Raw genomic sequence first — 72,089 nt, forward strand, 5'->3', positions numbered from 1 at the left:
AATTGCGAGTCCACTCTCATTAGAGGGAACACAATGCCATTTACAAGCAGTGGTCACCAATAGTCAATTCAGTCATATTCAAATAACCCCTAGTGATAACGGTCAAATGGATTTTTAATTCTTTCTTTTTTTCTTTACTGATTCAAATTCACAGATAATAAGGAAATCAGAACTCGGTGGGGGTCCAATAACATTTTTTGACCTAAAGAGGCCTTCATACCTGGACTTTGCTATTGGGTCACCTTCTCAAGCCAAGACTCAATAGAATAACCCTCTCTGCTATCACCTATAGGCAACACAGAGGGTCTGCACATACATATAAGTCATTTTAAGAGTTCAATGTAAATATGCATTTTTATTTTGAGGAAGATTACAATCATATATAACCAATCGTATCAAATAATCGATAAAAGATATTTAATTTCATGCACCAAGACAAATCAATAATCATAAATTAATTATTTAAAAATTCACTTAGAAATGTACGATAAAATATTAAGAAATCCCTTACGAAAACCTTTAAGTTTTTCAGAGTCCTAATGGGAAAGATGGAAAGATTGCTTGGAGATTCATAAACAGTACGGAGAAATCTAAACTCCCAGTCTCCCTTTACTCTCTCATAATTTTCCTTAAATTCTCTCTAGAAAATGAGGAAAAAGAAACATGTGAAGAGAAAAGCAGGAAGAGGCCTTTAAATAGGTTTTCTAGGCGATCGGTGGTCGTCAATCATCCAAGTGGCCAATTGGCCACTCACATGCGGCATGCATGCATGCCATGTTGCAACCATGCACGTATGACTAGGCAAATGTTGCAGATGGATGGGACAGCTCGTCTGTCAATCGGTCATTAAGTGACCAGGCTTGCATGCGAAGCCGCGCGCTACCGGCTGACGGGACTAGTTATCCAGCACACATGATTAGGCAAGTGCGCGCAAGTGGCCTAATGCGATAACATGCGCAGGCATGCAGGCTTGCACGCATGCTATCACATTGACGTGGGTTCAAGCACGGTAGCGCTTAAAAATTTATTTTTCTTAGTTTCTCTGTTTTTCATTTTATTTTATTTTTCTTAAAAATTTCCAAATAAATTTTTTCCAAAATAAATAAAAATAAATAATTTAAAAATTAAAATTAAAATAATGTTAAGCGTAGTAAAATTTTAAATATAAATTAAAAATAAAATTAATATTAAATGTTGTAAGTTACTAAAACATAATTTTTAAACTACAGCATTTTGAAATAAAGGTTTCGAGGTGTTACATCCTCACTCCTTAAAAAAATTTGGTCGTCCAAATTTGAAAATTTTTTTAATCAACTCAGGATACTTGTCGCGTATTTCATCTTTCAATTCCCACGTAGCTTCATTCGGAGTGTGGTGCTACCATAATACCTTGACTATTTGAATCTTCTTGTTCCTTAGAACCTACTCATCTCGATTAATGATCTCGATAGGGTATTCTGCATAAGCAATGTCCGAACGGTCAAGGATTTACTGATGCAAGAAGATGTGAGCAAGATTGTGGTGATATTTTTTGAGCATGGAGACATGAAAAATAACATGTAGGTTGAATAATTTAGGGGACAAGGCAATAAAGTATGCCACAGGGCCAACATGCTCCAAAATCTTAAAAGGTGCAACAAAATAAGGACTCAACTTTTATCTCTTCCCATATCACATTTTTCCTTTATATGGAAAGACCTTAAGGAAAATGTGGTCACCCGTAGTAAGTTTCGAAGCTCTCCTTCAATTGTCAGCATAACTCTTCTGGTAAGTTTGAGCAGTAATGAGGTTCTTACGAATGACGACAACTTTGTCAACAATCTCCTATATGTAATCCGTTCGTGGGAGACACTTGTTCTTAATTTCATTCCAACATGTATGGGAGCCTATCATAGAGAGCATCATATGGAGCCATATTAATGCTGAAGTGATAACTATTGCTATAAGTAAACTATGAAAAGGGGAGATGCTTATCCCAATTGCCACAAAAATCTAGCACACAGGCACTCATTATATCCTCCAACATTTGAATAGTTCGTTCAGATTGTCCATTAGTTTGTGGATGATAAGTAATGCTGAAGAAAAGGTTAGAACCAAGCACCTCTTAAAAACTTTCTAAAAAATGAGAAATGAAACTATGACTTCTAATTGAAACCATAGAAGTTGGGACACCATGGCATCTACCAATCTCTGCGACATACAACCTGGCCAATTTACTGGTTGAATCAGTAGTCTTGATTGCGAGGAAATGGGCCGATTTGGTCCATCTATCCACAATTACCCAAATAGCATTATGATATGAACAAGTCCTCGGCATACTAGTGATAAAGTCTATAGTCACATGCTCCTATTTTCATTCTAGGATAAGGAGACCTGTAGAAGGCCACTGGGTCTCTGATGTTCTACCCTGATCCTTTGACAAGTGAGATATTAGGAGACAAATTCAACAATATACTTTTTCATACCAGGCCACCAGAAATGACACCTCAAATCTTGATACATCTTTGTACTTCCAACATTGATAGACATTTTGGATGCATGGGCTTCCTTTAGAACATCCAACTTGAGTTCAGGGTCGCTAGGTACCCATATTTGATCTCGAAACCTGTAAAGTCCATCGCCGGTTATTTTGAAGTTATGAGGTTTCTCGGATACAAACTTATTTATGTGATTCAAAATTTCAGGATTCATAGACTAGGCTTCCCAAATTCTGATAAAAAGTGTGGGCTGGATTCAAATTTGGGAAAGGTATGTACCTTTGCCATAGTGATTCAATCAAAGACCTTGAATTATCTTGAGCATCCTCCAGCTAGAAACCATCAACTAAGCTAATATGGTTAAGTCCTTTTGTTGAAGGGCATCAGCGACTACGTTACTATTACCTGGGTGGTACAGGATCTTATAATCATAATCCTTCAAGAGGTCCACTCAATGCCTCTATCTCATGTTCAACTCTCTTTGAGAAAATAAATACTTTAAAATTTTGTGATTAGCGTAGATTTCAAAAGTCTGACCATGTAGGAAGTGATGTCATATATTCAGGGCAAAAATAACGGCAGCAAAGTAGACTCCTTTTACAAATAATGACACCATATCTTCAACGAAAAAACTATGGCTGCCAACCCCAAGTCATGAGTGGGGTAGTTGTAGTCATGAGACTTCAATTATTTGGATCCATAAGCAACTACTTGACTGTGCCACATCAAAACCCTACCCAATCCCATGTGAGATACATCTTAGTAAACTTGAAATCTTCCAGTATTGTCGAGGAGGATCAACACTGAAGCAAAGGTGAGACGATACTTCAACTCAGTGAAACTTTCATCACATTCATAATCCCATATAAAAGATATACCCTTCCTAGTGAGATGGGTCAACAAAGCTGCAATCTTGGAGAATCCATCAATGAATTGCCAGTAATAACCTGCCAAACTAAGAAAATTGCATAACTTAGCGACATTTATTGGCAGGTTCCAGTTTATCACTATTTCAACTTTGGATGGATCTATAAAAACCCCTTTACCTAAAATTACATAGCCAAGCAAAGAGACTCGATCCAACCAAAAAGAGTACTTGCTAAACTTAGCATACAGTTGGTTTGGCGAAGAGTTTCCAATACCCAAGATAAATGGACTGCGTGCTTTTTCATGCTATTAAAATACATTATAATGTCATCAATAAACACGATGATGTATTGATCCAGTACATGCTGGAAAACCCTGTTCATAAGATCCATAAAAGCAGCAGGGCCATTAGTTAGTCCAAAAGGCATAACCTTGAACTCGTACTGACTGTATCAACATCAAAAAGCAATTTTTAAAATATCTGCTTCTTTAACTCGCAACTAGTAGTTACTCGATCTGAGATTGATCTTCGGGAAGACCGTAGCATTTTGCAATTGATCGAAGAGGTCAACAATAGGAGGTATATGATATTTATTTTTAACCGTTATACAGGTGAGTTCTTTGTAACCTATGCACAATTAGAAGGAGTCATCCTTCTTCTTCACAAATAACACTAGGGCACCCTAAGGGGAATGATTAAGGCAGATGAATTTTTTACCAAGAAGTTCAGAGAGCTGGTTTTTATATTCTGCGAGCTTAGTATGACTTATGCGATAGAAAAGTGTTGAGATAGATTGTGTTCCAGGAAGAAAATTGATAAAAAAAATTGTATCTCTTGTGAGGGAGGCAAACCAGGTAGATTCTTCAAAAAGACTTTTGAAAAGTTACAAATAGTAGGAATGGTATATAGAGCGGGATCAACGTCCATTTTCTTGTTTATTCAGGGGTTAGATACTAGCAAAACTAATTTATAAATTTTTATTTCATTTTTGGTGATTGCAAGGTTATAATTTTACTTTCACAGTTTATGATTGTCCTATATTTTTCTAACCAATTCATTCCTAAGATAACATCAATTCATAAAAAATCAAAAAGTATTTTACTTTCATAGTTTATGATAAGATCTACTAATAGTTCTACTTTTGAAGCTTTTATTTTATAATTTTTATACACATAATGAGTTTCTAATAAATTCCTAGAAGGAGTTTCTAATGTTAATACTTCATCTAAAAATTCAGGTCTAATATTTAATTTACAAACAAATGAACAAAAAATAAAAGAGTGGGTAACACTTGTATCAATCAAAGCTCTAGCAAAAATATCATGGGTAGAAAGCATACCCTGGATAAGGACAGAAGTAGTGAGAGCACCGAATTCATCAAGGTAGTACACATGACCCTCAGCATACCCTAGCCATGTCCTTCAGCCGCTGGGGGCAGTCTTTCACAAAGTGTTGAGTGCTTTTACACTTATAGCAGGCATTGTTCAAACGCCGACAGGGTTGATCACCATACAAATGACCATAATGCTAGCATGGTTGGGAAGGTGGGGCAGGTCGTCCAATAGGGGGGCCAGAGCAGGGCGAGGGGCAACTCGGGGTCATTTATCAGGATGGCTACTAATTGGGTCAGGCAGTCTTCTTTTTGGTTGTTGGGGTTGGTATTATTGTTATTGGGTATGGACTCAGGCGATGCATTGGTGCCAGGCTAAGATAAGATCTTTGGCCAAGTGGGTATGTTCTAGCACCTCGGCATATGAGCTGGGTCTCAACATCACAACTCGATCATAGATATCGGCACGAAAGTCCTTCAGAAACTTCTTAACCTTGCAACTCTTAAGGGTGACCATAAATGGGACAAACCTAGACAGTTGGACAAATCGCGCTATATATTGGATAACCTTCAAGTTTCTCTGTGGAGGTTCTAAAATTCCTCCTCCTTCTCTCAGACATAAACTGGGAAGAAGTTTTTAAATGACATATCCATGGAAACCTCCCTAAGTGGTAGAGGTAGGTAAGACTTCCTTTTTAAGCCGCCACCAATACTTGTCTTAATTGGTTACCATAAAGGTTGCTAGGACAACCATTTATTCCTCGGTTAGGTCTAAGACAGAGAAAAGTTTCTCCATTTGCAAGATCCAGACTTTAGCTACTAAGGGGTTGGGGCTTCCTTCAAAGTGGGGTGGGTTAAGTTTCCTAAACTCTACTATGTTGTAGGAGATATACCTCTCAGCTGGTTGGTAGTCAAGGGCAGGAGGGTGTTTGCAAGGATTTGCTTGGTTTTGGCCTACAGCTGCAGTTAAACCCTGGATGGCTCGGAAGAGTTCGGTAAACACGACCCTGATCAGATGATCCTAGGCCTCAAGTCTTTTGGTACACTCTATAAAATGTCTTCCTCGCATCATTCCTACAAATGAAAAGGAAGACATGAATTGGTGGTTTAATTTTTAAAAGATGACATATTTCCTAAGTACCTTAGAAGGGTTTCCTAGCTACAGTCTCACTTGTAAGGGATTATTCCATGTAACTGATCTGATACCATTTGTGACATCCCAAATACAAATTAAGATATGAGGGTGTCAGATACAAAAACAGATTACGAGTGCATAATAGATAAATGTATACAGCGAAACAAATAATTACAATCCTTTACAAAATAATAATAGAGTTTCGTACATCACTAAGGCAGAAATAAAATTAATTACAAGCCTCTATAAAAGATGGACTCATTAGAATGAGAGGTAATTATGCACTCATAAAGTTCGTAGATCAACGAGATCCTCAAAGGCTTCAAGTGGTAGGTCAACGATTAGTTTCTCACTATCTTCCTCATCTGGGGGGGCATAGAAAGGATGAGTTCCATATACTCAGTAAGAAAAATAGTATTTAAATAAAAACACAAGATTAAAAGTATCATCATTACTTACCATAAAGAGTCATATCAGGGTTCTTTATTAATTATGAAAACGATTTAATTTAATAAAAAAAATATCAAGTCAAAGTCATATCATATCAATCAAATCAATCATGCTGAAATAGAGAAAATCAGACAAATAATGATATGTACTACTTTTTATTGTACTCTTCGCGTAAAGTCGTTCTGACTTCTATCTATTGAGAGCAATACAGATTCCTGACTACCCATGTAGAATGATCAATTCATTTAATATTATATCAGTAATTTGCGGCTTGCCAAACTAATCGCACATTTACAGCTTGCCAACCCATGGCACGATCTATGATCATGATCGTACCAGCCATAATGGTCTTACATGTTAACTATGGCCACGACCGTACTTCACCAAAGGTGACCCCTACATTCATATTGTGTCACCACTCTGGTACACCGTCATCAACAGGGATTCCTCTCACATATTTTCACACCAAATGGAGGGAGAAATAAAAATCCCTTGAGATAAAAAGTCTAATGAAACATTTTATGAATAATGCATGATGATACCGATACATATTTCCCATGCTTTAAACACCACTTCATGCTTAATTACTTTAGCATTGTATCATACATCAACATTTATCCCAAGTCTTTAATCATTTAAATTAAACATGCAAATAATCAATTTTCACATGTTCATAAAGCATGCGTTAACACATAAATTATTTTATTTAAGCATATAATTAAATCATGCAATAATTTAATTCAGACTTTGTTAATTTTAGTTTAGAAATACTCCTTATGATGTTTAAAAGTAAATACTAATTTTTTTACTAAAATCTTGGATTTTTATGTCTTTTATTCTTCTTTTCCTCTCCTTCTCTCTTCAGATCACTTCATCTCTCTCTAAAATCCTTTGGTGGATGGAAGAATGAAATGGAAGTGATGAGAAAAAGGGAAGTGAGGGTCCCTATTTATAGAAAATGGGGACCCTTAGATTTGCACCAACTAGTAAAATCTGGTAAAGAAAGACAAAGTCAATGTGAAATGATGAGATGTGACAACTAACGAATGGATGATGCAACGTGATGACGGTGCAAAAACTAGAGGCACGCCACCCAAATGATAGCGACACGTTGCCCAAGTGAAGATGGCATGTTGCCCAAGTTGTACCCCATCTATGCGCGATAGGAAGCGTACGTAGACTGCACCTCGTGCCCCGCACAAATGGGATGTGTGCACAGTTCGCACATTTTATATTGGTCGCACGTGCGCACATGCGTGTGGTGCGCGAAGCCCACATGGGCGGGATCCTTCATACGGGCATTTTCACGGGATTTTTTTCTATTTTTCCTCCGTTTTTCTGTGAAATCTTTTTAAATAAATTTTTAAATATAAATTTCCTACCAAAAAAATAAATAAATAATTTCAATTAATTATTTAACCGAGTAAAATATGAAATTAAAATATGAGATATGAAAGTCATCTGAAATTCAAATTACGAAATATTAAGGAGTTTAAACGGTATTAGGGCCCAAATAAATAGGGTTTTACATTACAAATTAAGCACGAAGGTTTTTTGGGGTCTTACACCATGCCTACAATAGAACGCCGTTTTGAGAATGTCTTCGGCCTTAACCCTCAATTGGTGATAGTCCGACCTGAGATCAATCTTGAAAAAGACTGATGCACCTTGTAATTGGTCAAAAAGGTCATCAATACGAGGAAAGGGATACTTGATTTTTACCTGGTTGAGTTCCATATAGTCAATGCACAAACTGAGGGTCCTATCCATCTTCTTAACAAACAAAACTAGAGCACTCCAAGGAGAATGACTTGATCTGATAAACTTCTTTTCTCTCAATACTGTGATATAACATTTTATGACATGGGAAGGTATGGGAGGATCGAATCAACTTCTATAACCCACTCAGTGTATGCAATAAGAAAACTTCAACCATCTAGATAAACTCTTGTCTCTAATTGAATCTACAATCCTAAAAGAAATGTAAAAACAAAGACTATGAAAAGTAAAAGAAGGAAAGAAAAAACGCCACAGATTTACCAATAAGTTGATCCCCACTCTTTGGCTCAACAAAACTTTTGAAAACTCCTGCTTCCCGAATAACTTGAAGAAGCTAAATTAGAAAAAATTCTAAAAGAAGAAAAGCCTAAGCTTTCAAGAATTCTCTCAAATTAATTTTAATTGGTATGTTTACAACTTATGGGCAAAGATCTATTTATTGTCTTTCCCGAGTAATCTATATGAGTAAAAACTCTTGGAAATAAATTAATAAAATAATATCTTAGATAAAATTCTATCTAATTTTAAGATAATTATATAATAAAATATTTATTCTATCCCAAAAAATTAATTAAATAATCATAGGGATAGAATTTACAATAAAATAATAATTAAAATAACTTGATACTTATCCTATCTCATTTTTATGTAAAATACATGAGAGAAATTACATTAAAATAATAATAAGATAAATAATAGGATAAAAAATATAATAAAATAATATCTTAAGATAACCCTAAGATTAAAATACTATATAATTAATCCTTGAATAAGTTTAATTTAAATAATAATACTGCCTGGGTTTCTTCTTAGTTGGACCCGTGGCTACTGTTGGGCCAGCTTGTTGGGCTGAGCGTTCGGCCCAATTTCTTCTCCCTCAGGTGTGGGTCCGCTGGATCGGGCTTGAGGATGATGGCTGGCCCTCGGATCTTCCTGATGGGCCTCGGTCGGCCCATCTGTAGGGACGTGCGACATGAGCCACATATTCTTCTCAGGCGCACAGCCTGCTAGCCCGCAGGTTGGACCTAGAGAGCTGGGTGGCTGATCGAGTGACTCGGGTGACCCCCTCATGGGTACCTTCCCTCGATGCGCGGCCTCGAACACACTATTTCCTCGGGCAAGGGCTTTCTTACAATTCATCAAGTCCATTAATTTTACTTGGGTCTTAAGTTTTTTAGCTTGAACAAACTTAGTTAAGGATGAAATTACTTTCATGTTCTGGTCGTTCCTCATTGATGCAAGATTGTATTTTTGGAACTAATTCTGGGCCACCTAGGATCACATCATCCCCCCCCTCCCCCCCTTCAAAAAGATTTGTCCTTAATTATGAACCTTTATCAGAAGGGAAAAGATTAATTATTACGATAGAAAATTGGCCATACTTCTCTAACATGTTTACTCTGTTGTTGGTGCATGTCATGACTTGATTCAAAATTTCTTTGGGATTTGGATCAAATCTTTGTAGCTTACTTACCATGGTAATTATCTGTAAGAGTAAACAGTACGATTATGCAAAGAGTGGTTAAGGTCAAAATGAATTTTTCGGTAGGTAAGTACAATTGAACTTCCCTTTTCATAAGATATATTCCTTATCAATCTGTCCATGTCATCAAGACACTCCCTTGTTTTCTCTATCTGTTTTTCTCTTAATGGACCATTTTAGCTGTCTGCTTGGCAACCTTTATGCTCAATGGGCCATTGACTTTTTTTGCGATCTTATTTCTCTCTTCTACCCTTCTTTAGTATTCATCAAAGGACCGTTTAATTTTGACATGATCTTCAGGTGCCTCTTTTGGTGATAAAGGCGTAAGGACATGATTTAGACTGTCCTTTCGCAGTGAATATCAATTACTGTGATCGTAATATTATACATGTCTATCAAAAGTTGCCTAGGTCTCACAAGTATCAGGTGACTGGCGATAGGTACAATATCACAACATACCTCATTGTGATATTCTCTAATGGAGAACGACACTGTAATACCCCACTCACCACTGTGCTTAATTTGTGCTTAATTTGTATTTGAAAAATCCTAATTATTCGAACATCAAGGCTACACTGAACTCATTTATTTTATTACGCAGTTTATTACCGTAATTCATAAATTATGATGATTTTTATTTATTTTAATCTTATTTAATTTTATCTAATTTTATTTTGATTTAATTATTTAATTCATTTTTCAAAAAAATAAACAATTTTAAGGAAAAACGAAAACTAGGGGGGAAAATCTAGCGAGAAAAATCCCAAAGGAATGGAGCTGCTTGTGTTTTGTGCGTGTGCGTGAGTGAGCAACAGGCGCAGGATGTGCGCACAGTGCGCAAATGCCATCGGGCACAACGCAGAGGAAAAGCCTACTCACACGTCTTGTCACGCACTGGCAGGACCCGTTTACGCGTGTAACATCACGCGTAGCACATTGTGCGCGCACCGTCCACGCAGTAGGCATGCACGGATAGGCCTGTGCGCCTGGGGCCTGTGCGCGATAGGCCTGCGTGCGGTGCCCTAGCACGCCTAGGCCTTGCCCATGGCAGGGTAGCCTGGCGCCTGCAGGCTAGGCCTACAGCACGCGCATCGAGCGGGTGAGGCCATTATCACCTCGGATAGTTTACTGTCATCCACCTCGGGCAGTGTGCCGTTGCTTATGGTGTCGTTGCCGGTGGAGGTCTTTTCCCTCTGTTTTTTGTGTCAAGTATTTTTTACTCTCTCTCAACCGAATTTTGTCACTTGGTGCAAATCTAACGGCTCCCATTTTCTATAAATAGGGGCTCTTTCTTCCATTTTTTCCTCACTTCCATTCTTCCACCTTTCAAGAGTTAGAGAGAGAGAGAGAAAGAAAGAGAGTGATCTAGAGAGAGAAAGAGAGAAGAAGAAGAAGAACGGTGTAGAAAAAATTATCAAAATTTCGGTAAGAAATTTGGTATTTCTTTATACGTCTTAAAGGGTATTTTTAGACAAAAAAAGATTAAATTGATAATTATGTGATTTTGCTTGTTTTGCATGTTTTATATTAGTAGGCTTAATAAGTTGAATTGTTCTTAATTTCAAGTATGCTATGTGAGTTAAAAACATTTGATGATTTGTATGTAATTAAAATAATATTAAACCGGTAAGGTTATCTGGAAAATAATAAGTAAAAAAAATAAGAGAAAAGAAAAGTGGAATAAAGCATGAATGGTCTGAAGTATGTACTTGTATTGACATGCATAATGCATCAAGTATCTCATTAGGCTTTTTATCTCTAAGTCTGTTCCCCTATCCCTATCTAGGGTATCTATTTTCTCCATCCCTCATCTGGTTTGGACAGACGTAAAATGACGTTCCCTGTGGATAACGGCGTACTCTTTGACGAGAGTGGTGACGTGAATATCTGTTAGGGGTAGTCTTTGACTAAGTACTGCCATGACCATATAATATCTGATAGGACCACTATGGTTGGTATGACCATGGTCATAGATTGTGCCATAGTTTGGCAAGTCAGAAATGTGCCTGAGTAAATTACTGTTATTTGTATCTGATATGGTCATTCTATATGGGTAGTTAGAAATCTGTATTTGCCTTCAGAGATGGAAGTCGTAACAACTTCGTGAAGTATGACACAAAAATCTGAGCATTTCATGATTTATTTGATTTTCTCTATTGTCAGGTATATTGTGTATTTTATTTTGATTCTTGGCTATAACGTGATGTTTTTTTTAATAAATAAATTATTTTTATAAGGCAAGATAGGTCTATAACGTAACAAAATGGTAAGTGTTTATATTAGAATTATTCACCTTTTAAAATTTTATGATGTTATCTAAATACTATTTTACTTACTGAATATATACAACTCACTCTTTCCATGTCCCCCCCCCCCCTTAGATGAGGAAAATAATGAAGAACCATAAGCTAACCTACTCATTGAAGTTTATGAGGATTATGTGGACTCACAAACCTGGAGTGTATGATCATCCCCGCACTTTGATGAGTGCAATAGTATAATGAAAGAAGTGGCTCTCTTTTGCATTTTTGCATTTTGTAGCCACTTCTGGCATCAGTTTTATATATGTAATTGGAACTCTTATGGTTGTAAGAAATTTGTATTAATTTACTCTGCTGCATATAATTTTATCATGCACTCGTAATCTGTTTTTATATCTCGCACCCACATTCTTTAATTAGCATCTGACTTGTCACAAATGGTTTCAGAGCAGTTGCGCGAACCAATTCCCTTACAATTGAGGCCGTAGGTAGAAAGACCCTTAAAATACTAAGAAAGAATAAGTTCTCTTTTCCAAATTTGACCACCAACTCATGTATTCATTTCTTTTGTAGGAATGTTATGAGGAAGACCATCCGTAGAGCATATCGAGATACCCAAATCCCAGGATCCTCCAACTAGGGCTGAATTTATTGAACTCTTCTTAGCCATCCAAGGATTGACTGCAACTATAGGATAAAATCAAGCAAACCCTTGTCCACCCCTTGCCCAAAATACCGAATAGTTGAGAGATCTATTTTTCATAACATAACGGAGTTTAGGAAGCTTAACCTGCCACATTTTGAAGGTGGCCTTGACCCTTTAATAGCCGAAGTCTAGATCCTATAGATAGAGAAGCTCTTCTTTATCCTATACCTGACTGAGGAATAAAAAGTTTCCTTACTAACCTTTATGTTAAATGGTGAAGTAGAACACAAGTGGCGACTAAAAAAGGGAGTCCTACCTACCCCTACCACTTGGGACGTTTTCATAGATGCATTCTTTGGAAACTTTTTCTCTGCCTATGTTTGAGAAAAGGAGGAGGAATTTCAGGATCTCTACCAAGAAAATTAGACGGTTGCACAGTATATGGCCCGGTTTGTCCAACTGTCTAAGTTCGCCCCTCCAATGGTCACCCCCCAAAAGTCGTAAATCTAGGAAGTTTCTAAAAGGCCTTTGTACCAACATCTATGATTAGGTTGCAATGTTGAGACCCAACTCATATACGGAGGTGCTAGAACATGCCCAGTTGGCCGAAGACCTCATCTCAGCCAGGCACCAATACATTGCTCGAGTCCGTACCTAACAATAACAATTCCAACAGCCTAGAAGAAGATTGTTCGACCCAATAAGTAGCCACCCTGATAAACGAACTAGAGTTGCCCTTCCCCCTTCCCCCTGCCTTGCCTTCACCAACTGGATAGCCTTCCTAACCTACCTAACCCTGTCAGCATTTTTATCGCTCGCATGGTGAACTAACCTATCGGCGTATCAATCATGCATGCTATCGCTGCAGAAGCACCCAACATCTTGTAAAGCACTGCCCCCAACGATCGAAGGACGTGGTCAAACCTATAGCACAGGGTCGTGTGTACCACTTAGATGAACCCGATGCTCTCCCCACTCCCGTTCTTATCTAGGGTTTGCTTTCTATTCATGATACTTCTACCAAGACTTTGATCGATACATGTGCTACTCATTCTTTTATCCCCTGTGCATTTGCTTGTAAACTTGATATTAAGCTAGAACCTTTAACGAAAATATTAACGATAGAGACTCCCTCTAGAGGATTATTAGAAGCTCACTATGTATATAAGGATTGTAAAATAAAAACTTCAGGGATAGAAGTATTTGTGAACCTCATATTATTAGATTTTTCAGGATTTAATGTGATATTAGGAATGGACTGGTTAGAGAAATATAGAGCAATAATTTACTATGAAAGTAAAGTTGTAACATTGCGATCTCTGAAAAAGAAGTAAAATCTATTGTTATTATTTTTCATAACAATTGAATAAATAAGAATATGGGTTCTAATCCTGCTGTGTGTTCCATACCAATTGTTTGCAACTTTTCAGAAGTCTTTCCCATCGAACTTCCTGCTCTACCTCTCCCGCGAAAGGTGGAATTTCTAATCGAACAGCTATCTGGAACTCAACCAATCTCGAAACCAGCCTATCGCATGAGTCGTACTGAGCTCGTAGAGCCAGAAAATTAGCTTTCTGAACTGATTGCCTAAATTTTTATCATGCACTCGTAATCTATTTTTGTATCTGGTGGCTCACATGTCTTAATTAGCATATGCGATGTCACAGACAATATGACTTGCTTAGAAATTTGGGCTTCAGCACACTCATTCAACCACTGTAACTGGTAGGGAGTCAGATGCTTCATGCATGTCAACCCTACTGTGACATCCCATATGCTAATTAAGACATGTAGGTGTCAGATACAGAAACAGATTACGAGTGCATGATAAAAATTATATACAGCAGAGCAAATTAATATAAATTCCTTACAAATATATGAGTTCCAATTACATATATATATAACTGAGGCCAGAAGTAGCTGCAAAATACAATGTTAAAATACAAAAGAAGATCACTTCTTTCATTATACTATTGGACTTATCATAGTGCGGGGAAAATCATGCACTAAAAGTTTATAAATCCACAGGTTCTTTATAAATTTCAATGGATAGATCAAGTGACAATTTGTCATTATTTTCCTCATCTTGGGGGATAATAGAAAGAGAGAGTTCCATATACTCAGTAACGAAAACAGTATTTAGATAACATTATAAAACTTTAAAAGATAAATAATTCTAATATAAATACTTACCATTTGGTCACGTTATAGACCTATCTTGTGTTATAAAAATAATTTATTTATTAAAGAAAAACATCATATTATAGTCAAAAATAAAAATAAAACACACACCATACCTACCAATAGAGAAAATCAAATAAATCATGAAATGTTCATATTTTTATATCATGCTTCGCGAAGTCATTACAACTTCTATCTCTGAAGGCAGATATCGATTTTTGACTACCCATGTAGAATAATCAGATCATATACAAATAACATCAATTTGTTCAGAAAAATTTCTGGCTTGCTAAACCATGGCATGATCTATGACCACGATCATACAAACCATAGTGGTCCTATAAGATATTCCATGGTCACAATAGTACTTAGCCAAATGTAACCCCTAACAAATATTTTTGTCACCACTCTCGTCAAAGAGTACGTCGTCATCCATAGGGAGCGGTCCTCTTACATCTTTCCAGACCAAATGGGGGCGGAGGAAAATAGATACCCCGAATGCGGATAGGGGAACAGATACCCCTTAAAGATAAAAAGTCTAATGAGACACTTGATGCGTTATGAATGTCAATACAGGTACATACTCGACCATTAATGCTTCATTCCACTTTTTTTTTCTCTTTATTTTTTTGTTCTTGTTATTTTCTAGATAATCTTACTGATTTCATATTATTTTAAATTACATGCAAATAATTAAGTATCTATAACACACATAGCATGTTTGAAATCAAGAATAATTCAACTTATTAAACCTACTAACACAAAACATGCAAAAAAAGTAAAATCACATAATTATCAATTTATTCTTTTTTTTGTCTAAAACTATCCCTTAAGACATTTAAAGAAATACTAAATTCTTTACCAAAATCTTGATAATTTCTTCTACATCATTCTTCTTCTCATCCTCTCATTTTCTCTCTAGATCACTCTCTTTCTCTCTCTCTCTAATTCTTGAAAGGTGGAAGAATGGAAGTGAGGAGAAAATGGGAGGAAGGGCCCATATTTATAAAAAATGGGAGCTGTTGAATTTACACCAAGTAATAAAATCTGGTAGAGAGAGTAAAAAAATGCCATGGCACAAAAAACGGAGAAAAAATACCTCCTCCACTGGCAGTGGCACACCGCCCAAGGAAGCAGTTGCCTCACCCGCTCGTCGTGCGCTGTAAGCCTAGCCTGCAGGAGCTGGGCTACCCTGCCACATGCAAGGCCTTGGCGTGCTGGGGTGCTGTGCGCAGGCCTACTGCCCGCAGGCCTAGGTCGCAGGTCTGCTATGCGGACGGCGCGGGCATAGTGGGCGCGCCTACCTATTTGCGTGCGATGTGACTTATGCAAAAAGGTCTTGCCTCTGTGCAATAAGATGCGAGCTCATGCCTGTCCTCCCTGCCACGTGCAACAGGATGTGCACACTATGCGCACGTGCTGCGCTTATTGCGTTCACACCCCTGCGCGGGCAGCCCATTCTAGCAAGATTTTTCACGCGGGATTTTCCCCCCATATTTTTTGTTTTTCCTAAAAATTATTTATTTTTAAAAAATGACGATTAAATAATTAAATCAAAATCAAATTAGATAAAATTAATAAAATCGAAATAAAAAAATGGTAAAAATTTACAAATTATGATAATATACTACGTAATAAAATAAATAAATTCAATGTGACCTTAAGGTTAGAATTTAAAAAAATTTGGTCCCCAAATTTGTCACGAACAGGTCTAAAAACGTTTTCCTCATCTTGCTTTCCAACTCTCATGTCGTCTCTTTTGGTGTATGATGCTGCAACTATACCTTCACCATGGGAATCATCTTGTTGTGCAAAACTTTGTCGGTCCATCCAAGAATCTCCATAGAAAATTCCTCATGAGTCATATCATCTTGTACCTACATCTCATCGTGAGGACTGATATGAGAAGGGTCATGGTGGTACTTTTTGAGCATCAAGATGTGAAAAACATCATATAAAATAGTAAACTCTTGGGATAGAGTAAGGAAGTATGCCACAGGTCTAATGTGCTGAACGATATGAAAAGGTCCCACATACCGAGGGCTTAACTTCCCTCTTTTCCTGAACTGCATTTTTTCCTTGTAGGGAAAAGCCTTGAGGAAGACCTTGTCTCTAACAGTGAATTCCAGGGGTCACCTAAGATTATCAACATAAATTTTATGATGGCTCAAAGCGGTAGTCAAGTTCTTACGAATGATCACGACCTTCTCAATAGTCTTTTGGTTGAAGTCTGGTCCTAAATGATGCTGGTTTTTGACTTCGCTCCAACAAGTGGGAGAACGGTAAGCCTACCGTACAAGACTTCAAACGGAGCCATGCCGATGCTGGAATGATAATTGTTATTATAAACAAATTCATATAAGGGATGATAAGGGGTATTAAAATACAATCTAGACCCCCAAGCTTCCTGAAAGCTATCCCAAAAATGGGATGTATACTGAGGATCTTGATCGCACACAATGGATGAGGGAACACCATGAAGTCGAAAAATCTCATCAACATAAAGACGAACTAATTTGTTGGTGGAGTCAGTGATCTTGAAGGGCAAGAAATGGACGATCTTAGTTAGTCTATCAACGATGACCCAAATAGTATTTAACTAGAACAAGTCCAGGGTAGTCCGATAATAAAATCAATGGTTTCATGGTCTCATTTCCACTCTAGAATCGAGAGGCCTTGTAACAAATCATCGAGTCTCTGATTTTCTGCCTTAATCCTGTGGCAAGTAAGGCATTAGAAGATGTAGTCGACTATATCATTCTTCATTCCCAGCCACTTGTATTGTCGCTTTAAATCTTGGTACATCTGGGTACTCCCGGGGTGGATAGATAGTTTGGAGGCATAGGCAGTCTTGAGAACATCTGCCCTTACAGCAATGGAAACCTAAATTCGGTTCTGAAATCTAAACAGTCTATCATTTGAAATCCTAAAATTAGGAAATTCATCAAAAAAGAACTTACCTAGATTCTTGGTGAGTTCCTCGTCTGTGGACTGAGCTTTCTAAATTTTTATGAAGAGATCCGGCAGAGCTCAGACCTGAGCGAGATAGGTACCTTTATCATAGTAGCTTAGGCGGAGTGGCTGCATAACATCAATTAACTTCCAACTGGAGGCCAATGTTTGGGACAACACTGCAGACTCCTTTTGACTTAGTGCATCAGCGACTATATTCCTTCTACTGGGGTGATAGATAATCTTGCAGTCATAGTCCTTCAGGAGATCCATCAAGCATTTTTAGTTCATATTTAACTCCTTATATGAGAAGATGTACTTTAAACTCTTATGCTCAATATAAATCTTGAAGATTTGACCAAACAGGTAATGACACCATATCTTCAAGACAAAGATAATGGTTGTCAATTCCAGGTTGTGAGTAGGATAGTTTCACTCTTTCAACTATCGGGATCCATAAGTCACCACTCTACTATGCTGCATCAAAACACACCCCAAGCTAGTATGAGATGCATCATAGTAAAGCTGAAACCTTCCAGTATTTTCAAGGAGGATCAACATTGGAGCAGAGGTAAGACGATGCTACAATTCCATAAAGCTTTCACCACATTCGTAATTCTAGACAAATGGCACACTCTTTCGAGTGAGTTAGGTTAATAGAGCAGCAATCTTAAAAAATTCATCGATGAATCACCGATAGTAACCTGTCAAGCCAAGAAAACTACGTACCTCGACCACATTGGTGGACAGATTCTAGGTGATTACTATTTCAACCTTCGATGGATCCATAAAAACTCCTTCACTCGAAATTACATAACTAAGGAAGGAAACTTAATTCAATCAGAAGGAGCATTTGCTAAGTTTAACATACAAATGGTTCCAGTGAAGGGTCTCCAACACTTTAGACAAGTATACCACATGTTCCTCCAAGCTCTTAGAGTACACTAAGATATCGTCAATAAATACGATGACGTACTGATCCAGTGCGTGCTGAAAAACTCTGTTTATGAGGTCCATGAAGGCTGCAGGGGCATTGGTTAACTCGAATAGTATTACCCTGAACTCATACAAACTGTACCTGCACCAAAAAGTGATATTTGGAATATCTTCCTCTTTGATTCTCACCTGGTGATATCCCGTTCTGAGGTCGATCTTGGAGAAGACCGTGGCTCTTTGTAATTGGTCAAAGAGGTCATCGATTCAAGGTAAGGGGTACTTCCTTTAAACCATTACTCGGTTAAGTTCCTCATAATCCACACAGAGTCTAAGGGAACCATCCTTCTTTTTTACGAACAATACTGGAGCGCCCAGGAGAATAATTAGGCCAAATAAATTTCCGGGCATTCAGCTCAAAAAGTTGATTTTCTAATTCTGCGAGCTTAGCAGACTCATGCGATAGGCGGACTTTGAGATCGGTTTTATTTTGGGTAGTAGTTCAATTAAAAATTCCACCTCTCGCGATGGTGGTAGACCAGGAAGTTCAACGGGAAAGACTTTCGAAAAGTTACAAACAATCGGTATGGAACACATAGTAGGATCAGCACCCAAATTTTTGTTTATTTAATTATTAGAAAAAATAATAACAATAGATTTTATTTCTTTTTCGGGGATCACAAGGTTATAACTTTATTTTCACAATCAATTATTGCTCTATATTTCTCTAATCAGTCCATTCTTAATATCACATCAAATCTTGAAAAATCTAATAATATCAAGTTCACAAATACTTCTATCCTTGAAGCCTTTATTTTATAATCCTTATATGCATAGTGAGCTTCTAATAATCCCCTAAAGGGAGTCTCTACCATTAATATTTCCGTTAAAGGTTCTGGTCTATGGACTTACCATTAGACAGAACTGCAGTAGACTAGATTAAAGTATTTTCGAAAGACATTGGATTTTAGAAAATAGTGTTTACGATTGAAATCCTTTTCAAATCATAAGTTTTTAAGTAGAACAGTGAGAAACATATGTAATAGAAATTAAGCCAATAATAGTAAGTGAAAGCGAAAAGAAGATAGCACGAAGCATACATAGACTGGGAAAACAAATGGGAAACATGTAGGGAAAAACAAACTACAATTATTAAGGAGATAGTTAAATAATGGCATTCGTGCATAAACAACAGTCAATAATCTTAATAAACAGTCAAATAGTTTTTTTATAAATTTTACAGATTTTTATGCAAAGTCGTTATAACTTATATCAGTTAAGGGCAGAAGGGATCTCCAACTACCATTGTGAATGGGCAAATAAATCAATTTTAATAGTAGATAATTCAAATAGGCAATTAATGACCACAACCATACTTTTCCATTATGGCCCCTATAATGACGGAGAAAACTAATTACCCATCATTGTACTTATCTAAGTGACCCCTATAATCAATCGTAAATCCACTCTCATCAGAGGGAATGAAAGTACCATTCACACGAAGTGGTTCACCAATGGTAAATTCAGTCAGATTCATATACCCCATGGTGATAACGATCAAACAAATTTTTAATTCTTTCCTATTCTTTTTACTAACTCAGATTCATTGATAATTATGAAATTATAACCCAATGTGAATCTAATAACATATTTCGGCCTAAAGAGGCCTTTATACCTAGACTTCGTGTGACATTCCAAATGTCAATTAAAGCATAAGGGTGCAAAATACAGAAACAGATTACGAGTGCATAATAGATAAATATATATAGCAGAATAATATTTATAATCCCTTATAAAATAAATTAGTTCCTAATTACATAATTAAAATTAAAAGTAGAAGTGGCGACAAAATACAAAATAACAAAATACAAAAGAGGGCCACTTTTATCATTATGTAAATGGACTAATCAGAGTGCGAGATAAATCATGCACTCATAAAGGTTCATAGATCCACGGCATCCTCAAAGACTTCAAGGGGTATATCAGTGATCAGTTCCTCACTATCTTCCTCATTTGGTAGGTGACATGAAAAAGGGTGAGTTCCATATACTTAGTGAGAAAAACAGTATTTAAATAACATCATAAGCTTTCGAAGGTAATTAAACGTATTGTCATCATTTATCATCAAGAGTCATGTCAAGATCCTTTATTAATTATGAAAATAATTTATTATATTAAAAAAAAAACACCACAGCCATCATATCATAGTCATATCATATCAATCAATTAAGTGTATGCTAAAAATAGAAAAAATCAAACAAATCATGATATGTACTATCTTTCATTTAATTCTTCACGCGAAGTTATTCCAACTTTCATCTACTGAGGGCAATACGGATTCCCGATTACCCATATGGAATAACCAATTCATTTTATTTATAACATCAATTTAACACTTACCAAACCATGACACGATCTGTGACCACGCCCATACCAACCACAATGGTCCTACATGTTAACTATGGTCACGGTCGTATTTCACCAAAGGTGATCCCAACAATCATATCGGGTCACCATTCTCGTCAGAGAGTACACCGTCATCTACAGAAAGTGGTTTTCTCATGTCTTTTTATACCAGATAGAGGAAAAACAGAAAGCTCTCGGAGATAAAAAGGCTAATGAAACACTTTATGAATTATGCATACTAATACCAATATATTTTTCATGTGTATATACATCATTTCACACTTAATCATTTTTCCATCATCATTTGCATCATATATCAATGTTTATCTTAAGCATTAAATCATTTAAACTACACATGCAATTTTATAAGTTTATATACGATCTTAAAACATGCATTAACATGTAAAATTACTTCATTTAAGCATATAAACTAAATGATGCAATAATTTAATTTAATCTTGTTAATTTTAATCTAGAAATACTCCTTAGAATGTTTAAAAATAAATAGTAAATTCCTTACCGAAACTTTGATGTTTTCCTATGCACCTTTTCTTCTTCTCCTCCTATCATCTCTTTCTCTAGATCACTCTCTCTCTAAAACTCTTTGGTGGAAGAATAAAAATGAAAGTGATAAGGAAATGGTGAAGGGAGGATCCCTGTTTATAAAAGATGGAGAATGTTAGATTTGCGCCAAGTGATAAAATCTGGTGAGGGGAGATAAAGTCAATGGAAAAAGTGAGATATGACGACCGACGGATGTAACCAATGGATGGATAACGTGATGTGATGGCGGCACAAAAACTGGAGGCATGCCACCCAAACGACAGCGGCACGTTGCCCAAATGACAACGACACACCGTTAAAACTAGCAACAGCACAACCCCCAATGGGGCGATATACACTACCTGATGTGGCACACACTGCCCTACTAGTCGTAGCCCATAGGCCTAGCTTGCCACGTGCACAGGCTTATTGCGGATAGGCCTACTGCACACTGGCCTACGGCGCAAACAACACACGCACAAGGCACCTGGAGCTGCGTGCCCGTCTGTGAGTGATGGGACGCACTCACCACCAGTGTTTGGCTTTACCATTTAACATGAAAGCTGCAAGAGGGACCTTTTATTCTTCAATTATGTCTAGGACAGAGAAGAGCTTCTCTATCTATAGGATCCAAACTTCGGTTACTAAAAGATCAAGACCACCTTCAAAGTGTGGGGGGTTAAGTTTCTTAAATTCTGTTATATTGTGGGAGATAGACCAATTTGTGTTTTGGTATTCAGGGGAAGGGGGCAGACAAGGGTTGGCCTAATTTTGTCCTACAGGTGCAGTTAATCCTAGGATGGCTTGAAAAAGTTCTATGAATTCAGCCCTGGTCGGATGATCTCGGGTTTCAGATCACTCAGTACGCTCTACGGATGGTCTTCCTTGCATCATTCATACAAAAGAAAGGAAGACCTGAGTCGGTAGTCTATTCTTGAAAAGAGGACTTATTTCTTTCCTAGGTATTCTAAAGGGTTAATCTACCTAAGGTATCTGTGTAAGGGATTTGATCCGTGAAATTTTGCTATGATATCATCTGTAACATCCTAAGTGCTAATTAAGACAAATGAGTGTCAGATACATATTCAGAATAACGAGTGCATGATAAAATTTATACAGTGGAATAAAATTATTACAAATCCCTTACAAATACATATGACTTCCAATACATATATATACTGATCCCAGAAGTGGCTGTAAAATATAAAAACAAAACAAAATGGCCACTTCTTTCACTATGCTACTGGACTCATCAGAGTGTTAGAACAGTCATGCATTCAGACTTGTGGATCCAGAGGGTCCTCATGGACTTGCAAGGGTAGGTCAGCCTGCGGTTCCTCACTTTCTTCCTCATCTGTGGGGGAGGCATGGTAAGAGTGAGTTCCATATGCTCACTAAGAAAAATAGTATTAAATTAACATTGTAAGATTTCGAAAGTTAATTTTTTTGACTTAAGAGCTTATCATTTAACCTCTTCGTTTACTTATCTCAGATTATGAAAAACCATTTACTTGTTAAGAAATCAGTACGTTAATACAGACAACCAAACATACATCATGCCAGATAATAAAAAAAATTAAATAAATCATGAAATGCTTATATTTTTATGTCATACTTTGCAAAGTCGTTGCAATTTCTATCTCTGAGGGCAGATAGAAATTTCTAACTACCCAAGTGGAATGAACAAATCAGATACAGATACGACAATTTACTCAGACCCATTTCCAGCTGGCCAAATCATTATACGATTTATGAACACGACCGTACCAGTTATAGTGGCCCCAATAGATATCTACAGTTACGACATTACTTAGCCACAGGTGACCCCTATAAATAAAGTGATACCACTCTCGTAAAAGGGTACGTCGTCATCCACTAGGAGTGGTCCTCTCACATCTTTCCAGACCAGAAAGGAGAGTGAAAAACAGATACCCCAAAGGCCAAGGGGAACAGATACCCATCATAGATAAAAAGCCTAACGACACACTTAATACATTATGCCTGTCAATACAGATACACTTCGGACCATACAAGCTTCATTTCACTTTTCTTTCTTTTTTCTTTTCTTTTATACTTTTTACTTTTACCGTTTATATATTATATTTATTACATGCAAATTCATCAAGTGTCTGCAATTCAAATAACATGCTTGAAAATAAGAACAATTCGACTCATCTAAACTTAGAGACATACAAAACAGGCAAAATAACAATTATTTTGAATTAGTTTATCTAAAAATACTCTTTAAAATGTCAAAAAAAATACTAGATTTCTTACCGAAACTCCGATATTTTCTCCTTCACTATTCTCCTTTCTTTCTCTTCTTCTCTCACTAGACTACTATCTCTGTCTCTCTCTAAATCTTGAAAAATGGAAAAATAAAAGTGTGGAGAGGAAGGGAAGGGGAATAAAAATTTATAGAGTTTTGGAATCGTCTGATTCGTGCTAAGTGGCAAAATTCAGTGAAGAAAGAGGAGAAAAAGATGCTCGACCCGAAAAATGGTGGAGGAGGGGTGGCGGTGCGTCGTCCAACGCAGCGCCAGTGCACTTCCCCATGTGGCAGTGCCCCGACTGGTGCACTGCAGGCGCACAGGCCTCCTACCGCGCGAGGAGGTCCTTGACGCACTGGGCGCAGGACACGTAGGTCGACTGCGTATGGGCCCCAGGCGCAAGGGCCTATTCGTGCAGGCTTGCTGCGTAGACAACGTGCGCACAGTGTCCAGTGCCTGTTCGTGCACGAGGTGACACACGGATGTCCTGCCTACGCTCGTCTTGTCGTGCGCAGGTCTTGACCCCATGCCATGCTCGTGAAGGGGACTTGTGTGTTGTGCGCACGTCCTATGGGCACGTGTGTGTGGATGGGACATGCACGTTGTGCGGACGTCCCCCAGCTACTATGCGTGCAGGTGCACTTGCACAGTGCTCAACACCCACATGGGAAACTTGTCTTCCCACGAGATTTTCTTCCAGATTCGTCGTTTTTCTTATTTTTCTCCATTATTTATAATTAATTTAAATAAGCTAAATAAAAATTAAATAATATAATTTAAAATAAAATAAATTTAAATAAAAACTAATTAAATAAAAATTAACTAGATTTATGAATCATGATAAATATTAAGTATAATAAATTAATTAAGTTTAATATGGCCAAAGGCCCGAATAAATAGGGTTTACAAATCATTTAAGCACAGTGATGGACGGGGTGTTACAGGTGTTGCGACTACACCTTCACTATAGGAATCCTCTTGTAGCGCAAAACCTTATTACTCTAACTAAGAATTTTTGCAGGGAGGTTCTTGTATGCCATATTAGCTATAACCTACATCTCTTGGTGAGGGATGATGTGAGAAGGGTCAGTGTAGTACCTTTTGAGTATGGAGAAATAAAAAACATCATATAGACCCGTAAACTCTCAGGGTAGAGCAAGGCGATAGGCACAGGCCCAACATATTCCACGATTTGAAAAGGTCCCACCTAATGGGAGCTCAGGTTTCCCTTCTTCTCGAACTGCATTTTTCCCTTGTAAGGGAAGACCTTAAGGAAGACTTGATCGCTAACAAAAAATTCCAAAGGTCTTTTATAGTTGTCGGCATAATTTTTCTAGCAACTCTGGGCAGTGGCTAAGTTCCTTCGAATGATAGCAACCTTCTTAATAGTCTCCTGGATGAAATCAGGTCCCAAACGATGTTGGTTCCCTACATTGTTCCAACAAGTAGGAGAATGATAGGGCCTACTGTACAGGGCTTCATTCGAAGCTATTCCGATGCTGGAATGATAATTGTTATTATAAAAAAAATTATACAGGAAAAGATACTCATATTAATTATCACCAAAGTCAAGGATATAAATGCCCAACATGTCTTCTAGTGTCTGGATAGTACGTTCAGACTGACAATCGGTTTAGGGATGATAGATAGTGCTGCAGTACAATCCCGAACTAAGTACTTCTTGGAAGTTGTCCCAGAAGTGGGAGGTAAACTAGGGATCTCAGTCTGACACAATGGATAAGGGGACGTTGTCGAGTCGAACAATTTCATTGACGTACAGACGGGCTAATCAGCTGGTGGAATATGTGATTCTGATTAGTAAAAAATAGGTGGTTTTGGTCAACCTATCAACAATGATCCATATTGCATTGTGATAGGAACAAGTCCTAGGCAGACCAGTGACAAAGTCCATGATCACATGCTCCTACTTCTATTCCAGAATAGGGAGGCCTTGCAACAAACCGTTAGGTCTTTGATGTTCTGTTTTAACTCGTTGGCAAGTAAGCATCGGGAGACATAGTTTATAATGTCCTTCTTCATTTCAAACCACCAATATTGATGCTTTAGGTCTCAGTACATCTTTCTGCACCCAGGGTGGATAGACAGTTTGGAGGCATGGGTAGCCTTGAGAACGTTCGCTCTAACAGCGATAGGTACCCAAATACAATCCTGAAATCTATAAAATCTATAATTTATGAGCCTAAAATTAGGAAACTCGTCAGAAGTAAACTTACTCAAAATTTTGGTGATTTCTAGGTCAGTGGACTGAGCTCAAATCTTCATGAAAATATTAGGCAAATCTCATATATGTGCGAGATAGACACCATTGCCATAGTGGTTAAGGCAGAGTGCCTACATAGCATTGACTAGTTTTCAATTGGAGGTCATGGTTTGGACCAACAAAGCGGACTCCTTCTAGCTCAGAACATCTGCGGCTACATTATCTCTATCGGGGTGGTAGATGATCTTATAATCGTAGTCTTTCAAGAGGTTTACCCAATGCCTCTATCTCATGTTCAATTCTCTCTGCAAAAATATATATTTCAAACTTTTGTGGTCAGGATAGATTTCAAATGTCTGACCGTACAAATAATGGGCCCATATCTTCAAGGCAAAGATTATGGCAATTAACTCCAAGTCGTGAGTAGCATAGTTGCACTCACGAGACTTCAATTGTTTGGATCCATAAGCAACCAAAACACAACTTAAACCTACGTGAGATGCATCATAGTAAGCCTAAAATCTTCAAGTATTGTCGAAGAGAATTAACACCTGAGATGATACTTTAACTCAACAAAACTTTCATCACATTCATAATCCTATATGAAAGGTACACCCTTTCTGGTGAGACGGGTCAATGGAGCTGCAATCTTGGAGAACCTATTGATGAATTGCTGTTAATAACCTGTTAATCACTGTTTTAACTTTGGATGGATCCACAGAAACTCCTTTGTCCGAAATTACATGGCCAAAAAAGGAGACTCGATCTAACCAAAAAGTGCACTTGCTAAACTTAGTATGCAGCTGGTTTTGACAAAGGGTCTCCAATGCCTGAGATAAATGGACTGCGTATTCTTCTGGGCTCTTAGAATACATTAGAATATCATCAATGATGATTCAATATATGCTAGAAAATCCTATTCATAAGATCCATAAAAGTGGCAGAGGCATTAGTTAGTCCAAAGGGCATAACCTTGAACTCATATAGACTATATCGGCATAAGAATGTAGTTTTTGGAATATCTTCTTCTTTGACCCGCAACTGGTAGTATCCATATCTGAGATCGATCTTTGAAAAAATTTTAATTCCTTGCAACTGATCGAAAAGGTCATCAATACGAGAAAAGATGCTTACTTTTCATCGTTATACAGTTGAGTTCTCTATAATCTATGCACAGTCAGAGGGAGTTGTTTTTCTTCTTCACATATAACACTGAGGCACCCTATGGGGAATGATTGGGGCAGATGAATTTTTGACCAAGATGTTTGAAAAACTAATTTTCTAATTCTGTGAGCTCAGTATGACTCATGTGATAGGCAGATTTTGAGATAGGTTGTGTTCTAAGAAGCAAGTCAAGAGAAAACTTTATCTCCCATGGGGTAGGCAGACCAGGTAGATCTTTCGGAAAGTTACAAATAGTAGAAATAGTGTATATAGTAATATCAACATCTATATTCGTGTTTATTCAAAGGTTAGATAATAGCAAAACTATATTTTTATTTTATTTTTGGTGATTACAAGATTACAACTTTACTTTCATAAGTAATGATTGTTTTATATTCCTCTAACCAATTCATTCATAAGATAACATCAAATATTGAAAAATCTAAAAGTACTATATCTACTAACATTTCTACTTTTGAAACTTTTATTTTATAATTTTTATATACACAATGAGCTTATAATAAATCCCTAGAGGGAGTTTCTACTAGTTCAAACCTAATAACTAATTTACAAGCAAATGAACAAGAAATAAAAGAGTGGGTAGCACCTTTATCAATCAGAGCTCTAGTAGAAATGTCATGTATAGGAAACATACCTTGGATAAGGATAGGAGTGGTGAGGGCATCAGGTTCATTAAGGTGATACACATGACCTTGAGCTACTGGTCTGGCCATGTCCTTCGGCTGCTGGGGTAGTCCTTCACAAAGTGTTTAGTGTTTTCGCATTTATAGCAGGCGCTGTTCAAATACCGACAGTGCTGATCACTATGCAAGTGACCACAATGCTGGCATGATTGGAAAAATCGAGTAGGTTATCCAGTAGGTAGAGGCAAAGTAGTGGGAGGGGCAACTCGGGTTTGTTTATCAAGGTGGCTACTAACTGGGTCAAACAGTCTTCTTTCTGGGTTGTTGGGGTTGGTGTTATTGTTGTTGGGTACGGACTTAGGCGATGCATTGGTGCCTAGTCGAGATAAGGCCTTCGACCAACTAGACATATTCTAGCACCTCGGCATACAAGTTGGGTTTTAGCATCGCAACCTGATCGTAGATATCGGTACAAAAGCCGTTCAAAAACTTCCTAGCTTTGCAACTCTTAAGGGTGACTATTAATCGGGTAAATCTTGACAAATAGACAAATCATGCTACATATTGGGCAACCATAAAGTTTTCCTAGCATAGGTCCTGAAATTCCTCCTCCTTCTCTCAGATATAGACTAGGAAAAAGTTCTTAAATAACGCATTCAGAAAACCTCTCAAGTGGTAAAGCTAAGTAGGCTTCCTTTTTAAGTCACCACCAATGTTCGACTTCATCAGTTAGCATGAAGGCACTATAGGATCCAAGCTTTTGCTACTAAGGGTTCGAGGCCTCCTTCAAAATAAGTGGGTTAAGTTTTCTAAGCTCTGCTATGTTGTAAGAGATAAACCTTTCAACTGGTTAGTAGTCAGGAGTAGGAGGATGTTAGCAAGGGTTGGCTTGATTTTGTCCTACAACTGCAGTTAAACCCTGGATGGTTCAGAAGAGTTTTGTAAAATCGACCCTGGTCAGATGATCCTGGGCCTAAGGTCTTTTGGTATGCTTTACAGAAGGTCTCCCTTGCATCATTCCTACAAAAGAAAAGGAAGACACGAGTTGGTGGTCTAGTTTTTGAAAGATAATATATTTTCTAAGTATCTTAGTTATAAGGAATTATTCTACGTAACTACTTTGATACCATTTGTGACATCCTAAATTCCAATTAAGGGATAAGGGTGTCAGATACAAAAACAGATTATGAGTGCATAATAGATAAATTATGCAGTAGAGTAATATTTACAATCCCTTATAAAATAAATGAGTTCTTAATTACATAACTAAAACTGAGGGCAGAAGTGGCGATAAAATACAAAATAACAAAATACAAAATAGAGCCACTTCTATCATTATGTAAATGGACTCATCAAAATGCGAGACAAATCATACACTCATAAAGGTTCATGGATCTACGGGATCCTCAAAGACTTCAAGGGGTAGGTCAGTAATTGGTTCCTCACTATCTTCCTCATCTGGTGGATGGCATGGAAATGAGTAAGTTCCATATACTCAATAAGAAAAATAATATTTAAATAACATCATAAGATTTCAAAAGTAATTAAACGTACTATCATCACTTACCATCAATAGTAATGTCAGGGTCCTTTATTAATTATGAAAATAATTTATTTTATTAAAGAAAACATCATAACCATCATATCATAGTCATATCATATCAATCAAATCAAGCATGCTGAAAATAAAAAAATAAAACAAATGATGATATGCACTATCTTTCATTTTATTCTTCGGGTAAAGTCGTTCCGACTTCTATCTACTAAGGGCAATATGGATTCTCGACTACCCATATAGAATGACCAATTCATTTAATTTATAACAGCAATTTGCAACTTAGCAAACTAACAATACATTTACGGCTTGCCAAATCATGACACGATCTATGACCATGACTGCACCAACCACAATGGTCCTACATGTTAACTATGGTCACAATTATACTTCACCAAAGATGATCCAATCATATTGCGTCACCACTCTCGTCAAAGGGTACACCATCATCCATAGGGAGTCGTCCTCTCACGTCTTTTGAGATTATATGGGAGGAGAAACAGAAATCCCTCAGAGATAAAATACCTAACGAAATACTTTATGAATTATGCATGCCAATGCTAATACATTTTTCATGTGTCTATACATCATTTCACTCTTAATCATTTTTCCATCCTTATTTTCTTAATATATAAATGTATATGTTAAGCATTAAATCATTTAAACTACACATGCAAACTTATAAGTTCATATACGATCTTAAAACATACATTAACATGTAAAATTACTTCATTTTAAGCATATATATTAAATCATGTAACTATTTAATTTAATCTTGTTAATTTTAATCTAGAAATACTCCTTAGGATGTTTAAAAGTAAATAATAAATTTCTTACCAAAACCTTGATGTTGTCCTACACCTTTTCTTCTTCTCATTCTCTCTTCTCTCTCTCTAGATCACTCCCTCTCTCTCTAAAACTCTTTGGTGGAAGAATGGAAATTAAAGTGTTGAGGAAATGGTGAAGGAGAGTCTCTATTTATAAAAAATGGGGACTGTTGGATTTGCACCAAGTGGCAAAATCTGGTAAGGAGAGACAAAGTCAATTGAAAAAGTAGGATGTGATGACCAACGGATGGGACCGATGAATGGAAGACGCAATGTGACGGCAACGTGAAAGCTGGAGGCACGCCACCTAAATGACGGTGGCATGTCACCCAAGCAACGATGGCACATCGCCCAAACTAGCAGCGCGCTCTGCTCGATGCAGCACACATTGCTCTAGCCTTCTGCACACCGCAGGCATACTACGAAGATGGTGCATGTGCAGGGCGCGCATACCATGCCCCTTGCCCCGCATGGATAGGACGAGTGCATAGTGCGCACGTCCAATGCTGGTTGTGCACATGTAAACACGTGTGACACGCGGAGCCCTTACAGGTGGGATTTTTCTTGCAGGCATTCCTGCGGGATTTTCGTCGTTTTTCTCTTTTTTTCCTGAAATATTTTTATTTAAATTTTTAAAAATATGATTTTCCTACGATAAAAATAAAATAAATAAATTTGGTAATTATTTGACCAAATAAAATACAAAATTAAAATACAAAATATAAAATTCATGCAAAAATTTAAAATACGAAATATTAAGGAGTTTAAATGACCTCAGGGTCAGAATAAATAGGGGTTCCTGTTACAAATTAAGCACGAAGATTTTCGAAGTGTTACACTTCGCCATTGGGTCACCTTCTCAAACCGAGACTCAATAGAATAACCCTTTCCGTCATCACCCAAAGGTAAGGCAGAGGGCCAAATTCGCACATACACATCAATAGTTTTTAGAGTTTGATCTCAATATGCTTTTTTATTTTGAGGAATATTACAAACATATATATTTAATCGTATCAAATAATCGATAAATGATATTCAATTTCATGTATCAAGACAAATAGATAGTCATAAATTGATTATCTAAAAATTCGTTTAGAAATGTACGAGAAAATACTAAGAAATCTCTTACCAAAATCTTTAAGTTTTTTGATGTGTTAATAGGGCAAGATGGAAAGATTACTCTGGAATTTATAAATCGTATGAAGAAATCCAAACTCTTGGTATCACTTGACTCTCTTAAAATTTTCTTTAAATTCTCTCTAGAAAATGAAGAAGAAATGTGTGAAGAGAAAGGAAGGAAGAGGACCTTTAAATAGGTTTTCTAGGCGAACGGGGGCCGTCAAATCGCATAGGCAATCGGTGGCAGTCGATTGACCAAGTGGCCAATCGGCTACCCATATGCATCGTGCATACGCGCCATGTGGCAGTTATACACGCCCGTATGGCCAGATCTGACAGATAGACGGACATCCATCCCTTAATCGGTCACCAAGTGATTAGGTGCACGCACAGATCTGTGCATTGCAAACTGGTAGGACAGCCTACATAATGTGTAGGATCACGTAGCCGTGCGCAGGCGGCCTGACGCAACAACCTTTTCTTGTGCGTAGGCTTGCGTGTGTGCTATCACGTCGAAGTGAGAGCCTGCACATGCGCGAAGGCATACGTGCAGTCACATTTATGATGTGACAACCCCACTTGTGCAACTAACAACAAGCAAGTTCACGGGGTTTTTCTTTCTATGATTTTTTTCTTTTTTGTTTTACTTTTTTTCTTAAAATTTTTCAAAAAAATCTTGTGCAAAATAAATAAAAATAAATAATTTTAAAATTAAAATTAAAAATAAATCCAAGTGTGATAAAATTTTAGATACCAATTAAAATTAAAATTAACATTAAAGGTCGTAATTTACTAAAACACAAATTTAAAAGCACGACATTTGAATACAAAGATTTCTAAGTTAACTATTTGGGGTTTTTGAGTGCGAAGAGAAGTCCTCAACCCGCGAGGGGAAGAAATTTTCCTAGCTCTGAAAGGTAATACCCTAGGTGGGGAGTTCAAGGGAAGAGAAAATTTTCCCTCAACCTGCGGACTCCACACATACACCTTGAGCAAGGGTCATGGGAAAGGGAGCATGTTCGCCAACCTGCAATGTCTTCCTAGGCCAAGTCACGAGAGGGGAAGAATTCCCAACCTGCGAGGAAGCCTTGGACTTTACGGGCACGTAGGCAAATGTTCCTTTCAGCCCACACTCCTTATGCTTGAATTTGGCCAAGGGAAGCGAATCATTTTCCCACAGCAATGAACATGCGGGCAAAACAGCGAAGTTGCCCGTAGGTGTACTTTGTTCTGAGCTTACCCTTGGACAAGGCTTACTGTGGGCGTGTCAAATGTGGGACTTTAACTTGACAGCTTTCAACTTCCTTCGTGAGTGAAATCCAATTGTCCATTTTGTGGCAGCAGATACTGACCACCTTTCCTGTCAGTTGTCACTGTGTCAGGCTTCCTTTCACCGAGCTGTCGCCCATTTTCCTCTTCAATGGCCTAATTGTATTGCATGCAATCCAATGGTTCCCATTCCACCAGATTCCACTTAGAAGCCTTCCACTTCGTTTTGTTGCTTCTTCCATTTCCTTCGGTGAGTTAAAGAGAAAGTCGAGAGTGAGCAACAGAGGTGAATTAGACAGAGTTTAGAGAAACAGTTAGGTTTTAGGAGAGAAACCCAGGGAGTGGGGTTACGTGTGCGTGCGAGCAGTGCAGTGGGAAGCATGGCTTCTTCTCGTGCGAGGTAAGCCTTCTTCTACTATTTTTTTGGTATTTTAGACATTCTTTTCGTCCCTCACATTGTCCATTTTAACCCAACTTCATAAATCTCCTTTTAGGTTCGACAGAGTCCCCTCGACAATAAAAAAAAACTCAAGGAGGGATTGTTTCAGGTGCCACTTCTTTCATTTGTTTTATATAGCTGTTCCTTTTTGGTTTTATTCAATTTCTAGATTAAGAATAATTACGTTAGGTCCTAGGATGGCTCTTAATTGAATCCTTGCTGTGTAATCATCCTAGAACCTGTGGATTCAACCCAGAAATTGTCCAACGCGGCTATTGCTACACTGGTGTGTTGCAGAGGAGGAATCGTTTTCTTTTAGACTTAAGGTGAACTTCTTTCTCTTTTAGAGCTTTGTTTCTTCTTCTTCGTACTTTTAATCATCTTCTTCATGCAAATCTAGCCTCTCAAGTCAAGCAGCAAGCTTCAAACAGAAGCGTTCCCCTGCTACTGTCAACCAAACGCCTACTGCAAATAGGTGAGCTTTTCTTGTCTTTCCTGCATTTCTCCTTCAGTTTCCTTTCAATCAGTAAGTGTTTACTGATATATTTATGTGTTAGGAACCTAGCTCAATGGTTGCATGTAGTGGATTCTCTTCAAAACACTACAGTATCATCTGCAACTCACTCAACTCTGCAGACGTTGTCATGGCGTGTTGCAAAAAATTCTTTGATGTTTGGGGATAAATGGCTCGTGTGTTTCACTTCAGACTTGGTCTCCATCGAGGTAAGAATAGTGGCAGTTTATTGGATACAAATAATTGGTTTTCTAAAAGCATTTAGAAGGTAATTTTGTGAAAAATCATGAAAGGGTGTTGTTTTAAGTGAATGTAGAAGAGTGGGTGTGCTCATGCTATTTTTGATGGACATTAACCATTTGCCTCAGTGATACTACTTTGCATTAATTGTAAGAGATGTGATTTTTTCGTATATTATATATTTTATTTAATAGATGTTGGTGCCCATATTGGCATCAAGATGTCACGTTTCTGCTCGAGGGGACTTCTTAGTGTCTTCTGGAAGCATACTATGGTATGAACACTTCCTATCATTGTGGACATGCCCTTCCTCTTATTAATCACAAAATTTCCCCTTGCTTCTTATCACATCATCTTCCCCTTTGAAAGTATTCGTACTCGAATCCAGAGTGTTGGTACTTACTTCCTGTAAAGATAAAGAAACTAATGTTTGGGTCAAGTAATCCACCATGTATAGTGACATACCAGGATAATGTTACACAAAATCATTCTTTTTGATCTCCATTTGAACTTTACTTTCCCCCTCTGTTCGTCTAATAAATTCATCATGGGATTTCTTGAGTTTAAGCTAGTCTTCATATACCTCCTTTCGCGATAACGACATATGGACATGGGTTGATAATGACATATGAACGTGGGTTGAACCATTCAAGCATAGGGAATATTGGTTCTTTCCCCAATCATGGGTAATGTTTCGGTCATACTGCCAAGGTAATCCCAATAATATATTTCTTGCGTGCATAGGGACCACATCACGTAGTACTTCATCCTTATAGTTACTAATCGAGAGTGGAACTAGGACTTGTTTAGTGACATTGTCATCCTTACTGTCACCTAGCTAGTGTAGGTTATTTGGGTTGAGGGTGCTTTGTACAAGACAACCCTACCTTCTTCATAACTAGAGTGCTGGCTACATTAGTGCAGGTCCCTCTATCAATTATCACGGTAGAGACCTTCTTGTTCATGAGGTACCTAAAATGGAAGATGTTCTCCCTCTTATTATTAATGTACACTATAACTTTACTTATATATTCAAGGCCTTTTAGATTACAAACACATCCCTCTTTACGAGCTATAAGATGCTCTCCTTATTGTCAGCTACTCGGGCTAATTCTTCTTGCTTACTATCACAGTTATGATCACTGATGTGACACCTTGCCACCCGGTGGAAAGCGACGTCCAATACAAAGCAAAAATGAGTGCAAATATAATTGAATACAATGTGGAAGCTCCGTTCATTCCTTACAAAAATAATACTATAATTACACTTTTGAGGCAAAGAAGTTAGCTATAAAAATAATTGCAAACATGTTATAGCCACTTTTATCATTACAAAAGGGTAATGTCTAGAGTAATGCACATATTCGCACTTAACACACTATGGATCCACAAATGGATCCAGATAAAGATAAAGGGGCAGGTCAATAGATAGATTGTGACATTCCAAATATTAATTAAAGTATAAGGGTGTCAGATATAAAAACAGATACGAGTGCATTTAAAATACTTATATGCAGCGGAATAAATATATTACACATCCCTTACAAAATAAGTTTGAGTGCCGATCTTATAATACTGAGGCGAAATAAGATAAATACAAGCCTCTTCAAAAATTGAACTCATCAGAGTGCGAGACAATATATACTCGTAACGGTTCATGGATCCACATTATCCTTAAAGGCTTCAATGGGCAGGTCAACTAGTGGATTCACTATTGTCGTCATTTGAAGTGGGGGTATGAAAAGAGGTTAGTTTCATATACTCAGTAAAGAAAGTAGTATTTAAATGATATTGCTAAGATTTTAAAAGTAATTAACTTAGAATAATACCTTATCTTCTTACCATTGGGAATCAAGCACGCGAGGCCATTTTAATAAAGAAAATATTTTATTTTGTTTTAAAAAATGTCAACGTTAAATCAATCATATCCATCATATAATCATATCATGTAAATTAAAGAAAATCAAAGAAATAATTTCATATCATGCTTTCATTTCATCTTTTATTTACTTTTCGCACAAAGCTGTTCCGACCTCTATTTATTGAGGGCAATATAGATTCCTGACTACCATTGTGAATGACTAATTCATTTCATATCACTTTCAGCATATTTACGGCTTGCTAAACCATAATACATTTTCAATTTACTAAACCATGACACATTCTATGACCACGCCTGTGCCAACCATAGTGGTCCCCTATATGTAAACTATAGTTGGGGCCGTACGTCGCCAAATGTAACCCCGACAATCATATCGCATCACCATTCTTGTTAGAGGGTACGCAATCATCCATAGAGAGTGGTCATCTCACATCTTTTCAGACTAGATAGAGGTTGAAACAGAACCCCTCTGAGATAAAAAGCCTAATAGGTCATGTAAATTTAAATATTATGCATGCAAAAAGCCATAATCCCTTTCTCATGTTCGTCAAATAACATCATGCTTCATCATCACTTATAATGCCATCATACATCACGTTTATTTATTAACTTGGTAGAACAATGTAAATCATGCAATATCGTAGAATATTTACTTAAAACATATTTAAAATATAGCAATAATTAAACATGTAACAAGACATCTCATATTTATGCAATGTTCTTTTTATTAATTTAAAAATAATCCTTAGAATGTGCAAAAAAACCACCAAGTTTCCTTGTCGAACACTTGAAGTATTTTTATTTTTTCTTCCTTCTATTCTTTCTTTCTCTTTCTCTAGCTCTATCTCTCTTAAGAATTACTTTGGTGAATGGAAGAATAAAGATGGAGTGATGAAGGAGTTGTGGAGGAGGTCCCTATTTATAAAAAGAGAGGATCGTTGGATTTCTACCAAGTAGTGCAAATTTGTGAGGAGAGAGGGAGGGGAAAAAGAGACCGACATGATGCGATGACTGGTGAATGTGACTAACAGACAGCCAATGGGACGATGGCAATGTGACGGTGGCTCGGGGACCGAAGTTGTGCTACACAAATAGTGGCGGCTCGCCGGTCGAGCGGCAGTGCATTCCCCCCCAAATGGCGACATTTGCACTCGATGTGACAAGTAGACTGCGTGCCTCGTGCCCCACGTGGATGGGACATGCGCATAGGCGCCCGTTCCGTGATGGTCGTGCACACGCGGGGAAAAAATTCTCGCAACCCTTCCCGCGGGATTTTTTTGTTGTTTTCCTTCTTTATTTTTCCTAAAATTTTCAAAACTAATAAATAAAATAAATAAACAAATACATAAATAAGTAAAATAATTATGTAGAAAATAAATTTGTTCATAAAATATAACATTTTAAATTTTAAACTCGATTTTATTTAAAAATCAAAATATAAAATTAAAGAGTTAATGACCTTAGGGACCGAATAAATAGATTTTTTAAATAACAATTTAACGCAAAGGTTTCAAGGTGTTACATTCCCCCTCACCTTTAAAAAATTTGGTCATCTAAATTTGCTACAAATAGATGAGGAAATTTCTCCTGCATTTCTTTCTCTAGCTCCCATGTTGCCTTTTTTAGAGTGTGGAGCTGCCATTGTGCCTTCACTATCGAGATCCTTTTGTTACACAAAACTTTATCGGTCCAACTAAGGATTTCACGAAAAACTCCTTGTAAGTCATTGTACCTGCATTTCTTGGTGAAGAATAATGTGAGAAGGGTTAGGGTGGTACCTTATAAGTATGGAGACATGAAAAAAAACATGCAAACCTGTAAACACTCGAGGTAGAGCGAGGCGGTATGCCATGGGTCTGATACGTTCCATGATCATAAAAGGTTCCACATATCGAGGGCTCAGCTTTCCCTTCTTACCAAACTGCATTTTACCTTTGTAAGGAAAGATATTGAGAAGGACATGGTCGCCAACAGCAAATTCCAACGATCTCCTACGGTTGTCAGCGTAGCTCTTCTGACGACTCTAAGCGGTGGTGAGGTGCTTCTGAATAATGGCGACTTTCTCAATAGTTTCTTGAATACAATCTAGTCCTAAATGATGCTGGTTTTTAACTTCATTCCAGCAGGTTGGAAAACGACAGGGCCTATCATACAAGACTTTATATGGAGCCATGTCGATGTTAGAATGATAACTGTTGTTATAAGAAAATTCACATAATAGAAGGTACTCATACCAATTGTCACCAAAATTCAGAACACAAGCACACAATATATCTTCTAGCATTTGAATTGTATGCTCAGACCAACCATCAGTTTGAAAGTGATAGGCAGTATTGAATAACAATCCTGAACCAAGGGCTTCCTAAAAACTATTTATTTTATAAGGGATTTGTAATAATTGTTCTGCTGTATACAATTAACTATTATGCACTCGTAATCTGTTTCTGTATATGGCACCCTTATACCTTAATTAGCATTTGAGATGTCATATATGAAAATCATTTTTAAATAACAACAAAAATATAATTTTTCTACGACGAAATTAAATAATAAATTTTAAGAATTATTTAATTAAATAAAGTATAAAATTTAAAATACGAAATAAGATATTTATCCTAAATTAAAAATTACGATATATTGAAAAAGTTTAACCGACCTTAGGACTCGAATAAATAGGGGTTCCCAAAAGTGCAAAGGTTTTCAGGGTGTTACACCTATCATACAGGGCTTCATATATAGCTATGCCGATGCTGGAATGATAACTGTTATTATAAGCAAATTCACATAATGGAAGGTACACATACCAATTGCCACTAAAGTCGAGAACACAAGTGCGTAATATATCCTATAGCATTTGAATTGTACGCTCAGATTGACTATCAGTTTGAGGGTAATAGGCAGACGCTCAGATTGACTATCAGTTTGAGGGTAATAGGCAGTACTGAAGTACAATTCTGAACCAAGGACTTCCTGAAAACTATCCAAAAAATGGGAGGTAAATCGAGGGTCTCTGTTTGAAACAATCGAAGAGGGAATAATGTGGAGTCAAACAATCTCCTTGGCATAGTGACGGGCTAACTTACTAGTGGAGTCTGTTGTTTTGATAGGTAGGAAATGGGCATAGATTCTGTGAAAACTGGTGACAAAATCCATGGTCACATGTTCTCACTTCTATTTTAGAATAGGGAGCCCTTACAATAAACTGTCAGGTCTCTGATGCTTGGCCTTAATTCACTGACAAGTAAGACATCAGGAAACATAGTCAACAATATCTTTTTTATTCCAGGCCACCAATACTAGCACCTCAAGTCTCGGTACATCTTCGTAATTCTAGGGTGAATGGATAACATAGATGCATGAGCAGCCTTTAAAACATCTGTCCTGACCACAGTAGGAACCCAAACATGATCTTAGAATCGGCACAAACCATCATCTGTGAGCCTGAAATTAGGAAACTCGTTAGAAGTAAACTTATTTAGATTTTGAGTTATTTCTGGATCGGTGGACTGAGCTTCCCAAATCTTTATGAAAAGATAAGACAAGACCCGAATTTGGGTGAGGTAGGCACCATTTCCATAATGATTGAGGCAGAGTGCCTACATTACATCAACTAGCTTCCAACTGGAGGCCATCATCTGGGCCAACAAAGTAGATTCCTTCCGATTCAAAGTGTCAAACCACATTACCTTTACTGGGATGGTAGAGGATTTTGTTGTCATAGTCTTTCAGAAGGTCCATCCAATGTCTCTGTCTCATATTAAGCTTTTTCTGAGAAAATATGTATTTCTAACTTTTATGATCAGTATAAATTTCAAATGTTTGGCCATACAGATAGTGGCGCCATATCTTCAGGGCAAAGTCAATGGCAGCCAACTCCAAGTCGTTTGTGTGGTAATTATACTCATAGGGTTTTAGTTGTCTGGATCTATAAACGACTATCCGACTGTGTTGCATGAAAACATATTCCAAACCCACGTGAGATGCATCACAGAAAACATAAAATCGTCCAAGACTATCGGGGAGGATCAAAATTGGAGTGGAGGTGAGGTAATACTTCAGTTTAACAAAACTATCTTCACATTCTTCATCCAAAATAAAAGCTACACCCTTCCTGGTAAGGTGGGTCAAAAGAGTTGTAATGTTAGAGAATCTATCGATGAACCGCTGGTAATAGCAGGCCAAACCAAAGAAATTGTGTGCCTCGACAACATTGGTTGGTCAACTCTAATTAATTAAAGTTTCAACTTTAGAAGGATCAACAGAAATTCCTTCGCCAAAAATCATATAATAAAAAGAAAAAATTTGATCCAACCAAAAAGAACATTTGCTGAATTTTATATACAAGTGATTCCAACGAAAGGTCTTTAATACATCGAACAAATGGTCTACATGTTCTTCACGGTTCTTCGAGTACACTAGGATATCATCGATGAACAGGATGACATATTGATCTAATGCATGCTAGAAAACCCTGTTCATAAGATCCATGAAAGCAGCAGGGGCATTAGTCAATCCAAAGGATATAACCTTGAACTCATACTGACTGTACCAACATCAAAATGTTGTCTTAGGGATATCTTCTTCCTTCACTCTCAAGTTGTAATGCCCTGATCTGATATCAATCTTCAAGAAAATCATAGCACCTTGCAACTAATTGAAGAGATCATCAATACGGGGCAAATGGTACTTACTTTTTACAGTCACTCGATTGAGCTCTCTGTAATCGATGCATAACTAAGGGAACCGCCCTTTTTCTTTATAAATAGTACTCGGGCACCCCAAGGAGAATGGTTTGGCGTATGAATCTTTGTCCAAGAAGCTCAGAAAGCTGGTGTTCAAGTTCAGCAAGTTTTGAGATGGGTTGGGTTCTTAGAAGGAGATCGATGGAAAACTCTATCTCTCGTGGGGGAGGTGTAATACTCTGCCTATCACTGCGCTAAAATGAATGAAAAAATCTATTTATTTGGGCCTTTGGCCCTCTTAAACTTAAATTAATTTATGCTGGTTAATATTTTTCGAAATTCATGATTTTGATTTATTTTGATTTTTATTTTATTTTATTTTATCTTGCTTTATTTCAAAAGGAAAATTTAGAAAAAAAATTGAAAAACGGCAAGATGGGAGAAAACCTGCTTGTGGAAAAAATCCCGCGATAAAGTAATTTGCCCGTGTAGATGCTGGGCACTGTGCGTGCGCGTATGCCCGCACAGTGGTCATGGGGCGTGCGCGCCATCCACACACATGCACGAGATGTGCGCACATCGTGTGCGTCCCTTTCCCTTCCGCGTATGGTGCTGGTCAAGACCTGCGCACCCATCCTGTCGCTCGTAGGTGGGCCGTTCGCGCGTCACTTAGCACACAGATTGGCACCGCACACTGTGCACGCGCCGTCTGTCCCTCCTGGGGCCTCCGCAGACAGGCCTTGTCCGCCTGGGGCCTACGCACAGTAGTCCTGCGCGGCGCCCAGTAGGCCTAGGTCCTGCTCGCGCAGCACCCAGTACGCCTAGATCCTACGCGTGCGCAGGCTAGCCCCTGCGCGTGTGGCAATAGGCCTATGCGCCTACAGGCTAGCCTGCAGCGCACCGATCGGGCACTGTCACATCAGGAAGTGCACCGCCGCTGCTTTGAGCGGCATGTTATTGCCGCCAATGGAGGAAATTTTATTCCCTCGTTTTTCGTGTCAAAAATCTCTTCTCCTCTCATTTACCAAATTTCTCTATTTTGCGCGAATCCAACGGTTTTAAAGTTCTATAAATTGCCTTTGCCCTTCCCTTCCTATCCACACTTCTATTTTTTCTATTTTTCAAAGGTTGAGAGAGAGAGAGAGAGAGAGAGAGAGAGATAGTAACTTAGTGAGAGAAGAAGAGAAAGAAGGAAAAACGATAAAGAAGAAAACATTAAGGTTTTGGTAAAGAATATAGTATTATTTTCGATGTCTTAAGGAGTATTTTTATATAAGTAATTGAATATAATTGTTATTTTGTCTGTTTTGCATGCCTCTGTGTTCAAATAAGTCGAATTGTTTTGATTTTCAAGCATGTTATGTGAATTACTAACACTTGATGAATTTGCTTGTAATATATATAATATATAGTCCGTAATAGTAAAAGTAAAAAGAAAAGAAAAAGAGAAAGGTGGAATTAAGCTTGTATGGTCTGAAGTGTATCTGTATTGACATTCATATTGTATTAAGTGCCTTGTTAACTTTTTTATCTATGAGGGATATCTGTTCCCCTTACCCTTCGGGGCATCTATTTTCTCCTCCCCTATCTGGTCTGAAAAGACGTAAGATAACCATTCCTAGTAGATGACAGTGTGCCATCTGGCGAGAGTGGTATCGCACTATTTGTAAGGGTCATCCATGACTAAGTAATGTCGTGACTATAGATATTTGTTAGTACTAGTATGGTTGGTACAGCCGTGATCATAGATTGTACCATGATTTGGCCAGGCAGAAGTGGGCCTGAGCAATTTTCATATCGTATCTGATCTGGTCATTCCACTTGAGCGGTCCAAAATCTATATCTGCTTTCAGAGATTGAAGTCTTTAACGATTTTGCGATGTATGACATGAAAAATCTTTGCATTTCATGAGTTATTTGATTTTCTTTATAATATGGCATGATATATGTATATTTGATTTTCTATGCTAACGTACTATTTTTATATTTAAATAAATGGCTCTTTTTTCTAATGATGAGTTAGGTAAATAAGAAAGATAAACGATGAGAAAAAATTAATAAACTTTTGAAATTTTACGATATTAATTTAATATTGTTTTCTTTATTAAGCATATGAAACTTACTTTTTTCATCCCCTATATGAAGAAGGAAATGAGAAACCGCAGGCAGACCTACATTGGAAGTCTATGAGGATCCCATAAATCCACAAGTCTGAATGCATGACTATTCCCGTACTCTGATGAACTCCAGTAGCATAGTGAAAGAAGTGACATTTATGTTTTGTATTTTGTAGCAACTTCTGGCCTTAGTGATGTATGTAGTTGGAACATTATATATATATTTGTAAGGGATTTGTTAAAGTTTGATTCTACTGCATAAATATTATCATTCACTCCGTCACATGAATCGTAAATGCATGAATGTGATGTACCAAAAAATCCGCGGTTCCTAATGGAATAGGTAACAAAGCAACTTTGCCACCCACTGCTACTAGATCACCGCCCCCCCAAGTCAAACTGGTGCTCGCTGTTTCACCAGGGGCTGTTGCACCAGGCGCTAAGGCATGAGTATTTTGTATCCATTGAGCAAAGACAGGTTGTAATTGTATAGCGGTATCTGAAAACATATCTTGTGGACGCCCTAAAGCACTCATGGTATCATTATGAATATACAAACCAAAACTGTGAAAGCCTAGAAATATACATACCCAGTTGAGATGTGACCCGCAATGAGAAAAAGAAATGCAATAGCTAAATGGTGATGAGCAATATCGGTCAGCCATAAACTTTGCGTTTGTGGATGGAATCCCCCAAGAAGGGTTAGAATGGCAGTTCCTGATCCTTGGGAGGTACCAAATAAATGACTACTTGAATCAGGGTTATTCTGAATCTATATTTGATATCCATTTGTCTTAATTGGCACCTGAGATGTCACAAGAAATAAGCCAGACAACTCCTTCAGAAAGACATCTAGAAAGTTATAAACCATAGTTGTAACACCGTGCCTATTGTTGTGTTTAATTAATTAGAAAAATCCTATTTATTAAGGCCTTTGACCGCATTAAACTTAATTAATTTTTTCTATTTGATATTTATCGTAATTCGTAAAAATTTAATTAATTTTTAATTATTTTATTTTTATTTAATTTTAATTTTATTATTTAATTTTTTTTTTCATTTAACTTATTTAAATTAATTTTATAAAATTTAGAGAAATTGAAAAAATGGCAAAATCGAAAGAAATCCTGTAGGAAAAATCCCACAAGAAAGTATAACTGCCCACGCGGATGTTTGCACTGTGCGCACGCGTATGCGTGCACAGCAATTGCAGGACGTGCGCACAGCATGCACGTTCCATCTGCATGCACGCACGGGATGACTCGGGCAGTGTCACTGCCGCCGTTGGTGGAGGAGACCATTTTTTCTTGTTTTTCGTGCTGAGCATCTTTTTCTCTTCTTTCTCTTCACTGAATTGATCATTTCCTTTCTATTCCTCCCCACATTTCCATTCTTCCATTTTTCAAAATTTAGAGAGAGAAAGATGAGAATGAAAGAAGCAAAAGAAAAGATCATGACACAACGAAAGATGAATAAAGAAGCACCACCTAAAGAGCCAGAAAAACAAAAGGATTGAGCATACACCTAAAGAGCCAGAAAAACAAAAGGATTGAGCATACAATAAACACGAGAAAAGAAATTAAAAGAGCATGTCTTCAGAGTGCGAAAAATAAAATTAAAAAAAAAGTAGACTTATATTATGGTGAGAAAGGAAAATTGAAAGAGGATTAACTTAGGTCAGAAGAGCAAAATAACATATAGGAGATGAAAAGGATAAAGAAAAAATGTTGACCATTTTACAAGGTTGAGAAAAAGAAAATCAAGAGATATGTTGAGGAGGCGAGAAAATGTAAATGAAGGACCATGTCATAAGGATGAGAAAAGGAAGACAGAAGAGGCATCTTAGGAGGGCAAGAAAAGCTAAATAAAGAAACATGTTGGGATATTAAAAAAAAAAAAAAAAAAAAAACAAAGGAACTATCACATGGGCGAGAAAAACTAAAAAAAAAGCGTAAATAAAGAAGAGACAGAAAAAGTTAAAGAGCATACTGCAAAGATATGAAATGCAAAATAAAGGAGGGCACCATGAAGACTAAAACAAAATAAAGAGAACACAATGTAGGCGAGAAGAGCAGAAAGATTGAGCATGAAGTGTTCTTCAATCTTATATATTACTTTCTAGTTATGGTTGTAACTAGCATACCTTAAATGATTAATTCGTACATATTTCTCATATTATAAATTATTTTTAACATTCTCTACATTCTTTTGTGTTTGTTTTATGACCAAAATAGAAACTTGGATTTCTTCATGTAATATTTAATAGGATCATAATACATAAATAATTCTATGTATGAAATATTTTTAACATAGTTTTGTGTTCTTTTCATTTAATTGTGAAAAAATTATTTCAATTATTAAAAAATTAAAAGATCTATCCATTACTCTGGCGGTTAATCAAATCAACAGATACAGTTGGAATGCATATCCATAAAAACTTGGTTTAGGCGTGAATCCAAATTATGTTGGCGTTTGTAACTTGCGGCACATCAAGGCTTTAAATAGCCATATAGACTTCATTATATATATGTACCCGCACATATATGGATAGAGGAATAAAATCCCATGGCAGTGTTATCCCAATTTTTCTTGGAATCTAGTGTCCATCATAAGCACATTGCTTTAATTTGCAACCAAATGTATGATCAAGAAGGTTCTAATTCAAAAATGTACAAAAGAAATTTTTAACAAATGGTAGGTGAACGAAGATCCTAACAATGACAAGATTTTTTGCAGTGCACATGATTCTTTGGTTAGAAAAATATAATCCACACATTTGGTTTTGTTAGTTAGCTAAAACTAATGTTTTATGTGTTTTCAGAAATGGGTCGTAGTGATATTACAACAATCATATATCGTAAGAGAGTAAATGAGAAATGTATATCTAGATTTTTTGAGTATTGCAGTATTTTATATGGTGGTGGTGACTCAGTGTTGAATGGAGAGAGTTTGAGTTCATGTGCAATTGGTCTGTGGAAGACAAAGAGAAAATCTCGTCTAATGTTCCGTTCATGTATTTGTCAATCATGAAGTTATCAAGGTCTGTTGTTGCAGGCTTTGTTGGCGTTGGGTCCACAATATTTATTTGAGGGAAGTCATCAATTCCTAATGGCGGATAATCCATTCCAGGGTATTCACCCATTTGCACCTCCTGCACTCATCCATGCAATGAAAAACATATGTAATCAAATCAGTGTTCATTGCATCAAATTGTAATCATATATATGTATGTATATGGGTAAAGAATTAAAAGTTTAATTTTACAGAAGAGAATGAAAATGTCCCACATGGTGATATAGTGGGGATAGAGATTTTATGAGCGAGTCAAAAGAAGTTATGAAGTCAAGAGATGTGCTTTATGGAAAGAGGATTTGAGTTCATCACTAGGAACTTTTATTTCTTTTAAGATGAAAAGCTAGATCAAATGATTCCAACACATTGATCCATAGTATCAAACTTTCATGTGCGTCCTGCCAAGTAAGGGGTACTAAAGGTACCTAAAAAAGAAGAATTTGAAGAGTTGGCAAAGTAGCTAGAACATCACCCTAAAATGATCAAATAATCATGTAGTAGAAGAAGCTACGTAACTTTTTTGAGGAAAGAATAAACTACGTACTTAAAAATATGTTATCATCTCATTGTTTTTCGGTATCTTCTTTTTCTTTTAGTAATTGTCTAACATACGATATCAAAAGTAGAGATCTAATGTTTAAATTATGGCTATTTACCCATTTAAATATATTAGCTTAATACTACTACAAAAATTAATTGATCTAAGACAGTAAAGTGGTTTCGTATTTGAGAGAACATATTAAGGTATAAATAATTAATTCAATCAATTAATTAAAAAGTTTTTGCGAATATGGTACCTTGGTTAGATTTGAAGAGAAATCAAGGCGATATGAGTAAACATAGGCAGAACTGCTTGCTTCTTCGGATGAAGCAAAAGTATGATGTAAATCACGGGCATTCGTAGGTGTCCCTTGTGTGACATCTGAGGAAGATGTATCAGATGGGAGCTTATTGTTATCATCTCCTGCTAAATGACATTCATCCCATCGCCAATCCTCTGTGTTTTCTTCTTTTCTCATTTTACAATTTTGTTTTTTTTTCTTGAAAATTCGACAAAGTGCATATGAATCCTACATGAAAAACTTATATTCATTATATCTTTATTGTCCAAAAATAAAAGTAAAAACAAATCTTTAAAAGCATGCGCAAAGAAAAAAGAAAGAAACTAAAGCAAACAGTGTCAGTTAAGGTACACAACCATATAAGGACTAGAAACAGAGTCTTCATCAACTTGACCTTGATATATGCTTTTCCAAAAGAAAAAGGAAATCATTCATTATGATACATATGTGAATTATATGTTATAGCTTTACATGCTTCTTCATTACATACTGTTTTTGTACTTATACGTGTACTCTTGTAGACGAACTTCATTTGGAACTATAAATCAAATATATATATATATATATATATATATATATAATACAGCGTACGTGCATATTTTAAAGGATAAATCTCCAAATAAAAAAACATTTCTCAGCTTAACATGTCTTCTGCAGGTTTCATTGCGCTCTCTTTTCTGGGTAAAACACTAATAAAAAATTGCTCCCCTCATACAGAAATGGCAAAAGAAACACCATCTGAAATCCTAATTCTATTGAACAACCCTGAATTATAAAAATGCATATATATATATATACATATATATATATATATTTGTCGGTCAAACACTAATTTTTTGAGAAGAATTATTGATATTAGTGGGCATGCGAGAAGAAGATTAAGAAATGGTAGAAGGTATACCTTGAGATTTGAAAAGGCTTCTGAACGGGAGGGTGAATGGATCAAGCGATACTCATGCATCACCCAGTTAGACCTAATGCCATTGGGAGCTCGACCTCTATAATACACCAACGTCTTCTTCATCCCCACGACCCGCTTCTGAGAGTGAACCGGCCTATCTTTTCCTGTGGCTTTCCAGTAACCAGCTCGAGTTGCTCGGTTAGTTCTTGACCCGTTAGGGTACTTCTTATCCCTAGGGCTATAAAAGTACCACTCCATGTCTTTGCTTGGTAAAAATGACTTGTCTGTTCACACCATTTTCACACACATGTAGATAATAATATTATCATTGACATTACTTCTACCATAAATTCTTCCATATAAAAACACAAAAATAAATAAAATCATATATACCAGGCAAGTCCCATGGTTCACATTTGTAGAGATCAATTTTTGGGATGATTTCTAGCTCAATCTTACGGCCACTAATCTTGCGATCCAGATAATAAGCAACAAGCTCTTCATCAGTGGGATGGAATCTAAATCCAGGAGGGAGAATCATTGGGGCCATTCAGCACCGGAGAGAACAACGAGAAGGATAGAGAGAGAGAAGAAGAAGGCAATAAGATGGCAGAGATACGGTATAAACAGGCTTGCGGGACGAACATCTATATAAGGCACTGTTGGAATGATGAGACGACATAGTTACCATTTTAATAATTGGCAGCTTGTGTCACAATTTTTGTCTTGCTTTGTTCACACACATCCAAATTCAATATACTCGCTATATATTCCGAAACATAAACAATACAAAGAAATCAAATATATATATATATATATATATAGACAAAACGTATAGTAGTAATTCGAGGCAACTAAAATAAAAGGAATTAATAGTCTACCTTTGGCTTTTCAAGATTCTCAAAAGTGTGGAAACACCGAACAGGATAACAAGTTTCACTGCTTGCGTCTGCTCAGAAACTAACAACTAAAATAAAACCCCTGTGGGTCCAATAAGCCCTATAACACGCAGTACTAGGGCATCCCTCTCTTATCTTTAAAATTAATTAGAAAATTTTATTTTAACTTAATTTTAGACTTTTTAATATTAGATCTCTCATCTGACTATTCTATTAAATTAGTTCCATTTCTGTTACAAATGATCCTCTTCAGTTAATTTCTGTCTAGATATTATGTTTTGCAAGCATGTCATAAAATTACCACCCATATATTTTTTTTCTATTACTAACTACTCTCGTCTATATAGATGGTTTTATATATTTGATATTAGAATAATATACAATCCATAATTTTTTTCTTCCCGCAGCATAAGAGAAACAGAGGAGTATTTTCTAGAGGAAGTACCATTGTATATATTCTGACATATAATGTTATAAATAATCATGCCGTCAGAAAAGATATAAGAACCCATCTCTTGTGTCTATCTACTAGGTAAATGCTAAAAGCAATTTGGAAAATTAAAAGGATTTCTTAATTACTTTAATTCACTATTAACATATATATGTGGTGATTATGTAAATTACAATTAGTTAGGATCACTAAATAAATTAAAATAATCTACATATTTATCCCTTAACATTCTAAACATTTTTTTATGCTGCAATGCTTGTTGACATTTGTTAATTTTAGATATCTTAACTACATTTATATTAACCAATCACTATAAGAAAAATAACCTGTAATAATAGCAACAAACATAATCTCCATTGCTTTAACTTCCAGGCTATATAAACATAAACTTCATCCGTCAGCTTCACGAGATTTATAAAAGCGACTATATTAGCTATCAAAATAAGTATTTAGATTTATACAAACTAAAAATATCTGTTGGTGAAAGCATTCACCTATACAAAATAGTTTTTTTGTTTACATAGATTAGATCTATACCAACGACTTATCTATCGATAAACTTTCTTTCCATACCTAGTGCTAAGTACACAAAATTTAAATATTATATTTATATTATTAAATTAAATAATAAAATAATTATTTAAGCCATTAAAGTGATTATCAAATATAACTAAAAAATATATTAATTTATAAGATTTATGTATGTTCACAATATTATTAAATTGAATTCAAAATATGAAGTATACTTTTTACTAAAAGCTAAGAATACCATAAGTGCTTATTTAGAAAATAAGTTGATGACTGTTGCATCTATAAATAATGCATTAGTTAAAAAATTTAACATTAATTCTAATCAAACTTTAACATCTATGAACAATGCACAGAGAAAGAGAAACTCACTCAATGCCACCCTTCATGATGTGATATTGGATAGCTCAAATTTGATATCAAGGATATCAATTAACACAAAAGAGGAATCCAGCAGGTCTCGACTCGAACAGGAAAGTAAGTTCCAATATCTTAAACGGGAACATCCAGAATAGGGAAGTAATTTCATTCCTGATGACTTTTCTAATTGAGATTATTTTAAAAGATGGCCCAAGTTTGTCTAAGCCAGAAAGCTTAAGGCCTAAGTACGATTAATGAGTTTGAAGAATTGTAAGAAAGCCCACGCCTGAGGGAGAGGCCCACACGTGCACCGGATATGTGGCCCAATGTGAACAACCCACGAACATGCATGAGGGCCTGTAAGGACTGCGCATTCGAGCGCCTGGGAGCGTCCACGCATGCGACCCAAGCCCGCGTGGAACCAACCACGTGCACGTAGGCCCAAGAGCCGAATGCGCACATCCTGCGCGGATGGGCTCGCGGATGGCTTAGTAAAATAGCCGAAGCCTACCAGCCCGCGAATCCCATTGGCTTTCTCGCGCGCAACCTACGCAGACCAGCCAGCCCAGCCCATTCGAGTAGCCCAAATCGGTCGGCCCCTCTTTCTCCTGTTTTAAAATATTTAAATTACTTAATGTTTATTTATTTTATTATTTTAAAATCTTTTAAAATGTTTGCGATCCACTTTTCTAAATACCCGTGTTAAAATTAATTTTCACATGTGTTTTAAATAGATTTCACATGAGATAAATATGAATTTAAATTAATTATTATTTTAATTATAACTCTATCCTTTAGAATTATTTAATTAATTTATTTAAAATAAAATAATTATTTTATTATGTGTTTATTCTATATTAAGATAGAATTTTATTTAGGTTATTATTTTATTAATTTTCTAAAAAATTTTGTATTCATCTAGTTTGCCATGAAAATGCTATAATAGGCCTTTGCTCCTAGAATATAAAAACAACCTTTGAGAATAAATTTGAGAGAATTATTGAGAGTTTCGGCTTTTCTTCTTTCAACATTTTTACTAAAATTAGCTTCTTTAAGTATTTGGGGAAACAGAAGTCTTTAAAAATCTTGTTGAGCCAAGGAGCGAGGATCAACTTATCGGTAAGTCTATGACATTTTTTTTTTCTTACTTATTTTATCTAATTTTTGTTTTTAATTTTTTTTTAGGATTGTAGATTTAATTAAAGAGAGTGGTTTAATTCTAGGTAGTTATTGTTTTGGTATTGCATACGTTGAGTGTGTTTCAAGAGTAGATTCGATCCTCCCCATACCCTCCCGCATCATCTGGTATCAGAACTTTAGCTCATAGAATCCCAAATCTATTTTTATTTGCTTTAGTATTTTGTCCATTAATAATTCAAATTAATTTTTGATTTATTCGTATTGCATCCTACTTGAATTCGTATGTATCAATTCAATTCAAATAATTCATGTTCAAAATACAAAAATATCCCAATTGTACCCCATAAAGTAATTGACACATTGTTTGTATCTTGCATCACAAAAGCAGAATAACTACCTAATTGGTGACCGAAAATCCTTTAAGAAATCGAAGACAAAGTACATTGCCTAACTTGTGTGAGCGAAAACTTTTGTTTTCATTTTGCACACTATCCACATTTAATTTTTGAATTGTATTTCTATAATCTGCATCAACATTGTATAAAGAAAGTTGATCGGTCATAAAAAGTAGCCGATAAATTGGAGGTAGTATAGGAAGATACATCTATCGATTATATCCATCAAGATTGATCGGATCCCTATACATCAATCCGAATTGTCATTCTTTGTGATCTACATTTTTATTGTTCATTTTACTTTTGTTCCATTAGAAAAAAAATATTATTATTAAGTGACTAATTGATTCTAGTTGCTTAACATATAAGAAGCACACCATTACTTTTTCTGTGTGCTTAATTCTGAGTTTCAGTAGAAATTAGAATTCTTTAGAGTTCCTTGTTGTGTCATAAGGACTAATGTGCAGACTCGATTCAAGTGATTCCGATTCTGAACGCTCAACTCGACAGATGAAGCTGTCAATTGAGGGATTGCTAGGTAACACGAGCGAAGGTGAGGGAGAGAATGTATTCTTTTCACTAATCTTTCTTACAGGTACTACACAATGTCTCAATCCATCGAAGATACTCCACTTGGGAGTAATCTTCTTATTGTCTGAAGAGCTCTCAACGTGTAAGTTAGGAGTGAAGAAAACGAGCAAAGGAAGAATACTTTCCACACATGATGTCTTGTCAATGATAAGGTATGTGGAATGATCATTGATGGTGGTAATTGTACTAATGTGGCAAACACTCTATTCATGGAAAGAGCAAGGCTGACATACATCAAACATCCAAATCCTTACTGGTTACAATGGTTGAATGAGTGTGACAAAGTCCAAGTACCGAACAAGTCATAGTACCATTCTCTGTCGAAAAATATCACGATGAGGTATGTTGTGATATTCTACCTATGCATGCCAATCACTTGATACTTGGGAGACCTTGGCAGTTTGATAGATAAGTACAACATTACGCTGCATCAATCGATATTCATTGCGAAAGGATGGTCTAAATCATGCCCTTATACCTTTATGACTAAAAGAGACACATGAAGATCATGTCAAAATTAGAAGGTCCTTTAATGAATACTCAAGAAGGGTAGAAGAGAGAAGGAAGGCCGTAGAGAAAGTTAATGGTCCATTGAGCATAAAGGTTACCCAGTAGACAGCTAAAGATGGTCTATTACGAGAGGGTGTTACATTCCCCCCCACCTTAGAAAATTTGGTCTCCTAAATTTGTCATGAATAAGTCTAGGAACTTCTCTCTCATCTCGTTCTCCAACTCCCACGTTGCCTCTTCTTGAGTGTGTGTTGCCACTGCACCTTTACTATGGGGATCCTCTTGTTGCGTAAAACCTTATTGGTCCAACTAAAGATTTTTACAGGGAGTTCCTCGTACATCATATCAACTTGCACCTACATCTCTTTGTGAGAAATGAGGTGAGAAGGGTCAGGCTGGTACCTTTTAAGCATGGAGACATGAAAAACATCATATAGACTTGCAAACTCTCAGGAGAGTAAGGTGGTACACCACAGGTCCAACACGTTCCATGATCCGAAAAGGTCCCACATAACAAGGGCTCAACTTTTTCCTCTTATTGAACCGCATTTTTTCCTTGTTCTTCCTCAAGATTTTTCCTTGTAAGGAAAAATCTTGAGGAAGACTTAGCCATTAATGGCAAATTCTAAGGGTCTTCTATAGTTATAAGCCTAACTTTTTTGGTAACTCTAGGCAGTGGCCAAGTTCCTACAGATGATAGCAACCTTCTCGATAGTCTCCTGGATGAAACTAGGTCCCAAACGACACTGATTTTTGACTTTACTCCAGCAAGTGAGAGAACGGCAGGACCTATTGTACAAGACTTCATACGGAGCCATGCCAATGCTGAAATGATAACTGTTATTATAAGCAAATTCACACATAAGAAGATACTCATACCAATTATTGCCAAAGATGAGGACACAAATACGTAACATATTTTTCAATGTCTGAATAGTGCGTTCAGACTGACCATCAGTCTATGGATGATAAGCAGTACTAAAGTACAATATGAACCCAAGGGCTTCTTAGAAACTGTTCCAAAAGTGGGAGGTATATCAAGAATCTCATTCAGACACAATGGTGAATGGACGCCATGGAGTCGAACAATTTTATTGACGTACAAATAGATTAATCTACTGGTGGAATTAATGGTTCTGATGGGTAAGAAGTGAGTGGTCTTGGTTAATCTATCAACAATGACCCATATGGCATTACGACCGGAGCAGGTCTGTAACACCCCGCCCATCGTTATACTTAATTAATTTAAAAAATCCCATTTATTTGGGCCTTTAGGTCGCATTGAACTTGTGATATCCCAAGTGCTATTTAAGGCAAATTAGTGTCAGATAGAGATACAGAATAATGAGTGTGCGATAAAATTTATGAAACAGAACAAAATTATTACAAATCCCTTACAAATATATATGAGTTCCAATATATGCATATACTAAGGCCAGAAGTGGCTGCAAAATACAAATCAAAACATAAGGGTCACTCCTTTCACTATATTATTGGACTCATCAGAGTACGAGAATAGTCATGCACTCAAACTTGTAGATCTACGAGATCCTCATAGAGTTTTAAGGGTAGGTTAGCCTGCGGTTCCTCATATGCTTCCTCATCTGAGGGGTGGGCTGTGTGCCTGCAGGATAGTCTACAATGCACCAAGCAGGCCACTACCACCTCGAGCAATGCGTCGCTACCCACTTCGGGCGGCCCACCGCCACTACCGGTGGAAGAGACCTTCTTCTTTCATTTTTCATGTCGAACATCTTTTTCTCTCTCTTCACCAAATTTTTTCACTTGGAGCAAATCCAACGGCTCCCACTTTCTATAAATAGGGGCCCCTCCTTTCCATTTTGCCTACACTTTCATTCTTCTACCTTTCAATAATTAGAGAAAGAGAGAGAGAGAAATTGATCTAGAGAAATAAGGAGAGGAAGAAAAGAAGAGCGACGTAGAAGAAATTATCAATGTTTTAGTACGAATTTAGTATTTCTTTAAATGTCTTAAGGAGTATTTTTAGACAAAAAAAAAATAGATTAAATTGGTAATTTGTGATTTTGCCTGTTTTGCATACTTTGGTGTTTGTAGGTTTAATAAGTTGAATTGTCCTTGATTTTAAGCATGTTATGTAATTTATAGACACTTGATGACTGCATGTAATTAAAATAATATGAAACCGGCAAGGTTACCTAGAAAATAAAAGAAACAAAAAAAAGGAGAAAAAGAGATATATGGAATAAAACATGAATGGTCTGAGTATGTATCTATTTTGACATGCATAATGCATCAAGTGTTTCGTTAGACTTTTTATCTATGACGTATATCTGTTCTCCTAACCCCATCCGAAGTATCTGTTTTTTCCTTCCCCATCTAGTTTGAAAAGATGTAAGAGAATCGCTCCCTGTTAATGATGGTGTACCCTCTAACGAGAGTGGTGACATAAAAATCTGTTAGAGGTCACCCTTGACTAAGTACTGTCGTGACTATAGAATATCTAATATGACCACTATGGTTGGTACGACCGTGGTCATAGATCATACCATAGTTTGGCAAGACGGAAATGTACCTGAGTAAATTTCCGTTATTTGTATATGATCTGATCATTCCACATGGGTAGTTGAAAATCTGTATCTACCTTCAGAGATGGAAGTCGTAACGACTTCACAAAGCATGACACGAAAATTTGAGTATTTCATAATTTATTTGATTTTTTTTATTATATGGTATGATGTGTGTTTATTTTAATTATATTAGTGTGATGTTTTTTTTAAATAAATAAGTTATTTTCATAATGTAAGATAGATCTACGAAGTATCCAAATGATAAGTATTTATGTTAGAATAATTCACCTTTAAAACCTTACGCTGTTATTTAAATAGTTTTTTCCTTACTGAGCATATGGACCTCACTCTTTCCATGACCCCCTAGATAAAGAAGAAAATCAGGAACTGCCAGTTAACCTACCTATTGAAGTTTATGAAGATCTCGTGGATCCACAAAACTTGAGTTCATAATCGTTCTCGCACTCTGATGAATCCAATAGCATAGTGAGAGAAGTGACCCTCTTTTGTATTTTGAATTTGGATTTTATAGCCGCTCCTGGCCTCAGTTATATGTATGTAATTGGAACTCATATTTTTAAGGAATTTGTATTAATTTGCTCCGCTGCATATAATTTTTATCATGCACTTGTTATTCTATTTCTGCATTTGACACTCACATGCCTTAATTAGTATTTAGAATGTCACAGATGGTATCAGAGTAGAATTACGCAGATAAAATCCCTTACACTAAGGCCTTAGGTAGAAAGACCCTTAGAGTACCTAGGAAGAATAAGTCCTCTTTTCAAAAGTTAGACCACTAACTCGTGTCTTTCTTTTCTTTGTAGGAATAATGCGAGGAAGACCATCCGTAGAGCGTACTGAGTGATCTGAAGCCCTGGATCACCCGACCAGGGCTGAATTTGTCGAATTCTTCTAAGTCATCTAAGGATTGACTGCAACAGTAGGACAAAATCAAGCCATCTCTTGTCCACCTTCTGCCCCAGAATGCCGAATGAACAAAAGATCCATTTCCTATAACATAGGAGAGTTTAGGAAGCTTAACCTGCCACATTTTGAAGGTAGCCCTGACCTTTAGTAACTGAAGCCTGGATCCGACAGATAGAGAAGCTTTTCTCGATCATAGACCTGATTAAGATACAGAAGGTTCTCCTTACAACCTTAATGTTAAACGATGAAGTCGAACATTTGTAGTGATTTAAGAAGGAAGTCTTACCTATCCCTACCACTTGAGAAGTTTTCATGGATGCATTCTTTAATAACTTTTTTCTTGCCTATGTTTAAGAAAAGAAAGAGGAGTAATTTTAGGACCTTTGCTAAGGAAATTTAACAGTTGCCTAGTATGCAGCTTGTTTCGTCCAACTGTCTAGATTCGCCCCTCTAATGGTCACCCCTGACAGTCGAAAAGGTAGTAAGTTTCTAAAGGGCCTTCGTGCCAATATTTATGACCAAGTCGCGATGCTGAGACCCAGCTCATATGCGAAGGTGTAAGAACATGCTCAGTTGGCTGAAGATCTCATATCGACCAAGCACCAATGCATTGTCCGAGTCTGTACCCAACAACAACAACCCCAGTAAATAGCCACTCTATAAACAAACCAGAGTTGCCCTTCCCCCTATTTTGCCTCCACTTATGGGTTAGCTTGCCCAACCTACCTAACCTTATCAGCATTGTGGTCGCTCGCATGGTGACCTACCCTATCGACGTATCAATCGCGCTTGATATCAATGCGAAAGCACCCAACATCTTATAAAAGACTGCCCCCAGCGACCGAAGGACACAACTAAGCTTGTAGTTTAGGGTCGTGTGTACCACCTAGATAAACCTGATGCTCTCCCCGCTCTTGTTCTTATCCAGGGTATGCTTTCTATTCATGATACTTCTACCAAGGTTTTGATCGATACAAGTGCCTGTGCATTTGCTTGTAAGATTGAAATTAGGCCAGAACCTTTAACAGAAAAATTAACGGTAAAAAATTCCTCTAGGGGAATATTAGAAGCTCACTGTGCATCTAAAGATTTTAAAATAAAGGCTTAAGGGATAGAAGTATTTGTGAATATAATATTTTTAGATTTTTCAGGATTTGATGTGATATTAGGAATGGACTGGTTAGAAAAGTATAAAGCAATAATTGATTGTGAAAGTAAAATCGTAACTTTACAGTCCCTGAAAAAGGAATAAATTTATTGTTATTATTTTTCCTAACAATTAAATAAATAAGAATATGGGTGTTGATTCTGTTATGTGTTCCACCAATTGTTTGCAACTTTTCAGATATTTTCCCATCAAACTTCTTAGTCTGCCTCCCTCGCGAGAAGTAGAGTTCCTAATTGAATTGTTGCCCGAAATCCAGCCAATCTCAACGTCTGTTTACCGTATGAGTCGTGCCAACCTTGCAGAATTAGAAAATTAGTTTTCTGAACTAATTACCTGAAAGTTTATCTGCCCTAGTCATTCTCCTTGGGGAACTCTAGTGTTGTTTGTGAAAAAGAAGGATGGTTCCCTCAGACTCTGCATGGATTACTAGAAACTCAACCGAGTAGTAGTTAAAAGTAAGTACCCCTTACCATGGATCAATGACCTCTTTGATCAATTACAAGGAGTCACGGTCTTCTCCAAGATTGACCTTAGGACGGGATATCACCAGCTGAGAGTCAAGGAAGAAGATATTCTGAAGACTACTTTCTGGAACGGGTACAGTTTGTACGAGTTTAGGGTAATGTCGTTTGGGTTAATCAATGCCCCTACAACCTTCATGGACCTCATGAACAAAGTTTTCTGACACACACTAGATCAGTACATCATCGTATTTATTAATGACATCTTAACTCCAAGAGCCTAGAGGAACATGCAATATACTTGACTGAAGTGTTGGAGACCCTTCGCCAAAACTAACTGCATGCTAAACTTAGCAAATGCTCCTTCTGGTTGGATTGTGTTTCTTTCATCAGTCATGAAATTTCGAGTGAAGGAGTTTCTATGGATCTGTCTGAGGTTAAAACAGTAGTCAACTAGAATCCGCCCGCTAATGTGGCCCTGGTACATAATTTTCTTGGCTTTGCAGGTTAATACCGGTGATTCATTAACGGATTTGCTAAGGTTACTGCTCCATTGACACAACTCACCTGAAAGGGTGTACCATTTGTCTGAAATTGAAGCGTGCGATGAAAGATTCGTGGAATTGAAGCGTTGACTTACCTCTCCTCCTGTGTTGATCCTCCCTGACACCATTGGAATATTTTAGGTCTACTGCGATGCATCTTATATTAGCTTGGGATGTGTTTTGATACAGCATGATAGAGTAATCGATTATGGGTCCGGACAGTTGAAACATCATGAGCAAAACTACCCTATCCATGACCTGGAGTTGGTGGCCATTATCTTTATCCTTAAAATATGACGTCATTACCTGTTTAGTTAGACTTTCGATATTTATACTGACCACAAGAGTTTGAAGTACATCTTCTCGTAGAGGGAGTTAAATATGAGACAGAGACGTTGGATGGATCTCCTGAAAGACTATGTTTACACGATCATCTACCACCTCGGTAAAGGAAATATGGTTCTCGATGCACTAAGCCGAAAGGAGTCCGCAGTGTTGGCCCAAACCATGGCCTCCAGTTGGAAATTGATGGATACTATGCAATCACTTCGCCTTAGCTACTATGGTAAAGGCACCTATCTTACTCAAATTTGAGCCCTGTCGGATCTCTTCATGAAAATCTAGGAAGCTTAGTCTATGGACCCATAACTTACCAAGAACCTAGGTAAGTTCTCTTCTGGTGAATTTTTTGATTTCAGGACTTCAGACGATGGACTGTTTAGATTTTAGAACTGAATTTGGGTTCCCGTCACTATAAGGGCGGATGTTCTTAAGATTTCCCATGCTTCTAAGCTATCCATCCACCCCGGTAGTACCAAGATGTACCGGAACTTAAAGTGACAATACTGATGGCTGGGAATGAAGAAGGACATAGTCGATTACGTCTTCCAGTACCTTACTTGCCAGAAAATTAAGGCAGAATATCAGAGACCCGACGGTTTGTTACAAGGCCTCCTGATTCCAGAATGGAAATAGGAGCATGTAACTATGGTTTTGTCACAGGATTGTTCAAGACCTGCTCTGATCGGAATGCTATTTGGGTCATCGTTGACAGACTAACCAAGACCGTCCATTTCCTGCCCATCAGAACCACTAATTCCACCAGAAAATTAGCCCGTCTATATGTTAATGAGATTGTTTAGCTTCATTGTGTTCTCTCATCCATTGTATCTGATCAAGATCCTCGATTTACCTCCCACTTCTGGGATAGCTTTCAGGAAGCTTTGAGGTTTAGATTTTATTTCAGCACTACTTATCATCCCCAAATGGATGGTCAGTCAGAACGTACGATCCAGATGTTGGAAGGCATGTTGCATGCTTGCATCCTTGACTTTGGTTATAACTGATATGAGTATCTTTCCCTATGTGAATTTGCTTATAATAACAGTTATCATTCTAGCATCAGCATGACTCTATATGAAGCATTGTACGGTAGGCCTTACTGTTATCTCATTTGTTGGAGTGAAGTTAGAAACTAGCGTCATTTGGGATCGGACTTCATCCAAGAGACTATTGAGAAGGTCACGATCATTTGTAATAACTTGGCTATTGCCCAGAGCCATCAAAAGAGTTATGCCGATAATCGTAGGCGACCCCTAAAATTCACTGTTAAAGACTAGGTTTTTCTTAAGGTTTTCCCCTACAAGGGAAAAATGCGATTTGGGAAAAGAAGGAAGTCAAGCCCTCGTTAAGTGGGACCTTTTTAGATCGTTGAGCGCATTGGACCTGTGCTATACTGCCTTACTCTAACCCGAGAGTTTACGAGTTTACATAATGTTTTTCACGTCTTGATGCTTAAAAGGTACCACCTTGAGCCTTTTCTTATCATTCCTCACACTGAAATGCAGATACCAACTGATATGACGTGTGAGGAAATTTTCGTGGAGATTCTTAGGTGAACCGACAAGGTTTTGCAATTAGCTTGACCTTAACCTAATATCTGATACCAAACTAATACGAACCAATGGTATATTAAACTCGAGACCCAATATCTTTGCACTTGAAAGCAACTCCTTGGAAAACTAAATCCAATTTACCAATTCCTTAAGCCAATCCAATTCGTGAAAGAGAACTTTAGATTAAGTCTACAACCCAAATTCAACCTTTGAAGAGAATCTTGGAATAAACTACTTATAAAGTAATTAGTGTTTCTTATAGGAACCCTAATTCAAATAAGAATTAGAATAAGAGAAAAATCTCTCTTAAGAAACCTTGCATTAAGCAAATTTATATATCAACTTGTCTGTATAAAAGAGAATACTACTTATTTATATTTCAAAAGACCATCCAAAATAAGTTTTAAGACTTCTAAAAGTCATAACTCTTCATGTTACTAAGTGCATGTTTCTGTCTAATGAGAAAAGCAAGAGTATAGATATAATAAATGAAGACAACTAGATTCAATGTATCTAAATCAAAATTAATTTTAAACATTGCGAGCCAATTATCTATCTGATAAAATCCGAATTTAGACTAGGTTTCTTCATGAAAGTTATAGCCCCAAATGTGTAGATAAGTTTAGGCTTTTGAATCATCTAATTTAAACATTAGAAGTCCAAGTTATGGTCCATCTAAATAAACTGGTTCAACTTCATATTGGGCTAGTGTAACTTCCACTTATGTTAATGTGACCAAGTTTTGATTTATGTTATTCAGCCCAAGCTTAATACATGTTTCCTTGTTGTATTCTTAAATTTTCATATTGTCATTCCATAAGCCTTGAATTATCATGTCCTTGAATTTCTTCAACTTCGTTCATTTAATTGGATTATTAGGTAGCTGAATTGGATCAATGTTCTTGTATGCAGCCTTATTTGCATCACTTGTGTTCAAGGAAACTTTCTTCACATCTCCTGTACATATTTTTCAACAAACTTATTGACAGAATTAGTGGTATTTACTATTAGGAAATGGGTCGACTTAGTTAATCTGTCAATTACAACCTATATAGCATTGTGAATTAAACAAGTCCTTGGCAGTCCTGTGACGAAGTGCATTGTCATGTACTCCCATTTCTATTTTGGGATGGGAAGGCATTGTAGAAAACAATTAGGCCTCTGATATTCCACCTTGTTACTATTGATAATAAGGTAGCTGAAAACAAAATCATTAATGTCATATTTCATTCCATACTTGGAGGCATGAGCTTCCTTCAAAATATCTATCTTGAGTTTGGGGTCATCAAGTACCCACAAATAATCCCAAAACCTGAGAGTTCTATCCTCAGACTTTCTAAAGTCAAATTAACCTCCCTGCTCAATATTGTCTTTCTATTTTTTGGCACTAGGACTCATAGATTGAGCTTTCTTGATTCTCTAAATGGGAGTGGGTTGGATTCTAATTTGGACAAGATAAGTGTCTTCACCTCAATAATTCAATCGAAGATTTTGAACTACTTCAAACATCTTCCCCCTTGAAATCATTATTTGTGCCAACAGGGTCGAATTATTCCATTAAGAGCATCGACAACTATATTACCCTTATCAGGAAGGTATAAGATCTTGCAGTCATAATCTTTTAAGAGATTTAGCCAACATCTCTTTCACATGTTGAGTTCCTTATGGGTGAACAAGTACTTCAAACCTTTGTGATCGCTATAGATTTCAAAAGTCTCTCCATACAAATAATGGTGCCAAATTTTAAGAGCAAAGACAATGGCTGCTAACTTAAGACCATGAGCAGGTTAGTTCTGTTCATGGGGTTTCAACTATCTTGAATCATAGGCTACCACTCTACCATGTTGCATGAGCACACATCCTAAGGCAAGATGTAATGCATCACAGTAAACTTGAAATCCACCGGACTGTCTGGAACAAATAGCACCAGTGCAAAGGTTAATCGACACTTGAGTTCAAGGAAATTTTCCTCACATCTTAGGCTCCAAAGGAATTACCTTTCTTGGTGAGTTTGGTTAGTGGGGCAGCGATGTTGGAGAAATGTTCAACAAACCAACAGTAGTACCTGACTAAACCCAGGAAGCTATAGACTTCAAAAGCGTCATTTGGTCGACCCCAATTTATTATCGCTTTAACGTTAGAGGGATCCACAGAAATACCTTCACTAGAAATATTGTGGCCAAGGAAGGATATCCGGTCCAACCAGAAAGTGCACTTACTAAATTTGACATATAGTCTATGTTGTCGGAGGGTCTCTAGAACATGTACTAGATGGACAACATGTTCCATATAGTCCTTGGAGTACATGAGTATGTCATCAATGAAGACAATAACATGTTTATCCACTATAGGCTTGAAGATTTTTTTCATAAGATCCATAAAGACTGCTGTGGCATTGGTCTAAAAGACATAACTCGAAACTTATAATGGTTATACCTACTTTGGAATACAGTCTTGGGAATGTCTTTTGCTCTAGCCCTTAACTGATGATATCCAGATCGAAGATCAATTTTGGAAAAGACAGCAACAACTTGGAGCTGATCGAATTGGTCATCAATACGAGGTAGAGGATACTTGACATATGAGGATATGGAGAGAATCAAATAACTCCTATAACTCACTTAACATACGCAATTCCAAAACTTAATTGCCTATAAAATTTCTCCCTCTAATTGAATCTAAAATCCTAAAAGAAATGCAAAAAAAAAAACTAAAGAATTAAAACAAGGAAAGGAAAAACACCATGGACTTACCAATAAGTTGATCCCTGCTCCTTGGCTCAACAAAACTTGTGAAGACTCCTGCTTCTTGAAAAACTTGAAGAAGCTAAAAAATTAGCAACATGCTAATTCTTGAAGAAAATTCAAATATTTTAGTATTATTTCTTTCAAATAAATTGTGTTTATAACTTATGGGAAAAGGCCTATTTTTAGGCTTTCCCGAGATAGTCTAAATCATCACAACCACTTGAATAATTAATAAAATAATAGTCCATCCCAATCTAGTTATAGGATAATTAATTAAAATAATTCTAGAGATATAATTTGTATTAAAATAATAATTAAAATAAGATAAGGATTATCCCATGTGTTTTCCATGTAAAACACATGAGGAAATTAAAGTGGGGCCTAGGAAGAACTAAAATAAAATAAAATTTAAAAAATGGTGGAGGGTAAAATTTGTCGGGTCACGGACCTAATGGATCACGCGGGCCGGCCTAGCAAGTCATGTGGGTTATGTGAAAAGGGGGCCACAGGTTGGGCCAGTGCGTGGGGCACAGGCTTATTGGCCGTGCGCCTGGCCCAATTGGGCGCTGGGTGCGCGTTTGGCTGAATGGCCCTGCACACATGTGAGCGCTGCTGCGCACCCAGGATGTGTGAGTTAGCCTGCATGCTCAGCACACATGCGATTGCCCTTGCTCTTGTGTGGGAAACTCCACCCACGTACCGAGGAACCTTCATTCCCTCTGTTTTCTAGTGGTGTATACGGTCGCTTCAATTTGTGTATTACGGTCTCTTGAAATACCGACAGACATAGGGGCTGAGTATCCTGTACATGCACTGCAACACATGTGTATCCCATGAGTACCCATATCGAGACAACATCTGGACTTTCTTTTTGGGCTGGGACTTTCGGGTCGAGTCATTCTTTAGTTGTGAGGCCTGTTATCCTTTAAGTTTTTGGCACCTTCTGATGTCGTTCTTTCCTAGGTTGAGGTTTCTGTTTGGTAGATTCGGCCTTACTGTTTGATACTTGGTCAGGGGATAGAGTAGACTTGAGTATTGTCGCTTCATAACTGTTTCTTTTCATTTCTCGGAAGGTCATCAGTACTAGCCCACTTCCTGCCTTCCACTGGTTTAGGCAAGTCTTCGGTTGCTGTATTCATCCTTGAATCTGCAGTGATTATAAATTTTTCATCTAGAGTAAAAGAGGATAGAGGATTTACCAGGCAACCAACAGAGTATTTGGGTTGTTCTTGAATGAAGAAGTAACTTTTGACTTGGTCGACCTATCTTATAGCGAACTTATCATATGAATTTTTAATTTTGAGTTAGTCCTTATAAACATCTCTTCTTGACAAAGGTGTCAAAACATGGGTGGGGTTAACCATTCAGATAGAGTACTAATTCCTTTCACCGATATGGCTAACATCTCGATCATATTACCATGACCTACCTAGTAGTAGGTGTCCTGCTTGTATGGGAACCAAATCGAACACCATCTTATCAGTATAGTCACTAATAGAAAATGGAAACATACCTACTGTGTGACATTGATCTCTTTACCATCATCCAACCAGTGTAATTTATAGGGGTTAGGGTGTTGTTTGCAAGTTAGTCCTGCTTGGTCCACTAGCAAAGCACTAGCAATGTTAGCACAACTACCTCCATCAATTATCATAGTATAGACCTTTCCATTGATCAGGCATCTTGAGTGGAAAATACTTTTCCTCTAATCATTGTCTTCAGGCTTAACTTGTATGGTCAGTGCTTGTTGAGCCATAAAACACATCTCCTTGTACTGGTTGAGTGATACTTTCTTTACCTGTACCCATTGGTGGTAGGTTTTCTTGCTTGTCACTACTCTCGTGATCACTGACAATATCCTTGTCATCTCTGATGATCATGGCACGTTGGTTGGAATAATGGGATGCAATATGTCCAACTCCTAAGCACTTGAAACACTTAACAATGCTTTGGGGAGTGGCTGGTGCCTTAAGATTAACTATTGGGTTACCAGTGGATTATTTTCCCTTACTTTCATCCATCTTCTTACCATCATCCCTTCGAGTCCTTCTTTGACTTCCCTAGGGAGTGTTGTTGACATACCCCTAGTTGGTTCCTCTACCTTTCAATTTCCTTTCAATCTTAGTTGCTTTTTACTCCATTTCGTCCAGGTCGACATAGTTTTGGAGTTCAAGGATGTTGGCTATATCCTTGTTTAGGTCTTCCAAGAGCTTCTAGCCGTTTGTAGACTCGAGCCCTAATCATGGTTATTTCCATTTCTTAGTAGTACTCTTCCACTGACTTGGAACCTTGAGTAAGGCATTACAATTTTAGGTTCATGTCCCTGTCGAAATGAGCTAGCACAAACCACTTTCTCATAATGGATCTTAATTCTCTCCACGTGGTGATTGACAGGTCCCCATCCCTTTCTCTAATAAGGGCTAGTTAATCCCATTATATTGAGGTATAGTCGGTGAACTCAAGGGTGGCTAACTTGAGCTTTTTCTCTTCACTATAATTGCGATAGCTAAAAATATTATCGACCTTCCGCTCCCACTCGAGGTAGGTCTCACGGTCATTTTTTCCTTAAAAGGCTGGTATCTAGAACATGAGGTCGTGGAGGTCCCCATTCGCCTCTTTGCAGCGGCCTCCTTATTTGTCACCAATATCAACGCCACAAGATCTTGTCTCTTCTCACATTATTTGGCATCGGGTGCGACTATAATGTTTGCCTCGTCATCTCGATCCATGTGGGTAGCCATGTTTCCCAATTGGACACTTAACTGGGTGAACATGTCTAGGACCTTTTATTCTATGGTGTTTGGTCTGTTGTTGGCCCTCTGGTGAGACATTGCAGAGTTCCTGCAAGGATATAGGTTAGTGAAACAATAATTCTCCCTCATCTTTGCTTGTGTTTACCTCACAATCTCTCAATTGACAGCTTCGTTTATCAAGTTGAGCGTCCGGAATCGGAATCACTTGAATTGGATCTGCACGTTAGTCCTTATGACATAGCAAAGAACCCTAAAAGGATCTCATTTATACAGAAGGTTATAAATGAACACACAAAAGAAGGAACAGTGTGTTTCTCGTGTGTTAAGTAGTATCGATTAGTCATTTAATTTCATATGGGAACAAAAGTAAAATAAAAGACAAAAATGTAGATCACAAATATTGACAATACAGAATGATGCATAGAGATTCCATCAATTCTGATGGATAGAATTAGAAGTTGTATCTATTTATGCTACCCCCAATTTGTTAGTTACGCTCTATAACCAGTCAAGTTTCTTCATGTGATGTTGATGCAAGATTGTAGAAATGCAATTCGAAATTAAACATGGATAATGTAGAGAATGAAAATAAAAGTTTTTGCTTGCGCCCTTTAGGTGAGGTCCTTTGTCTTTGATATCTCAAAGGTTTTTCAATCACCAATCAAGCGGTTATTCTGCTTTTGTTATGCAAAATATAAACGACGTGTCAATTGCCTTACGGGATGCAATTGAGATTTTTTTTTGAGTAAATGATAAAACATGAATCACTTGAATTAAAGTGATAGATATGAATTCAAGCGAGATGCAATACAAATTAATAATTCAAAATAAATTTGAATGTTAATTTAATAATAAGAATGTTGAAAAATAATAAAGATAGTGTTGGGTCTTAGGAGCCTAAGATCTGATACCAAATGACACAGTAGGGTATGGGGAGGATCGAATTAACTCCTATAACTCACTCAACGTATGCAATACTTAAACCTAACTCCCTAGAAAATTCCTCACTCTAACTGAATCTACAATCCTAAAAGGAATGCAAAAACAAAAATTAAGAAATTAAAACAAGGAAAGGAAAAACACCACAGACTTATCGATAAGTTGATCCCCACTGCTTAACTCAACAAAACTTCTGAAAACTCCTACTTCTTGAAGAACTTGAAGAAGCTAAAAAATTAGCAAAATGTTAATTCTAGAAGAAAACCAAAGCTTTCAATATTATTTCTCTGAAATGAATCGTGTTTACAACTTATGGACAAAGGCCCATTTATAGTCTTTCCCATAATAGTTTTAAATGATCACAACCATTTAAAAAATTAATAAAATAATATTATATCCAAATCTAGTTACGTGATAATTAATTAAAATAATCCTAGAGATAGAATTTATATTAAAATAACAATTGAAATAAGATAAGGATTATCCCGTGTGTTCTCTATTTAAAACACATGGGAAAATTAATTAAAAAATGGGAAAATTAAAATGGGGTCCAAGAAGAATTAAAATAAAATAAAAATTAAATGTGGTGGAGGCAAAACCGGCCAGGTCACGGGGCGGGTGGATTGCACGGGTCGGCCGAGTGGGTCACGCGAGCTATATGAAAATAGGTTCGCATGTTTGGCCAACGTGTCAGTCACAGGCTTGCTGGGCACGATTGCACGTGGAGCTCGTATATAGCCGAATGGTCCCACGCGAATTAGCTGGTTCTGCATGTAGGGCCAGCAGGCCTCACGTGTGGGCGCATGCCCAGTGTGGGTATACACATACTTGCGCGTGAATGGGGCATAAGGGTTGGCCCACATGTTCGGCACATGTGTGGTTGGCCTCGTTCATACCTGGGAGACTCTACCCACGTATTGAGGAACTTTCATGCCCTTTGTTTTCTAGCAGGGTATATGGTCACTTCGATTTGTGTATTATGGTCTCTCAGAATACCAGTATACATAGGGGTCAAGTATCATGTACGTGCATTGTGAAATGTGTACCCCACGAGTACCCATACCTAGACAACATCTCTGCCTTCTTCTTGGGCTGGGACTTTTGGACATAATCGTTCTTTAGTGGTGAGGCCCATTATCCTTCGAGTTTCTGGCACCTTCTAATGTCGTTCGTTCTTAGGTCGGGTTTCTGTTTAGTGGATTCAGTCTCGTTGTTTGATACTTGATCAGGGATAGAGTAGACTTAAGTACTGTCACTTTGCAACTATTTCTTTTCGTTTCCTAAAAGGTCATCAGTACTAGCCCGCTTCCTGCCTTCCACTGGTTTAGGCAAGTCTTCGCCTGCTATCGTGTCAATACTTGTTCTTTATAGTTACCTGATTCAATTCTCAGTAATCAGTGCACATTTTGAGGCTCTCATCGTTTTTTTACCAAACAACATCGGGGCACCCCACGAATAACTACTAGGTCTAATCAACCTCTTGAGTCATAGGGTTATTAGTTGATGGTTCAGCTCCCCGAGTTCCACTCAACTAATATGGTAAGGAGCCTTGGAGATTAGAAGTGTACCTAGAAGTAGGTCAATGGAGAAATCAATCTCTCGCCTGGATGGCATATTAGAAAGCTCCTTCGAAAAAACATCTGGGTAGTCGCGAACAATTGGAATCGATTATATGGTGTTTTATGAATCCATGATGTCCTATATGTAAAAAGACATTAGAAAAATAACTACTTTATTTAAAATCTTGATACATTTATATAAACATAATTTAGAAAATAAATATTATCCAAAATACTTATTTTAGTTACAAAACAAATGTTCATACATGTTAATGAAAGGATTTCCACTTAGGGAGGCGAAGTGTGACATCTTGATACCTGGTGGGGTAAAAAGGAGCTTGATAAAAAGAACATATACTAGTGCATAAAACTAAACAAATATATATGCAGCAAAAATCATATCCCTTACAACAAAATTTGAGTTTCAAATTTTACATCTAAGGCTAAGAAGATGGCTGCCAAAATACATATATAAAAGTTTATGGAGAGTCACTTCTTCCATTACATGAGTGTTTCATCAAAGTGCAGACAGATAATGCACTCGAAATCTTCCTAAAGATCCGAGAACAGATCCAAACAATCTTCAACGGGCAACTCAACAAGTGAATCATCACTTTTATCATTTGAGGGGGGAACATGGATTAGGGTGAGTTCTAAATAATTTCCTGAGGGAAATAGTATTTAAACTATACTACTAAGGCTTTCAAAGGTTATTTAATTTGTAAAACATAACATTATCATAAAAACAAATGACTTACCTCTTAGACTTGTCGCATAACAGGTTCATTTGAAATATTAAGAAAATGTTTACTCTTCTTTTAAACTAGTTCAGAAATATTGGTATTTAAATCATAACAGGAAGTAAAGACAAAGCAATGCAACATAATAGAGTCGATGATACAATGAGGCAATGTAACATGAACTAGTCAAACCAACTAAAAGCATGGCAATGTGATGACAAAACAGTGAGAAACCTATTTATTTCAAAAGAACCTACTAAAATATGGGAAATAAATAAACTATTCTAGCTATGTCATCAAGTGATAACATTTTATTTTTATCTTTTACAGATTTTCACTCGAAACCTATCGATGCCCCTCTCCTTCTGGGGTGTTTGGAGCACACTTGCTGACACAGGAGGGTATGGGGAGGAACAATCATGCATTCAAGGTTTGCAGATCCACAGGATCCTCATAGACTTTAAGGGGTAGGTCAACTGATGGTTCCTCACTATCTTCTTCATCTGGGGGGGGCATGGAAAGAGTGAGTTCCATATGCTCAGTAAAGAAAATAATATTTAAATAGTATCATAAGATTTAAAAGATGAATAATTACATCATAAATACTTACCATTTGGTCATGTCAGAGTCCTATCATTCCTTATGAAAATAATTTATTTATTAAAAAAGCATTATGTCATAGTCACCACAATCAAAATCAAACATCATACTTGACAATAGAGAAAATCAAATAAATCATGAAATGTATAGATTTTCGTGTCATGCTTTACGAAGTTATTCTGACTTCCATCTTTGAGGGTAGATACAGATTTTTGACTACCCATGTAGAATGATCATATTAGATACAGATAACGGCAATTTGCTCTGGCACATTTTCGGCTTGCCAAACCATGGTACGACTATGACCACGACCGCATTGACCATAGTGGTCTTATAAGATATTCTATAGTCACGATAGTACTTAGCCAAAGGTGACCACTAACAGATATGTGTCACTACTCTCATTAGAGGGTATGCCATCATCCATAGGGAGCGGTCATTTCACGTCTTTTCAGACTAGATAGGGGAGGAAAAATAGATACCCCTGAGAGATAAAAAGCCTAATGAGATATTTGATGCAATATGCATGTCAATATAGATACATACATACTTCGGACCATTCAGGTTTCATTCCATTTTTCTTTTCTCTTTCTTTTTTTAATTTATTTTTCACATTACCTTACCGGTTTCATACTATTTTATTTATATGCAAATTATCAAGTGCCTATAGATCACATAACATGCTTGAAATCAAGAACAATTCACTTTATTAAAGCTGCTAAACATAGAACATGCAAATCACACAAAATCACATATTCATTAATTTAATTTTGTAGAAATACTCCTTAAGACGTTTAAAAAAATACTACATTCCTTACCGAAATCTCAAAGTTTTTCCTACACTATTCTTCTTGTCCTCTTCTACTTCCTATCTAGGTCACTTTTTCTCTCCCTCTCCCTAAATTCTTGGAAGGTGGAAGAATGGAAGTGATGAGAAAATGGGAGGAAGGACCCCTATTTATAGAAAATGGGGGTGTCGGATTTGTGCAAAGTGGCAAAATCTGGTAAAAAGAGAGAGTGTTGAAATGGAAAAGATCGATTTGACACGGCATGGAAAATGGAGGAAATTTTTTTTTCCTCCACCAATGGTGGCACAGCCTAAGCGACAACACACCACCCAAGGAAAGCAGTAGCAAACTGCCTGAGGCAACAATCTGCCTCACTCGGTCGGTGCGCGTCGCAGGCCTAACCTACAGGTGCTGGGCTACCTTGCTGCATGCAGGGCTACTGTGTGTAAGCCCCAGGCGCACAGGGCTATCATCGCAGGCCTACTGCGTGCATGGCGCATACACAGTTGGCGGTGCCTGGCCCCTTATCCACTTGCGATGTGAGTCGCGCGGATGGGCTTGCCTGCTCATGACATGACATGCACAGACAGGCCTACCTGCACGCAACATGAGACGCACGCAGGTCTGGCCCCATGCCTCACGTGGATGTCCCGTGTGCACTATACACACATCCTGCACCTGTCGCATGCGTATAACACATGGTGCCCGCGCGGGTAACCTTTTCTCGCGAGATTTTTCCCCTTTTCTGTTTTCTCTTGAAAATTATTATAATAATAATTAAAATCGGCATAAATCAAAATTACGAATTATGATATAAAGCTAAAAATGAATTTAAATGAGTTCAGTGTGGGCTTAAGGCTCGAATAAATATGATTTTCAAATACAATTTAGCATAGTGGTAAGTTGGGTGTTACAGAAACTCTAGTTTGATTTGTCTTTTAGGAGGAGAAGAAAAGGCATTTAGTGATCCTTGAACGAATATAGGAACTCCTACTTCCTTTTTATTCTTTATTGCTTTCTTTCTCTATCTAAACTTTTCTTCTCTCTATAAACTTCTCTTTCTTTCTCTAAACTTCTCTTCCTCTCTCTATGTTCTCTAGAAAATGGAAGAAGGGAGAAAAAAATGGAAGAAGGGAGAAAAAATGAAAGTGGGGGAGAACTGAGGAGAAAATAGCTCTTTAAATAGGCTTTGGAGGTGTTCCACATGTTCACCACGTGGCAACAGTCCACGGGGGACACGTGGCTGGTGGTTGAAAGAAGGTTTCCGATGGATGGGACAAGTGCGCACGACATGGGTGTCTGCATGTTGACAGCGCATAAAGTAGATGAGCACAGGGTGTAGGAGCAAGCACTGGCGCGCTCGCCAGCTCACACAATGTCGTGCATAGGCACACTCGCTACCGCGCACAATGCGAGCATAGTGTCCCGAGTAGGCGTTAGTGGGCTGGAAAGTGAGCATAGTGCCCTCGTGTGTACGTACGCAGACACATAGACACGCGGGCCGCAAGCACGCAGGCTATTTTCCTATAGGTCTAGGGGACTTTCCCCCTATTTCCCTTTTTTTTTTATTTTTCTTTCGATTTCTATCCTTCCTTTCTCTTGAAATATTTTTTAACAAAATAAATTTAAAAATAAAATAAAATAACATAAGGATAATAAAAATTACTTTAAAGCAAAATACTGATAATTTTAAATATTGATAGGAATTAAATGGCCAGAGGACCAAAACAATAGAGTTTTAACATAACGTTTAAGTGTAAAGGTTTCGGGGTATTACATTCTCCCCACCTTATAAAAATTTTGTCATCCAAATTAAAAAAAGGTTTTTAAAATAGTTCAGAAAACTTGTCCCATATTTATTCTTTAATTTCCCTCGTTGCTTCCTCCGTAGTTTGATGCTGTCATAACACCTTGACCATTTGAATCCTCTTGTTGTGCAGAACCTTCTCCATCAAATCAATGATCTTACTACGATACTTTGCATAAGACATGTCCGAATGGACAGGAGTTTTTGGACGCGAGGTAAATTTTGGAGTCAATGCAAGAGGATTCGCCATGGGGCCTAAGTGTTTCAAGATCTCAAAAGGTCCAACAAAGCGAGAACTCAACTTTCTTTCTTTCTAAACCGCATCCTTCCCTTATATGGAAAGACCTTAAGGGAAATACGGTCACTAATAGCAAACTCCAAAGGTCTCCTTCAGTTGTCAGCATAACTCCTCTGATGACTCTAAACAGTGATGAGGTGCTTTCAACTTACAGTAACTTTGTCAACAGTTTTTTGAACATAATCTGTTACAGGGAGATGCTTATTCCCAACTTCATTCCAATAGGTTGGGGAT

The 72,089-nt window shown here is 37.1% G+C and overlaps 2 protein-coding genes across 3 annotated transcripts; one reads left to right on the forward strand and one right to left on the reverse strand.

Moving 5' to 3' along the window:
- The first annotated feature begins 32,084 nt into the window (after nt 1-32,084).
- On the forward strand, nt 32,085-42,670 carry LOC110816400 (uncharacterized). 2 transcript variants are annotated; one of them, XM_088213559.1, is made up of 6 exons: nt 32,085-32,913; nt 33,008-33,061; nt 33,189-33,278; nt 33,353-33,427; nt 33,510-33,675; nt 42,419-42,670. In XM_088213559.1, the coding sequence occupies exons 1-6, from the start codon at nt 32,894-32,896 to the stop codon at nt 42,458-42,460; spliced, it is 447 nt and encodes a 148-aa protein (XP_088069685.1). In that variant the 5' UTR covers nt 32,085-32,893; the 3' UTR covers nt 42,461-42,670. The 2 variants fall into 2 exon arrangements, with proteins under 2 accessions (XP_088069685.1, XP_021900258.1); XM_022044566.2 differs by having other exon boundaries at nt 32,091-32,913; nt 42,416-42,670.
- Nucleotides 42,671-44,989: 2,319 nt separating this feature from the next.
- LOC110816391 (NAC domain-containing protein 71-like) lies at nt 44,990-48,173 on the reverse strand. The gene is made up of 5 exons (XM_022044555.2): nt 48,084-48,173; nt 47,596-47,861; nt 47,203-47,486; nt 46,257-46,529; nt 44,990-45,538 (listed from the first exon to the last, which is right to left on the reverse strand). Exons 2-5 carry the CDS (start codon nt 47,750-47,752, stop codon nt 45,272-45,274), a joined length of 981 nt encoding a protein of 326 aa, XP_021900247.1. The 5' UTR covers nt 47,753-47,861; nt 48,084-48,173; the 3' UTR covers nt 44,990-45,271.
- Nucleotides 48,174-72,089: the final 23,916 nt, after the last annotated feature.

The sequence above is a fragment of the Carica papaya genome, chromosome 2 (assembly GCF_054855325.1).
Source record: "Carica papaya isolate Zhongbai chromosome 2, ASM5485532v1, whole genome shotgun sequence".
NCBI classification, from domain to species: Eukaryota; Viridiplantae; Streptophyta; class Magnoliopsida; order Brassicales; family Caricaceae; genus Carica; species Carica papaya.

What these genes read in the sequence shown, in the direction of transcription:
- LOC110816391 (XM_022044555.2), bottom strand. Translation starts at nt 47,752, where the DNA reads ATGGCCCCAATGATTCTCCCTCCTGGATTTAGATTCCATCCCACTGAT. An exon ending in TGAACCATGGGACTTGCCTG is followed by an intron (nt 47,487 to 47,595) that starts GTATATATGATT and finishes TGGTGTGAACAG; the next exon opens with ACAAGTCATTTTTACCAAGC. An exon ending in AAGCCTTTTCAAATCTCAAG is followed by an intron (nt 46,530 to 47,202) that starts GTATACCTTCTA and finishes TTTTTCATGTAG; the next exon opens with GATTCATATGCACTTTGTCG.
- LOC110816400 (XM_022044566.2), top strand. Translation starts at nt 32,894, where the DNA reads ATGGCTTCTTCTCGTGCGAG. An exon ending in TCAAGGAGGGATTGTTTCAG is followed by an intron (nt 33,062 to 33,188) that starts GTGCCACTTCTT and finishes TAATCATCCTAG; the next exon opens with AACCTGTGGATTCAACCCAG. An exon ending in CAAACGCCTACTGCAAATAG is followed by an intron (nt 33,428 to 33,509) that starts GTGAGCTTTTCT and finishes TTTATGTGTTAG; the next exon opens with GAACCTAGCTCAATGGTTGC.